Genomic DNA, 72,089 nt, shown 5'->3' with positions numbered 1-72,089 from the left:
GTTACAAGGGACAACATGTCTTAATTTAAAAGTGAAGGAATTAAAACCCACATTGCTTTTGTACAGTGAGTAGTTCAAGCTTTTCATTTTCTTGGCAAACTGCCTCTCCTTCTCTTTAACAGTATTAAATTCATGTGTTTATTTAAAATACCCACGTCTTCCACAATTTAGAAAGACGTCTCTCGTTTATTTACCTAAACTAAGGCAGTAAAATTGATATACTCTATAGGGTTCTTTATTCTAACCTTTTTTTTTTTTTTTTTTTTTTCTCTGATTTAAGGCTACTGTGGCTTGGCTTTCAATTTTTCCATCCTGTTATAAAGTTCCAGTCATCCTTTTCATCATGTCCTAGAATTGCTCTTATCCTTTTCAAAATTGAATATGGCAATTGTGAAAGGACTAAACTGCTATTTGAGACTATCACGCAGCAGAACAGGTAAAGCAAAATCAGAATAAAGGAAAATTTTCCATCAATATTTTGAAACATTAACAATGTGCTTCAGACAAGGTCTAGGTGGTACAGAACAAGTTCAAGTTCTATGATCATTTTTGTCATTGGCCTTTCCTTGATAGCATTATCAGCTATACCAAAAATGTAATACTATTTATGATACTGTTTTTGAAAGGCGAAGGTTTATTTCCATTGAATTCATAATAGCCAAACTTACAAAACCTTAGATGATAAGACCTATCTGATAACATCCGGCTTTTTATTAATTCTTCTAAAAGCTCACACATTTTGTCTCAGATGTGTATAAGACACAGTAAACATTCCACCTTCTTTTTCTCTGTTTTCTCTTTTCCTTATATCTCTTTCTTCATGTCTCAGCTACACAAGAAATTCCAGGTGACTTTTACAACTCAACATTGTCTTCTATTCCATTTCTGATCCCAAGAACCTCAGTAGCAGGTTCTCATCTAGATATCATTCATATGACATATCATAACTTGAACAATCTAACTTTACAAATACCAACATAAGCATACTTCAACCAGTTCAGGTGGAATTTCTCCACTCTTTGCTTCTTCATGTTCATACTTAAAATGAAGGCATAACATGAGACACAGGACTATTTCAAAGCATCTACTCAAAACAAGCTTGTGTATCCTCTTACCAAGAAAAGCATTAAAGAGTGATCCTTGAAATCTCCATAAGTATATAAATATCTAATGGGCAAAGGCATTCAGATCAGATTCAGATAAAATTTTGAATCAGATTTATTGACACAAGATCAAAAGTGAAAAAAGGAACACTGACCTCCTTCTTAAGAAAAAAAAAAAAAACAAAACAAAAAAAGTCAGGGTGATTTGGGGATGTTGAAATCTACCTTGCCAGTAGTATTTCAGGAGTATTTTCATGTCCCAGATGATTTTTTCGGAACAATTTGATCCTTACCTTTAAAGTGAGTTTAAAATTCTTAGTAAGTCTAAGGTAAGGGCAAATTGCAAATTTTCATAAGGATAACCAGGTGTGTTCATATCAGTTGCAAAATCTAGATTGATGAACAGCAAATACCATCTCTTAGGACACCAATATGAAGGCAGAAATGTTGGCAGCTGCATGTTTTAGAAGAGCTAAATTCAGAAGCTGAAACAAAATGGAAAACCGAAACAAATCATTTGGAGAAATGTTTCAAATATAGAATGGAAAGGGTAAGTGGAGCACAAATGTGTTTCACTTAGGTACTCAAGCCACAGTCTCATTATTGACAAAACACACATAAAGTCACTCACACAAATGGCCTTGTTGCACTTGGAAAGGTGGGAAATTTGTTTGGGTTTTTTTTTTTTTTTAAATAGAGAAAGAAAGAAATAAATGAAGTTATGATAAAATCTCAGCTAAGTTAAAGCAGAGCACTAGGCACACTGTATGTAATCATAACACAGATACAGACAGACACAAACACAAACACAAACAAAGTAAAGAAAGGCAGAGACACCCAACAAAAGTTAATGAAGAAATGGATGCTATAGACTGTAGATAAGGTAAGTGACAAAACAACAGGGAAGATATGTATGAATAACTGATGTGGGGTAGAATAAGACTACAGAGCCAGACTCCTCTCACTGTCATCCAGTGACATGACAAAAGGCATGGGAGCACAGATGGAAATGCAGGAAATTCAGTTTTTCATTTGTTTGTTTGTTTTTGTTCTGTGAGACACTGGAACCAGTTGTCTGGAGAGTTTTTTAGTGCCTGTCTGTGAGATATTTAAAACTTGATGCATCCATGAGCAACCTGCTGTAGCTGACCCTGTTTTGAGTTGGGAAGTTGAATTAGATTGTCTCAGGAGATCTTTACCAGCCTCAGCCTTTCTGTGATTCTATACTAATCAGCAGAGTTAAGGTCATTTAAATACTAGTTTTTAAATCACATAAACCCCAAAAGATTCATATGATTGGTTTGATCACGTATCAGTTGGACATGATAAAACTATTATCAGTCCAAAGAACTAAGTATTTAGGAGTTATTCTGTTTTTGGGAGGATGTATTCATATTCCCATGATAAGTATTATTTTTTATAGCCTTGCAGTAAAAAATGGTGCAAGTCCTCTTTGGTTTATGTAGTGATCTTGAATCAGCAGGTCTTTATAACTTATGGCCAAGAACTTGGTTGCAATTATGATTTTCAGTTATTTTTGGAAGATTTGGAAAGAACCAGTCAAGCAGGAAAACCAAAATGTTTTACCTATATTTAAAATGTCCAAATGAGACAATCACATAATCATAGGGCTATCTGCAGGATATGAATTTCAATTTAGAGTTTCAGTGACATGAATGATACCATTTTAGGAAAATCTGAAAGCATTTACATTTCACAGCTGGCCAACAGCAGAATGAAAGTTCCCAGTACAGTACTGTGGCCAAAAGGCCCATGTGACCCTCTGATATAAATAATGGATTTTCAAGCAGAACTGGGATGATTGTATCTATTTTTGTATCATTTGACTCCTGTAGAGTTGTTATTATAACATGGGTCTTGGTTTGGTCCTTAAGACTGAAAAGAATATTGACATATCAGAGAAGGTTCAAAGAAGATAATGTGTTTAACTAAAGAAAATGAAGAAAATTCTGATGTTCACACAAAGTAGGAAATGTCATTGGTGGCTTAGCATTTAAGTGTGTTTTTATAGAAAAAAAATATTTAATTATAGATTGCATATTTAGATATTTAATGGTATATATTACCCAGGAAACCAACCTTCAGCATACAAAAGTTGACACTGAGCTGTTAGCTACTTGTCTTCTCCTCCCACACTGAAGAAAATGAAGCATTGGAAGGGCTTTCCAGTAATTAAAAGAAAAAAAAAATTCCTTGCTTCTAAAAGATACTTTTAAATTAGCTCTTTGCATTGTGCTATGTGGGAGACCAGGTTACATGATCAAAATAATCCAGCATCATGCAATGTAAGGATATCTGAGTTAGTTGTCTTTGAACTAAATCAACTAGGCTGGGTCTGGAAAGCAGCAGAGCTGCAGCACCATGGAACTCTATTGGGGCTGATTTAACCATCCTCTTGTAAGTATACTGACTGTGGCTCTGTAAATTAAACATATGCTCATGAAGTGCAAAAATAATTGAGAAGAAAAAATCTTGCTCACATTAAAGTGAAAGCAATACAGTTTATGCAAGATTTTCAGAGGGAATTCATAGATGGCAAGGTGAAAAAGAAGGATAAAATGCATTCATTTTGCATCATGCATTGCCATTAATGAGCCTACAAAAATTATACATAACACATTGATCAACTCAATATAAGATTTTTAGCAACACGTTATATTTCTAAGAGCCACATTTTGCTAACAGACCTGGCTAGCCAAGAAATTAGAAAAATGTACATATTATGATAAAAAGAAGATAACACACTACTTCAAATAATCCTAAGCCACATATATATTTATATAATTGTATATAAACCATGTATATGTATTTATATCACAAGTGTTCAGGCAGCTTCTGTATTATTTAAATAGTTGAATTCCAAAGTACAAATAAATTATAACACAAATAATAAGTTCTTCAAAGATTCATTCGGAATGAACAATGACTTACCTATATGTACATTTATCTTACCCAAAGGCAAGACTCTCATACACTATTTTTCTCTGCTTGGTCAAATATGATATAATAAAATGTAGAAATTATGCTGAATTGTGCAGTGCAGTACTAGTATACAATCTAGAGAAGAAAAAGCAAAATTGAATCTGAATGGGATTTCAGTTACCTCCTTTATACTTATGAGCCAACATAGCTAACATTCTTCTGCATGTGTTACAAGATAAATAATCAACAGTGTGCGGGGGTTTGCCAATGAATGCAGTCTAACGCTAACAGGTTGCAAGGTTGGAACTCATAATGGAGACTCAAGATGAAAAATTTTGAAGTCCAGGGAATAGAAATTATTAATTTGCATTAACGTGAAAGCACTTCAAAGGCCAGTTTTAGTCAGCTGGTTCATCAATTATTCTCCTACAAAATAAAAATTAGTAAAGAAATAGCAATAAATATGTAACCAACTCTAGTAAAAAGTAGCAAGTCCTTCATTTTAGCCTTCTGTGAAATTTCCACATTTTAGAAGGTTCCTAGTGTCAATGAAACTCTATGGTTTAAAGGTCCAGAAAGTTTCACTTGTGCTTATTTTCTGTGATTCACAACTGGAATCTCTTGAAAGTCAGTAGATGTGCAGTCAGAAGAGGTGAATGTGAAGAGATGAACAGACAGTGATAACTCCTTGGGGAATAGTGCTGGTGCTGTAACATACACCAAATACAAAGTACCTTCATTTTAAATAATTTAATAGAACAACACAATGATATAGAAATAAATCCCCTTTATCACACATCTTCATATAACTTTTGAGAGCAAAAAAAGTACAAAAGGAACCCAAGGAGAATACAGGTTTTTGGAAGGCGGAATAAATCAATAAGAGTATGTCTTACAGCCATGCAGAAAAAAAATGCTTTTACACCTTCTATCAGAGCTAGCTAGTTACTTTTCATTTAAAAATAAAATTAAAACCCAAAAGCTCAGTATTCCCCATGTGTTCACATGAGAATACCTCCCAAGTGCTCTCAGATCTTTTTCCATGAAAAATATTCAACAAATTTACATGATTTAGTGTGCTATACTTTTTTTGTCTGATTCTGCAGAGATTAATTAACTCTATCTGACCTGCTGAAGTTAAATAGTTTGTAATTAGAATTTGCTCAACTAATTTTGTCTCATTTTTTGTTGGTTTGCTTTTATTTGGCTGCGATTTAGTTTAATTATGTGTTACCATTAAAAAAAAAAATGTCCTGGATTAGATTAATGAATTGTTCTTTACAAATTGCTAAATGATGAAATAATAATTTCAGGCTTTTAATATTAAAACTACTATAGCATCAGAGTAAGATAGAAGGTAGTATCTTTTGGTCTTTGCTAAATGAATAGGATTACTGGAACCAGGATATTGATAAATACTTGTGCTGATGGTGATTCAAATGATGAGCTTTCTATTAGGAGTTTGAAGCATGCTTATGTACTTCTCTTCATGAAATATCCTATCTCTGGCCTCTTGTGTTTTATAGGTAGAATTTCTGAAGAAGACCGATTCAATTTTTTTTCCCAGTTGCAATACATGGAGTGTATTTTTGTGTAACTGGAGAATAAAGAAAGAAGTGCTGGGATTAATGTAGGACCTTCCTGCACTGAACCAAAATCTTGCTCATCAATTTTAAGTAACCACTTAATGCATTTATGTAATAAAATAATCGATCTCAAATGCACATTTTACCATTTGGATTGAATTTAATACCCCAGCATGCAATTAACTGACATTATTGACAATGGTTTGAACATGTAATTGCTGATTTGATATTACAATTGGTGTTCTGTGCCTGAAAACAATTTTCTAATAAACTAAATACCATTAATTTATTCCTTCATATTATTCTACAAGACACAGAGAATATAAAATAGTAAGTAGCCTGTCAAAGATGTATTCCTGAGGTTTCAACCACCAAATGCCTGACCAACTTTCTGTTTCCAAAAATTAAAAAAAAAAAAACAAAAAAAAAACACACCAAAAAAAAGCCCCAAACTTCAAAAAATGCTGTCACCATCTCTTCTATATTATATGAGTCCATATACTTTTTACAGACATTTTGTGTTATATTTAATGGCTACAGAAGTATGTACCTAACTAGCACTATTGCAGCAGAAATAAATGTGTGTCATCTAAGAAAAACCTGTTGATATTTAGAGAACACTGAATCACAGAATCACAGAATCACAGAATCACAGAATGTTAGGGATTGGAAGGGACCGCGAAAGATCATCTAGTCCAATCCCCCTACCGGAGCAGGAACACTTAGATGAGGTTGCACAGGAATGTGTCCAGGTGGGTTTTGAATGTCTCCAGAGTAGGAGACTCCACAACCTCCCTGGGCAGCCTGCTCCAGTGTTCTGTTACCCTCACTGAAAAGAAGTTTCTTCTCAAATTTAAGAAGAACATCTTGTGTTCCACTTTCAACCCATTGCCCCTTGTCCTATCACTGGTTGTCACTGAGAAGAGCCTGGCTCCATCCTCGTGACACTCACCCTTTATATATTTGTAAACATTAATGGGATCAACCCTCAGTCTTCTCTTCTCCAATCTAAAGAGACCTAGCTCCCTCAGCCTTTCCTTATAAGGGAGATGTTCCACTCCCTTAATTATCTTTGTTGCCCTGAACTGGACTCTCTCCAGCAGTTCCCTGTCCTTCTTCAACTGAGGGGCCCGGAACTGGACACAATATTCCAGATGTGGTCTCACCAGCGCGGAGTAGAGGGGAAGGAGGACCTCTCTCGATCTACTAACCACCCCCCTTCTAATACACCCCAGGATGCCATTGCCCTTCCTGGCCACAAGGGCACAGTGCTGGCTCATGTCCACCAGGACCCCCAGGTCCCTTTCCCCTACGCTGCTCTCTAATAGGTCATTCCCCAACTTGTACTGGAACCTGGGGTTGTTCGTTCCCAGATGCAATACTCTACACTTTCCCTTGTTATATTTTATTAATTTTTTTCCCTGCCCAACTCACCAGCCTCTCCAGGTCTCTCTGGATGGCAGCACAGCCTTCTGGCGTGTCAGCCACTCCTCCCAGCTTGGTGTCATCAGCGAACTTGCTGATAGTACACTCTATTCCCTCGTCCAAATCATTGATGAATATATTGAATAATATAGGCCCCAGTACTGACCCTTGAGACACTCTACTAGATACAGGCCTCCAACTGGACTCTGCCCCATTGACCACGACTCTCTGGCTTCTTCCCTTCAGCCAGTTCGCAATCCACTTCACTTCCTGATCATCCAGACTGCATTCCCTCAGTTTAGCTGTAAGGATGCTGTGGAAGACTGTGTCAAATGCCTTACTGAAGTCAAGGTAGACCACGTCCACTGCTCTGCCATCATCCATCCACCTTGTTATGTCCTCATAAAAGGCTATGGGTTTGGTCAAGCACAACTTCCCCTTGGTGAAGCCATGTTGACTGCCCCTAATGACCCTCTTATCCCTGATATTCCCTGTGATGGCACCAAGGATAAGTTGTTCCATCAGTTTCCCAGGGATGGAGGTGAGGCTGACTGGTCCATAATTACCCGGGTCCTTGTTCTTGCCCTTTTTGAAGACTGGAGTGACATTTGCTTTCCTCCAGTCCTCAGGCACCTCTCCTGTTTCCCAAGACTTGGCAAAGATGATGGAGAGTGGTCCAGCAATTACATCAGCCAGCTCTCTCAGTACCCGCAGGTACATCCCATCTGGACCCACGATTTTATGGATGTCCAGATTGCCTAATTGCTCCCTAACCCAGTCCTCATCAACCGAGGCAAACTCCTCCATTGTCCTGCCTTTCTCTGGGGCCTCAGTAGTACGGGGCTCCTCAGGACACCTTCCAGCAGAGTAGACAGAGACAAAGAAGGCATTCAGTAACTCTGCCTTCTCTGTATCTTCTGTCACCAGGGCATTCACCTCATTCATCAGTGGGCCTACATTGTCTCTGGTGTTAGTTTTGTCTGCCACGTATCGGAAAAAGCTCTTCCTGTTGTCTTTGACCCCTCTTGCCAGGTTTAGTTCTAAGGAGGCCTTAGCTCTCCTAGTTGCCTCCTTACACCCTCTGACAACAGCCTTATATTCTCCCCAAGTGGCCAGCCTCTCCTTCCATGATCTATAAACTCTCCTCTTCCACTTGAGCTTACCTAGCAGTTCCTGTTTAACCAAGCAGGTCTCCTGGCTCCCTTCCTTGACTTCCTACATGTCGGGATGCTCTGATCTTGTGCCTGGTAGAAGCAGTCCCTGAACACTAACCAACTGTCTTGGGGTCCTTTACCTTCAAGCATCTTTGCCCATGGGATTTCCCCTAGCAATTGCCTGAAAAGGCCAAAGTTTGCCCTGCTGAAGTCCAGGGCTGCAACTCTGTTTGCTATCCTGTTCCTGCCACATGAGATTCTGAACTCCACCATTTCATGGTCGCTGCAACCAAGGCAGCCCTCAACCTTTACCGCTTCAACCAGACCCTCCTTGTTAGTGAGGATGAGGTCCAGCAGTGCACCTCTTCTGGTTGGCTCCTCCACCATTTGCATCAGGAAGTTATCATCAAGGCACTGGAGGAACCTGCTAGACTGTGGCTGGATGGCTGAGTAGTCTTTCCAAAAAACATCAGAAAGTTAAAATCCCCCACCACAACCAGGGCCTGTCACTGTGAGGCTACTCTCAGCTGCCTGTAGAAGGCCTTATCAACTTCCTCACCCTGATCTGGTGGCCTGTAATAGATACTCACAACAGTATCAGCCCTGCCAGCCTGCCCCTTAATTCTCACCCATGCACTCTCAACTCGCTCCTCATCCGTGCCTGAACAATACTCAATACATTGTAGTTGCTCTCTCACATAAAGAGTGACTCCGCCACCACGCCTGGCTGGCCTGTCATTCCTGTCCGGAGTTTTGGCTACCAAGCCTCTAACTATCAGATTCATTGATTTATTCAGGTACTGAGCTTCTCTGTGTGAAATTTCACACATTCAGAAACCTCTTGGATAGAAGAGGTTTTCAGCCAGTGAGGGCCAGTGTATCAGCTGCACAATCTTTCTGTTCGACACTAAGGTCCATTTGGATCATGGCAGAACTGGATGTTGTTATCACTAACCTATCTTCACTAGTTTGGCATCTGTTTTAGCCATTAATAATCCCAATCATGGCAGTTACAGAACTTTCCTTGACAGCTTATTCTATTGTTTAACTATTCTTTCAGCAGTAAATCTTTTGTCCTAATATTTAGCCTACATTTTTCCCACTGAAGCTTGAGGCAATTATTTCTTGTTCTGTCTTCCTTGACGATGAAGCATAATTAATCTCCTTCTTCTTTATAGCATCCTTTTATGTTCCTGCAGTCTTTACCAAAGTACTGTTATATAATTCATTCATATTATTTATTTATTTCTCTAGATTCAGCACACAGATAATAAATAAAAGATAAATGACTGAAAAAAGAAGAGATTCAGAAAGAAGAATTGTGTGTGTGTTTTTCACATCCATATTTTAAATAAATAATTTAAAATAAATAAATAAACCAATCGCAAATACAAAAAGCACAGCTTTCTGTGAAATTCACAGGGCCGTTCAGAGTCAATGACACAATGTGGCCTACTTTCGGGCTAATTATTTACCTTTCTAAGTACAATCCTTTAACACATCAAGTTGAAACAACATTATCAAGAGAAAATAATGTCCGTAAATGCAGCTGCCAATAGTTCAAAGAAGAGGGATAAAGTACACAGTTCCTTTTCAAAATTTTGAATGTTAAAATTTCTAGAATTTTAAATAACTAGCAAAAAGCTTTTTATTCACATGCAATGGTTGTAAATAGTACTTGATTTCCAGACCAGGATATTGATATTGTTGTAGTAATCTAAATAATCTATAGCTATATAAAATCAGCTTAATTAAGATGATTTCTAAACATAGAGAAAAACATTTTTATTACAGTCTTTAAACACTTATCACTTCCAAATCAATTTTTTTAGCATCTTGAATATTTAATACTCTGTAATAAAACTGCAGCAAAATTGTAAATTCTTGCATAATATTACATGAGCATGTACAAAAAGTGAGTATCTTACATGAACATGTTCTGGAATATGAGATTTTTTTTTTTAGCCAGTAAGTATATATCTTACTTCTATAGAATTTGTTTTCTGAGTGGTTACATTTCAATTTTTTTTTTTTTTTTTAATGAAGTAAAATAAAACAAGAAATTACTCCTTGTATTTTTTGCAAGACATTTTCACTGTGCTACTGGCCTCTCTCACTGAAACCCACTAGGTTTCAGTGGTGACCAAGATATCTTCCATATGAAATTTCCAATACCCAAGTAGGCAACCCACTCATCCCAGTTACAGTGGTATAGTTTGCTTACTCTTTATCACTTCAAGCAGGAAGTTCTCATCACCTTTACAATCTGATACATTGTTGTTAGAATAAATAACAGGATTATAGGTGCTGTGGATCCCTACATATTCACAGAATTGTTTGGTTGTTCTGATATAGCACACAGTTAAACAAGTTGAGGATCTGGCAAACATCAGTGTAGAATTAAGCAGCTTTGTCAGTCAAATTACATATTCTCTCTTGCACGGGGATATTTTGAAAGCTTTTTAAGTCACTGCTGGCTATCAAAGCATTTCTGGTTTCCATAGACAGAGTTGCATGATGTTTGCCAGATTCATGTTCAGCAAAGCACCAGCTGAGTATTAGGAATTTTTGTTGTGCAGGTAGTATGCTGACAAAATTCAGGCAAAGCCTGATTTTTTGGCTTTTTTTTTCCCATATTGCACACATTTCTCACATATTATGACAACTTGGGATGTACCTGGGAAAGAACCTGACCTCTTGTACTAGGATATGATCCAATAAATGTTGTTGGGATTGTTTGGTAGCTGTTTAGCTGCAATAAAAAGATTCAATGAGGGGATGAACGTATACCCAGTGCCTAGGAAGAATAAAATGTTTTCCCACACAAAGTTTGTTCTGTGGCACATTAGTATTACATTTTTTCTGGTCCCAAGACAGATTTTCTTGATTCATTCAGGATATCATCTAGTCAAGACAATTAGGATGGACAATGAGATGCATAGGTTTCTGTTTATGGGGTCATGAAGGAAAAAAAAAAAAAGAAACTAGGTACAATCCTGTGCTCAAGGGCTGATAGTTACTAGTAGTTATCTTAAAAAGAAAATGAGTGGAAATTTTTTATTACAATGCCTTGCTAAAGACATGCGTATGCATATCACTTTCCACTTGCGGCTTTCAAAATAATTTATAAAAATGTAAATATAACAGTGTACCTGTTGGAGCCAGGGAAAGCACCATAGAATCACCATGATTAGAGAGAATGTCTGACTGAGTCACCTGAGCTAGGATCGTGCTCTTAATTTGTTTCCAGTAGATTAAATAATAAAAGTAATGTTATATTAAACTATATATCCAGAAAATCTAAAAAGCTAAAATATTATTTAGTCTCAATGTGAAAAAATATAAATTCATTGAATAGTAGAATAATATAAAAATTTAAACTGCACAAGATTTTTTTTTTAATATAGGATGTTTACTTATGGAAAACTTGAATTTCTGTAAACTAGAGAAGCATCTGTAATATGTTTTAACAGATGCGGAAAGAGTAAAAAAAAAAAAATCATTTTGAAAGACCTACAATGAAAATGTCATTATTTACTTCATCTAATATATACCTTTGTGGTTCAATAGGTTCAATATGCCTTCTTACATGTTGAGGATCAATGGCATGTGTATAATTAGCTCATATCACCCATACTATGTTGAGGTTACCCAAGTTTCACATAATAGACTTTGAATTACTTTCAGACATTTTAAGGCTCGTGTCACTTGAATGTGAAATGCATCTATAGCAATAGAAAACAAGCTAAAATATTGGGATTTTTTTTCTTTGAAATTTTCCATTTCAGAACACTTGAGGTAAATAAATGACTACTGAGTCACACTAGTGTTTTGCCATCCAGCTATTATCATAGAACTATATGAAAAAGATATAAAATGTGAGGTGTGCCTATATGTTATCTAGGTTCTAGGCATATACTTCTCTTTCCCTTGGCAATTTTGAATATATTAGTTAAGATTTTTATTTGAAAATCAGCCTTCTCACTCTGAGACAAATGCAGTTATATTTGATCTAATAAAACTGGAAACAGTGTGTTTGCAGGAGTGAATGCTTTCATAGGGGGAGTGAAGAGTTTGGGAGTGGTGGGGTAGTGAATTATCATCATGGACTTCTGATGAGTATTTTCTCTGCAGATATTCCTAAGAAAGCTGGGAACATCTTCATAGATGATTAGCAATTAATCATTCCCCAAGACAGAGACAACTATTCATATTCATCATTCCTATAAATAAGCAAGCCAGCCTTATATAAGTGAGAAACACAGATGTAATCATCACAGGAGTGAAGGGTAGACAATCTACCTTAATTTCATTTTCTGCCCCAGAAAAAAATGAGAAACTTTTTTGGTTTGTTTTTTTTTGTTTGGTTAGTTGGTTGGGTTTTTTTTTAGCTTTCTCTTAAGAGGCTTTTTTGAGTTAATCAGTGTGTTTGAAAGCCAGCATACATGTCTTTTAAATGAGATAGGAAAGGAGTCACCCATGCTTGTTCACCCACTTTCTTGACTCTGCTTAATATGCTGGCTGGGGCATAAATCAGATCAAAAGAAAATCTTTTGTTCTGACCTGACTGAAGACAAACATAAAAAGATTTAAGAACAAAGAACATTAAAACAACAACTGAAAATTACTCTCAGCTGAATCCTCTGTCCAGATGGAACTGATACTGTCAATCACATGTGCTGTCTCTGTGCCCATATTGCTGGGCTTGCTCCTTGGGGACAGCTCATTCTCCCTTACTTCCTCATGATATGTTCAGCTTCTGAGGCAGAGGTTCCTGCTACACACATAAGGTCTTGTATATCATTTAGAGAAACAGATGCAGTTCTCTGACGACAGGCAGGGAAAGATTTCTGTCTCCTTAGGTGGTGAACTTAGCTGTGATGGCATCTGGCCTAATGCCCCCCTTGGCCTTTCACCAGAATGCTGTCAGATGTTCTATCCACCATATCCCCAGGCACTTTAGCCATTTGATTGGGCTAGAATTCAAACAGAGCTTTTTAGTCTCAGGATTTCTTGACTCAAATCTCTGTGCAGACCTTCTGTAGAGCACCCACCATAGAGATTTGGCTGTTATTCTCCAGGTTAATTCTCACTTCTCAGATTCCTTTTGGAGCCTCAATGTGCCATTGCTTAGATGACAATAGTGGCTTTTCATTAATTCCTTGTCTTTGAGCTCACACAGTTCATGTTATTTCACTCCTCAGATTTCCCTTTTCTTGGGGTTTGTCTTTCATTTAGGGTTCCATTTAGGGTTTGTCTTTCACCTTTGTTTTAAAAAGAATAATGTCTTTTTGTCTGATTTCTTGTTTATAATACACAATGCCAAAATTATGCAAGGCTTTTAACAGGGCAGTCTGCAAACACATATATGAGCACATATACCTATACTCACTACTCTAAGGTCCTAGAGCAGCCTGATTTGTAGTAAATGTCCAGCAAATCATACATTGCATACATGTTTAATAATATCTGTTTCTTCTCATAAGGACTTTTTAATGGATAAAACCAGCACCACTTTAAATAATTGCTATAACATGAGAATATTCTTTGCTTCCAGAATAATACAAGAAAGTTGACCTTTTAATTATGCTAAGTTCTATGGTTCATAATCAAAACTATGCAGTTCAGAAAATGAAATTAAATCATGCAGGAAATTTTAATATTTTGTATACATATGGAATTAAAAAAACCCAATTTAAAAACATTAAAATAATTTTTTTTTCTATTTCTGTGGCAAAATTCAGAAAATTTACTTGAATGTATTTTATTGAGGAAAACAACATCTTAAGAGTACAAAATGAGACAATGTAAGTATTAATAATAATAGTAAGCTTATTTCTAGGGCTATCTTCAAAAGTTAGTTTTGGATCATTTCTCATTGGTGGACTCTAGATGGAGGAAAACAACAATTGTTGTTCTCAATAAAGCAGACTCTCCTCTCCTCTCCTCTCCTCTCCTCTCCTCTCCTCTCCTCTCCTCTCCTCTCCTCTCCTCTCCTCTCCTCTCCTCTCCTCTCCTCTCCTCTCCTCTCCTCTCCTCTCCTCTCCTCTCCTCTCCTCTCCTCTCCTCTCCTCTCCTCTCCTCTCCTCTCCTCTCCTCTCCTCTCCTCTCCTCTCCTCTCCTCTCCTCTCCTCTCCTCTCCTCTCCTCTCCTCTCCTCTCCTCTCCTCTCCTCTCTCTCCTCTCCTCTCCTCTCCTCTCCCTCTTCTTCCCTTTATGTGACTGACACATGTGACTTTAAAAATTAGTAATTAATAGACTGTGAATTAACTGAGAGGATCATTTATATAATAATATAAACGAGAGGAGCATTTATATAGTTTTTTTTAACAACTGTTAAAACAAGGTCTGTAACCCCTTCTGTCTGAACTTCAAGTGACCATTCTTCCACCCACCCCTCTGACTACTGCTTAGATCCAAAACTGAAAGGTTACATTCTGCATCTGGGCTTTGAACAGTTTTAGAAGGAAAGTTAGTAGCAGAGCTCAACTGATTGGGGAATTTAGGAAAATTAATTTTATTTAAGACTGATTCATTAGGCTCCAGTTCAGTAGACTTTGTAATATTTGTTCCCTTCATTTTCATGAATGACAAACTTATGCATATCAAAGTGTATGTATGAATGTCACATCAGAAATTAAACATGGATCATCTGATTTGACCTTTTGTAAAACAAAGGCTACTCAGTTTTTCCTGTATTGAGTCCGAAGAATCCTTTCTTTTCGGGTAACACTGCAAATTATACTCCCACAGAAAATGGAAATAGGAGCATAAATCCTGTTAAATACTGTCACATGTTGCTTTTTTCTCTGTACGGAACAACAGGGACATAAGATAATCCTTTATTCTTCCACTAGGCTAGTCACATCGCTGATTTGTTCATGAGTTGAAGAAAGATTTTTTTTTTTTCATCTCAATGTTTTTTTTTATTTTCTTATTTGATGCTCTATCCAGTGTAAGTGTAATGAAGTGAGATACCTCACTTCACAGTGAGTTTGGGTGGATGGTAAGTTGAACATGAGTCAGGAGTATGCCCTGCTAGCCAAAAGGACCAATCATATCCTGGGGTCCATCCATCATGGCACAGTCAGCCAATCGAGGGAGGTGATTGTCCCACCCTGCTCTGCAATAGTATGGCCCCACTTTGAGTACTGTGTGCAGTTTTGGCAGTCTCAATATAAGAAGGGCATGAAACTGTTTGAATGTGTCCAGAGGAGGGAGACCAAGAAGCTGGAAGGCCACAAGGGCAAGACTTATGAGGAGCAGCTGAGGTCACTTGATTTGTTCAACTTGGAGAAGAGAAGGCTGAGATGTGACCTCATGGCAGTCTACCAATTCTTCAAGTTGGGCTGCAGAGGGAGAGGTGCTGATCTCTTCTCTCTAGTGTCCAGCAAGAGGACATGAGGAAATGGAATGAAACTGTGGCAGGGAAGTTCAGGCTGAACATTAGAAGAAGGTTCTTCACTGAGAGTGTGGCCAGTCACTGGAACAGGCTCCCCAGGGAAGTGGTCACAGCACCAAGCTTGTCAGACTTCCAGGAGCATCTAGACAACGCTCTTGGTCATGTGGTTTAGTTTTAGTCATAGTTCTTCAAGGGGCAGAGAGTTGGATTTGATCATCTTTGTGGGTCTTTTCCAGCTTGAGATATTCTATGATTCTTCATTTTCTGTATCAGTCTCAGATCCTGCAATCTAAGCACTGTGTACTGTTCTCACTATATAGCAATCTTTTCACAGCGCAAAGTCTAATCTAGTCACTCTGGTAATGTGTGCAGCCAACATTAGATTTCTGAAACCTAAACCAGAAGCTATATCACTGATCAGGGTAGCTTGCATTGTTATGAATTAGTCTGACAGGATTCTCCTGGACCAAACTGTCCCTAAACCAGATCTAAACCAGCAATCATGGCGGAATTCAGAGAAGCTTTCCGAAGTCTGACCGCTCATTCTGTTTTGCCTGGAAATTTTACTATGAGACTAGGCTGAAAATCATTCATACAATTACTAAACCCCAAAGTTTTTTTGCCCATATTTGTATTAATCTTGGACAAGTTGTTCAGTTTCTTCTACTTCTTATTAGTTTCTCCTTCCAAACTCCTACAGTAGCATGTAAGGTGCTACTGTGTCACGTAGGAGTCTATATATTTTTTCTCAAATTCATAGACTTGCCCTAGTCCTAAATCTCCATTGCCTTATTCAGGAATTAATATTTCATACAATTTTCTTGAACACCACCACATATAGATATCTCACATGTATTTTTCATGTGTTAGCCATGCACAGACGTACATACCAGGTCTGATTCGTGGCAACTTTCTTATTTACAATCCCTCCCTCCGTCTCACTTTTAGTGCTTACAAAACTTTGATATTTTTCTTTCAATGCTACCTAATAACAATTTAATGTTCATAATATTTTGGAAAATAAGGATGAATATTGGGTGGGCAAGTGATAAAATGTATAAGGATTTTTTCTTTCTTTTTTTTATGAAAGGCTTTTGTATTGTAGACATAATCTAAACCTTATTTTTTCAAAAGCACATGTAAATGTTTAAGTCCTTTTGTAATTGATTAAAAAAGCTTGTTTAGCTGTTTCTCTTACTCCTTTTGTTACTTATCGGAATAAAATCTTAAACACTGTGTAAGAGTTTTCAAATTGTAAATATGTTTAAAGTTTTCCTTCTTTTTCCATAAGACAAGCACTTGAAATCTTTTTTGTTTTGTTTTGTTTTTACATTTCATTTCATTTCATTTCATTTCATTTCATTTCAAAGTTAAAGTGAGAGAAAAACAAAGCTATATCTGATAGCAAGGGTCCTACTGTGAATACAATACAATGCAAGACTTGTAAGACTTTCAAACAAGTCAAATTCAGTAGTGGATCTAAAAAAGGAATTGTGTCAGATTTGTTTGGAAGATGAAAATGCTTTGGTTATGAATTTCATTTTAAAAATAGATTCTCTGTTCTCCAGATATGTAATATGGTCCATACTGTTGCTTTGTATGTTTAAATATGCTTGACTTTTTAATGAAGTGTAAAGGAAATTCATACTCGTCTAATGGATTCTGCATGCTCATGTCTGCTCCTTCTTGGCCAGCAAAGTAATGCTTAGTATTTATAGTATCATCTAAGCATTAGGTCCAAAACCACTTTCCAAATATTTCTAAACAAAACTTTTGCAATTGAGGTAAGCAATGTATGTTTACCTGTAGTCAGAAGTGGCAGAAAATCAAAGCATATAGAGCTTGCTTATTTTAAAATTAATCTCACTCATGCACAGGTTTTCAAAAGAGCTCTACATAGTACACAGTCTCACTTAGCCTGTTCCTTATGGTACGTCTGAGGACAGCGTACTTTTGAAACTATAGCTACTATTACATAAATAAATGGAAATGGTGACCTTTTGAAGCCGGCTGTGTCTCTTGAACACACTAGAATATATGGCTCAGAACTCACTTTAAAACCTATTAGGGTGTTAAGTAAAATCACAAAGACATAATTTGAATCAACAAGTATATTTTCTTCAGAAATCATTTCAGAAATGAGACCAATGATACATACCTCTGCTACACTGGCAGGCCAAATCAGTACAAATGAGCTATTGAGATGAAAACAGAAGCCCATACTTACCCTGGGTAAGTGGGTCAAACACACATAATTGTGTGCTTTTGTTAAAGTGCATTGTTCAACACAGCTTTGTCACCAAAAAACATTTCTGTGGTCAAATGCAATGTGCCAATTTTACTAGCAACTGTGACATGGCAAGAAAGGAATCCAGTAGAACAGCTAAATACCTTGTGTCTTTATGAAAATACCATCGTTCTTCTTGAAAATTGAGTGTACTATATAATAACAAGCTACTTGATTTCTAATGCAGTCACTTTTTTTTTGTTTTTTTTTCTTGTGACACATTCCTGGACCGACTACAAAGTCACAAAGACAGGTCAGAGTGTATTAGACTGGGAGATTATAAGATGATGTTTGAATCTAAAGAGTCATATGTGTATATATGTGTGCACATATTCTCTGTCAGCCTTCAAACACAGGAGTCTCGTTGGAGTCTGCTTCGAAGCATTTGCCTTCGGTGATTTAACCCAATATAAGGAAACATGTAAAATAATGGAAAATAATACGGAATAACATATGGCAAAAAGAATCAGTTGAGTTCGAAAACTATTATTAAAGCGATTATTATCAAGAAAAAATACAAAAATAAATGAGATCTAGTTTTGAAACTCTATTACCTTAGTCATACCTTCATATCCAGTAATTTGGATGTTTGTACAGTTTCCAAAACATTTATCATTGTTATATTACTGTAAGGTTATGTTTTATGAAAAGTTGTGGTGGGTTTTTGTTTTGTTTTGTTTTGGTTATTGTTATTATTATATTGTTTTGCTTTGTTTTCCTTTGCTTTTCTTCAAGATTTTCTGCATTGTTTTGCTGGAAAGTGCTAATCTATTTTGGCCAAAGGAGACTCTTTCAAAAAAACATATATAAAAAAAAAAGTACTAAGCTAACATAAGAGTGCAATGTTAGCAACCTTTTCTCAAAGGAAATACATCTGTCTCATTTTTCCTTTTCCTACTCCCCTTTTCTTGTCTCTCAAGGCTGTTCTTCTAATTGTCAAGTACAAATATAACAAGTACTTGTTATATTTGAGCATTAGAAGAAAAAAAAACCCTGAATTTAAAAGCTTAAATAATATTTCAAGGAAAGAAAGCTTAACAAATGAAAACTGGAAGCTGGAGATTTTTAATTTGTATAATGAAGATTTTAGGAAAAATAAGGAAGATATTTTTTTCCGTGAAAGCAGAAGTCACTTCAGCCAACATACTTCCAATGCAAATGAGTGTTGATTTAAAGATAGCTACAGTGCTTTTGTATCAGATACATCTAACAGTGTGTGCAATCTCTTAGTGTTTCAACAAATATTTTCTTACTTTAAAAATATTTTTTTCAAATTTCCTTGGCTAAAATTCTGAAGTCCTTGCTGACTCTGTCTCAGACAATGACATTAGAATTTAAAATTGGGAGTTTCAAGATGGGGTCTACACATTCTTTGAAAGGATTTCTACTTAAAACATAGCATAGGAATTCTTAGAGTTGGCTCAAAAATTGAGCCTTTTTTCTTCTCTCTTGGGAGGAATACGATCAAATAACTTCTGATTTCTGACAGGTTTGTAACTGCTTTTCATATTTATTCCACTATTTTATATTTTCCTGCTATATATAGCAGGAGACTTATTTTCTGAGACATATTTTCCTGCCCTAATAGGGTGTAGTACTTCCAAAAGCAAAGAATGTAAAAGTATTACTAATATTAATAATAAGTGACAGTTTTCATAACTAACTGTGAAAATAAATCAGAATTTTCAAGTGCAAAAACACAATGGTAATTTCTGAAGGGGTGCTGGTATACGGTGTAATCCATAGCCTGGTTCAATGTTTTGTGCTGTTCTCCATTCGTTTTCAGAGACCAAACTGTTCTGTGTGTGTAAAGAATTGTTTTATTTTTTTCACTGCTTAGAGGGAAAAAGAAGTGGAAAATTGTCACTCCTATTTCAGTTAGGAAAACAGTGTAAATGCAAAAATTAGAGTTGTGTTCCAGTGCTACTGTAAACAAAGCAGAAACTGGGGAAAAAGAAACCCTCTATGGAAACACAAATGGAAATCTTTAATTGTCTGCATCAGGCTACAGTTCAAGCGGGTGACAGAATTTGGAAGAGATGTGGGATTATACCCCTTTTCTATGTTGTGCTCTCTGCAGCTGGCAGTGGGAATGTCCTCATCTGCCTACAATTCACTTTGACTGTTAGGATTGCTGTACATTTGCTATAAGAATGTGATAAGTTCACTGTTTTCTATCCACTGAGGACATACAAAAATCTTTCTTTACTCAGTATTTACATCTCTGTCTTGTCTCTTGATGCCTGTGAATCAGATGAACAAGGAATACATTGATTCTTAAAAGGGAGAATTTTGTTCCCAAGCAAGATATGCAGGCATGTGTTAGAAAAGAAAAATAAATTTTCCTCTCACTGGAAATAATCACAAATATTTTTACTTCAAAATCAAAAAAACAACAAAATATTTAGATTATTTCTACAATTTAAATAATTTTAACAATATAGAAAAAATCTAAAGAGCCACCTAATGCTAAATAAACTTCCAAAATGAAGCATCTCCTTCAAAGAAAATTCCTCTGTTTTTCAAGTGTCACCGATCAATGTAGTGAGCTAAAGACTAAATAATTTGTCTTCAAATTTAAACTGTGTTTATATGAACACAAAGTTATTACTGTAATGCAAGAGGTCTGAGAAGGCTGCAGTGGTAGCATTATTACATGTAAGTTTTCCATGCCTACTTATGAGAAGGACATTTTCTGTAAAGACTCTGAAATCTAGCCTAGGACTATGTATGTAATTCCAGCTTTGATCACATTTCAGTGGAATATAACCAGTTTACTACCAGAGCAAGGAACACTACAAAATTCCCTTAAGTCTTCACAAATTTAAAGCTGAACAAGACAAAGTGTTTAAAGGCTAGTAAGACACCTAAATGTCATTCCTCAAACAGGCACAAGAAAATTGACTGCTAGTCTGCTAATGTGCTTCTAAAACCAAGTAGATTCATAAAGTTACAAAAACATTACAGTATGTTCCCCATGGTTTATTTCCTAGAAAAAAGCAAATAAAGAAATATCAAAGTTTGATGTGAAAGTGGTGAATCTGCTATCTTATGTAAATGCGTATCTGGAATTTTGAGACCATATTTTTAGACAAGTTCTTGTATAAAGTTCTTTTTTGTTTGTTTGCTTTGTTTTGTTTTGTTTAGATTTGATTTATTTTTCCTGTGGGGAGCAAGCATAACGTTTACAATTGGGTAGAACCTCCCTATTTGTAGGTTTAAAATTGGAAATAAGTACATTAAGGAAAGACAACTGGTAAAATACTTCAGACATTTTTTGACCAGAAAATTCTGTGGAAGAGCAAAAATAAAGCCCTGTGCATAGTTATATGTTTAAAGAGATTGAGGGTTTTTCAGACCTTGCGGCTTGACCATTGAACTGAGAAATTATATTTTAATAAAGCAACACTCTGCATTGCCCACTAGAGTAAGTAATAACTTCACGATAATGACACACATCTGTGATATAGAGAAGGGCAAGAACACAAATGTCAGTATCACATACATCAAAGGATCCAAGCAAGAATATTAACTATTTTTTTTCTAATTTCTCATACTTGAGAGATGTAGTATCCAGGTCTGAGACATATATTCTTATATGTTCTTTGAAATGTAAGGAACCTCAATTTTATTTTTTTTTTAATAAATTAACGATTTAATACAACAACAAGATAAAACAATCTGTCTTGACATAATACAAAATAATAATTTCAAAACTGAAGACTATCTTAAAATAGCAGAGAAAATTATCAGAATAAGTAAGAATACTGTGGGAAAAATGTCCTCATTCAATACAATTAGCTACCTATAATCAGCTCATTTGGCTTGAAGTCTCAGGTGTTCTGAGAAAGGACAAGTTAAAAAAACAAACCAGCCAACGGGAAGAAGTCATTATTTGGGTAATGCTGAATATAATTTCATTTTACTTTGGACTACATATGTGTTCCTATACAGTAATTACTTCCAAAGTCCTCCATCCTTCATCCAAAAATTGGAGCATAATAGTAGAAATTAAATTCGTCAGGAACTGAAGTATGGTTACAGGCACCTAGATAATCTCAATTTAGCTGCTGTTCTGAAACTTCCATTAATATATCACTAAATCTAGTAAATACTATGCCTGCTTTGAGCTGAATTAAAATTTGGTGCAACTACCATTCTGTAAACTATTTATAATTCAGATGTTTTTTTTTTTTTTTTTTCCAGGAATTTGCTCTTTCCACTCCCCCCCACCCTGACTCCCAGGTAATAGAAGACCATGATACAATTAATTTTGATTACAGAGATCCAGTGGCATAATTTCTCTTTCAGCATTGAGGAATTCAGTGTCAAGGGTCATCAAAACATCCAGCTCTACTACTTTCTCTATTTTATTGTGATCTCACCTAAGTGTAAGATGCTATATCTATATGCAGAGCTCATACTCACTGTTATGATTTATCTAGGGGCACCTGATACTGTTTTAAACTATTATTGCTCTGAGACTTAGTGATGCTGTGACTGGATAGATATAGGGGAAACAAAGAAATAAAAGCATGGCAGCACATCCAATTTTGCATATTATAGTTTCTTTGAGCTCCAGATTCTTACCCTCAGTTAAGAGATTCCTTAACTTCACTGAGCTGTAAACTAGGTTGTTTTTAGATTTGAAGGTCTCTTTGTCTTTCTCCCTTCCTTCCACAAAAAGGTAAATTCATGCTAAAGTTACAAGCCTTTTCTGTCAGTATTAGAAAAAGATGAAGCTAACTTAGAAGTAATTCTAATAAGTCAGTGGCATTGCATCAAAGTAAACCAGAGTGAGTTCAGAATCAGGCTGTTTGAATTGAGTAAATACAGTATGTCAGTCTGTAGCCCACAGCTACCTCCTGAGAATCTGTGGCAGCTATCTGTATTTGCTGCTCTCCAATCAGCATCATCAAGTGTAACCAGTTAAACTTGATCCTACTGTCTAGATCAGTTATATGGATAAAAGGCAGTAGAGATCTGTCTTAATCCATGTGGGTCATACTTAATCCTTCCCCTAGAGTGGGTATGGTTTCTCTTACTAGCATTATCTGGTTTCTGTTTCTTACAGTAGCTCTTTATCTGTTTCTACTTTTTATAAAGAGTACTTGCAAGCTTCTGTCTTAAGCAGGTACCAATTATGTAGAATTAAGCACAGGCTGTTGAAAATTGAAATAGTCATAGCATATGTACTTTTATTTTAAATGCTGCTGGTCTTGTCTTGAATTAGAGGATGTGAAATAGGTAGCAGTCTTCATTTGGTGCACTTACTTCACTGTATATTTTTTAATGCTCTAGAAAAACATAAAAGTTAGCTGCAAAGTACAAAACCTGTTTGACAGAGATGAGATCTGTATGGAAATGGTGAAACTCCTGTTTGCATACAACCCTACAGATGTGTGTGAACAAATCTGGATTCTGATGCTACAGCTCAAATCCAAAATGCAGCATTCTTTGTGAGCCATCCTGCTGAATGAAAGCTACATAACTTGCAGATGGGATTCAGGGTGGGAAAACCTGGCCTTCCAAACAGTAGTCCAGAGTCTGGGTACACCCTAAGTATTCCATATGTTATCAGGAAGACAGTTTTGATTAGGTGCAAGTCTGATGTCTCATACAAAAGATAAACATGGGTCCATCTCTCTGCTTGAGTTGTTTGGAACAGTGCAGGTCCACAGCAGTGCTGTTATCTCACTGGTGACTGTTGTCTTCAGCTATCCTCTAGGGTGGATGCTGTAATACCTCCACTTGTCAGTAAGAAGAACAGAAAACCACAAAAAGAGTACCTGACATATACTTATATTCCTCTGCATGATGATAATTCAGTTCATGTTCTAGTCTATTTATTGGTACTACCCATGAGAAGCTGAAATAGCTAACACTATTCTTTTCCTATACAGCCTCTTAAGGATTTCTTGCTCAAGTAAATTTAGATCATATTTCTTAGGCATTCTATGAAGAAAAAGTGAAGACAGATATTGTATAAAGTCAAGTTTTGGCACAGATATTATTTTCCTTCCATTTTTTTACTTGTAGATATTACAATAAGTATAAACCTTAAAGAAACATTAAAAGTGGTTACTAACTTTATAATAAAAATAAAAGTATTTGTTATCTTTAGATAATTAAGAATTGTTGCAGAAATCAGCAGGTTTGTTTTAGAGTGAGAAACTGAGTCAAAATTATTAAAATCGCTTGCCCTCAGCTGCTTAGCAGCCATGCAGTTGCTATAGGAAAAAAAGTCTTTTTGAATCCCTTTCTCAGTCCACTAAGAAAGATTATTTTTCCCCTTCTACCTTCAAAACACTGTTAAAACTGTTTGAAACCCCAAAAATGGACAAAATTTTTCTGCTTTATACTTTGGTCACCAGTTCAACCTTGCAGTTTTAATTTTTTCCCAGCAATTTGACCATCCTTTTCATCAATGGTGCTGACAAGTGATAGCTTTTTGAACAGGGAACACAGGGCACTCAGAAGCAAACCCCACAGCTTATATCAAAGTATTCATCTTGCACCATATCTTGAAAATCCAATTCTTACAAAAGGAAAATCATTACATACACCCAAGTGCTCTGAGGACAGATTTCAGAGCACATGGGAGTCACTTTCAATAGAATCATAAAAGAGTTTTAAATCAATTTCAAAGTTCAATACCCTCCAAGGGACCGTAACAAGGGAAGTATATGCCAGTGACTCTGCTTTGCCTGAGAATATTTTGCTAGTTTGCTGCTTCACCTGGAAGAGTTTACCCTTGCATTTTCTGGATGGGTAAGTAACTGGAGTACAATATGAAGGACCTGAGGTGGTCATAACAGATAACGATTAATTCTGTATTCTGACAATGTTTACGCAGTTGCATCCAGAGCTCTGACTTCTTAAATTTTCACCAGATAATTTGGTCCATATTGTCACTGAAGAAACTTATTTAAATTAACTAATTAGCCAACAGCAGCAGGAAACATGCTAAGCTATAGTGTTAAAGGATTTACATTAAATTCATTCAACTCAGACCAAGTGGATCTTTGGTTGAGAGGAGAACTTTCCTGAGCTTTTGTCCCAACTTTTTCAAAGTCAGTAAAATAGGTATTGTGGATGGTAAGGCTAGTAGAGAATTAGTTTGAGTTTAAAATAAATGATTGTCCCAAAATTTATGAAAGAGGACAAGTAGAGATTCTTACCAAGATGTTTTTAACACATTCTGCTGTTTGAAATGTTAGAAATAATCCCAATAAAGAGATCATGACATAGAGGGAATTTAAAGTGGTCCAGGCAACATAAGGAGTGCAATTTATCACATCAGTATCACTATCATATGCAAGAGGTAAAAAAATAGACTAATATGTTCCCTTTTCAGTATGTTGAAATGAATGTGGAATATTCTTTGCTTAATGTGCATGACTTAGTTTACCAATAAAAATGGTATTAGGAAATCTAGGAATAGATTGACTTGTATTTGCAAAGCCTTACTACATGTAAAGCATTCATTTGCTTTATTTAGGTGGTGATGCTAAGCTAACAGCCTGAAAAAAAATGTTTATTGAAATTTTGCTTTGTAGGAAATCTGTCAGATAGCCCATACATAACTATTATTTCTGGTTTTTGAAATAATCTGCCAGTATTTATTTAACATGGAATAACTGTCTTATTAAACAGAAATTAAATGCTTATCAGAGAGACTTAGTCTGAAGTGTTACTGCTTCATTTAGATAGCATGAAATTCCTTCATGCTTTTCAATGGCTATGTAGGAAATCTAATTACAATATCTTAAAAAAAATTCTGGTCAATTTAATTTTATAGAACTGTTGAATTGCCTTCTCTTTACATCTCATCACTTTTCACTTTGGACTCATGGTTCTTTACCTCTTAGCTGGTGGTCAAGCTGTCACAGCCACTATTGTGTATGAACTCTCAGCCAAGTTTAGTGTAGTTCATAATGAAAAACACTGAATATCTGCTGTGCACTGATATCTACCACCAGGAATACTTGTGGGGTAGAAATATGTCATTTTTTGGACATGTCTACAAAGAGATGGTGAAGATGAGCTGCTCTGGCAGCCATATCACAAAAAAAAAAAAAAAAAGGCTCATTGATAGCTTGAGGAATGAACGATGTCTGAAGGCAAGTATACATTCTCCTGGTAGGAATTAGTTATTTTGTGTAACCTTTTGCTATTAAACATTAGTTCAGCGTTAACACTATTTCGTCCCCTTTAAAGATATTCTTAATATTACAGGGGGAAAAAAAAAAAAAGTGGATCTAAGTTCACATCATTAATTTAAATCCTCATTAAGTTTAGTGACACTGACTAATTCTGGGCCAAGTCAGTACAATGCAGACAGAAAGTTTGATTCACAGTTTGAATACACATATTTCCATAAAATTAAGAAGCATTTGGGATTCCATTTTGGATATCTCTTTACCATATTTTTTTTTTATTTAACATCTCTTAAAAGAAAGAATGCATGTCTCTTCATGTGAATTAATACAATCCTTACAGTCAATTACACATCTGAGCAATGCTTAAACACTGTTCAGGTTAATTATTTAATCTTAAATGCTATTTATATTCCAATTAGTGTTTGATCTTATGAAATTGGTCATGTACATATATACAAAGTGTTACCTATAAAAGTTCTTTATGGAAGTATTGAAATTTGCAAAACTTTATTCTTTCACAGTCAATTTAAATTCTGATAAGAATCCTACTGGCTTGGATGGAATAAGAAAAAAAAAATTAGCTCAAACAGAAACTTATCTGGGTAAAAACTGGCTAAAAAGTAAGGGAGCTGGAATATATTTGGCCTCAAATCAAAGAAACTTCCAGACATCTATTTTAATCAGCCATTGGTCTTAGTGTTTTTTGCCTGGAAAGCTGTGATGAATGTTAAATGTGAGTTAGTATGAGAATCCTAACTTAGCATTCAGCAAGAAACAGTAGTAGAACATTGGAAGACTCTTCTGGAAAGAATTAACTTGCCACTCTCCAGCAGACCAAGTAGAATGTTATTTCTCATTTCTGGAAGATTCTGTGGACTATTTTTCATTGAAGCAAAAACAATGAAGGAAAATTGTGGTTTTACTGCAGACCCACTTAAAACTGTGGCCAAAAAAACAAATTTATTGGCCAACACTGACATTTTTTGTACCCAGAGGCCACAGAAGATCCAGTACTTTTTCACATTTTTGAGACACATAGATATATGTGTGCACTTACATAAAAGCACATGCACACAAATATATATTTTAAATATGACTGTGCACTAGGGAATGAAATAAAGAATACATGCTCATGAGAATTACATTTAGGGCTTTCTTCAAAATGAAACATTTTCAGAAAGCTGACGTTGTCAGGATGGGGGGTGAGGGTTGAACAAACAGTATTGAAAGAGAAGTGCTTGCTGACAGGTTGACAAAAGTACATGTAGCCTTTCCTTTTACAGGGGAGAGGTTAGGCACTACACCACCATGGCAGACAAGACCTTGGGGTATTACACAGCTATCCATTTGCAGCTTTCACAGTGATGAATGAGGTCTTAGCAGATGCCTTGCAGAGATCTGGAGAGAGAGAGAAGCAGAAAGGAGGAGATTTCTCATATGTCGGCCCTTTTCCCGCCTCAGATTGGGTAAGGCAGGTGATTAAAAGATAAAGACTAGGGCCTTCTAATGAAATCCATCTGCTGCTACTCTCTGCTGTCAAATGAGAGAAGCTCTCAGAAGCTCAGAAAGAGTTGGTTTAATCAGAACTTATACTCAAGTGGAAATATTCTCGTAAAACCACTCAAGGGCTCTGAGGACAATACACCTATTCATTGTGGAGTTCCAGATTTATGGATATAGTTTACTTAAATGATGCTCAGACTTTAAAATATCTTCACTTACATTAAGCAAAATTAGGGATTCAATAAAACCTGATGGATTGAAGCATGAGGAGAAAACAATGACAAAAAAGCCACCTAAAACCGTCACTAAATACTTACCTTGAGGGGAACTAATTCAGTGGTTCTTTATGAGGCTTCTTGCAGGTTCTTTTAAAGCATCTAATACTGGCTGAAACTGTATGGAACATGTCCATTTCTATATGGTGATGAAAAGCCAAGTTCAGAAGATCACTAATAATGAAATTAATAAATACATCCTGAACTTAAAAGGTTTTCCTTGGCTATTCATAATAAAGAGGAGAAAAAAACCTAACAGGATATTTTGGCACAATGAGCCTTTGTGATTACCAGGATGAAACCTTTACAGAATTGACTGTTCCTTTTTAAGGAAAAAAAAGTTTTAAAAATTCCATAGCTTGGAGAAACCAAGAAGTTTATTCTGTGTACAGATCTCCTCGACAATAGTGTACAGTTCACTGAAGTGTGAATGGGAAATGATAAGCAACTTTTGGGGTGAAATGGCTTGTTTAGTCTGCCTGTGCTCATGTGTCAATGTTAGTCAAGGGAGACATGTGCATTACCACCAACTGCAGTGAAAGGCTGCCTGGTATTGCAGCAGAGGTTTGACTTTCTTGCACCTATTTTTATTGTGCTGCTTTTTCAAAGCATTGCTGGTATGTCGGCCACAGCCAGTCAATAAAATTCTGTAGTATTTTGAGATGCACAAGATTTTCATCATTGAATCTATTTATGGAGACAGCACATAGTCATTCTCCCTAATCTCACTCTTATTTCATATGCAAATACTGCCAGGCTCACTCAAGGCCACAGGATTTAGTTACTCACTTGACTGAAAAGCATGTCAATGCAAATTCAGGCTGATAAACCAGCATACAAATCTCCAGGGCTTCAGCAAGTTATAATTCAGCCACAGTATTAACAAAACAAGATAGCAATTATGCAAGGAATCAGCTGAAAGGTTATTTTTAATTTTAAATTTCTGTCTCTGTACAGCTGGGTGTTGGAAGTAAAAAGCAAGACAGGGCACCCTTCCCCATTAGCCAGGCCTTTGGAAACCAGGCAAGATATTGTAGTGCACATTACTCTGTATACTTTTCACAGTAAATTTATCAGTGTTAGCCCTGAAAACAAATACTTTTCTGGTGTGGTGCAATGTTCATTTTAATACTAGTATATAAAATGTTTTTGGCTCTGTCAATGACAGGCAAATTAGTGCTGACTGTATAAAGGCAAGGTTGTGTGTGAACTTGGGGACGTTAAAAGGGCTCTGCTGACCACCATTGGTCCTCACCTCCAAGACTGCCTTGTGCTGAACTCAGGCCTCCATCATGAAGTCAGATCAGCTGAATTCTCAACCTGCTCATTCTCCACCATTTAGCTGCTTGTATAACACCCTTGTTGAGGCCATCTAACAGACCTGTTTACATTAAACACTTGACTTTGTGTACTCTCATTTGCTGTAGGTAGACTTATTATTCCTCTTTATTAGAAGTTGCTCGGCAATCTCCCACTGCTACTGTTCCTGTGAAGTTTGTAGCCTCTATATGAGGTTCTATTAGAGTCCATAAAGATATTGTCCTGAGGAGGCTGCTGTCAGAGCCCTGACAGGCCTGGCTGCCCCTGCCTGACCTCTCCTGGGGCTTCCCCACCCTGCCCATAGCCCAGGACTCCATGTCATCTCTCCAGCGCCACCAGTCCCTGTCCCAGCAATGCCATAGCAGCACCAGTGTCCAGCTCCCCCACAACCCTGCCCTGCCAGGCCATGGGCTTTGCCAAGCCAAGCCCAGTCATGGGCCCATAACCTGACCTGCTTCCATGCCCAGGGAGGTGCCTGATGCCCGGGGCTGGAGCTGCCCCCAGTGCTCCCATTGTTCTGCTCCTGCCTGGAGTGGTGGGATGGGCCCTGGCTGTTAGTTCTTGCCCTGACGCTTTGGGCAGAATTCATTTCGAGACCCATAGGGAGACACTGGTGTTTGCAGGACCTGGCAGTGACCTGAACACATGATCAACATATCTGTGAGAGAACTGAGAAGAGGCAGGGAAAAAACTCTAAACACTGGAAGTCAACTGATGGTGCTCATGAGTCATTACACTGTTCCCTGTCAAAGTTTTGATCCAAGGCAGCTAGCTCTGTCCCAAACACAGTCTGGATGTTACCCATTCCCAGCAGATGGCTTGCTTTTCTGAGGTGGAAAAGTGCATAACAACATTGATACTAGCTCAGCATGGTCACTTTGGATGTCAGATCAGACAAAAGTCCAAGTGTCACTTAAGTTACTTGTGTAAGTGCAGCCAAGATATACTCTTCATATTTCACACTTGTTTCAGTTTCCTGGACATCCAATTGCTGAACTCTCTGGGAGATAGCTTGAGGAGTATCCAGCCTGAACCTCAACTACCACCAGGGAAAGCCTTGGGTCAACAAGAGGTTTCCCTTATATTGGTCAGTCCACAAGAATGTCTTACAGATCCTGAGGCATCTGAGCTGTCACTCATATAATAACAAATGCACAATTAAATCAAGACTTTTGTGCTTACAAGACTAACCTGTTCAACATCCCCATTACTCACAGGTTCCTACAACACAGTAGCTTTTAAAAAATTTGGCGGTTTACTTTGGGAAGGTGTATCACACAGCTATAACTGTTCATCTTCCTAACAACAGCATTGTTTTAATATAAAAAGTTATGAAATCTTGGGACACAGTTGTGTAAATCAGCATTGCTGTGCAATACAAGTGCAGCTATTATCACTGGAAATGTTTCAAATCAAAACCACATAGTTTAAAATGAAAGAACTTTGATGGTGCATATTGTAGCTACTGTTTTCAGTTCTCCTCTTGGTCTGATTCGTCCCAGCATGTTTATATTATATTGAAGGGCACATGAAAAAGTCATTTTTACACATACATGTGGAAACCAATTCAAAGTCTTGTGAAATCAGTTGGATACTTTTTTAATTTCCCAAAAGAATTAGGGAGGTAATGCAGCAGTGAGTATCTCAAATATCCAGATGGAAAGTATCACTATGCAGAAATAGTCAGTTTTGTTTTAACTGGACAGCTTTGATTGTCTCTATATTTTGTGTGAATTTCCATGTTCATGATTACATATTTTAATTACTCTAAAAATGCCTGCAGCCAGAGGCAGACACTTCAAATTACATCAAAATAAATGAATGAGGATCAGTAGTAATGCTCATTGCTTCTACTGGATACACAGACTGGTAAAACACACTCATTAGTATAATCTGCATGTTTGAACAACATACCTTTAAAGCCTTAAATAGGATGAAAATTAACTTTCAAATTATAAAGCCTGCATTCAACGTGTTTTCATGAGCTTACCACAGCAAACAAATATGAAAAGAAGGAGCAAAATAAAAGATGTGAAGTATAAAGGACTATTAGCAGACCTAGAGGGTCTGATTAGTGTCACCAGCTCTTCACTTGCATTAGGTTGGACACTACCATGCTATTCACAACTTCCTTGCTTTGAGCTGTTCAGATAGTCTAATAACAGGTGCTTTTATTATTTCCTTCATCTTCTTACAGACAGATTGACAGAATCTGAAACCAAACTGAAACCTACCATTTCTGTAAGCTTAGCACTGGTCTTTTCTCCAGCTACCTCAGCAGTTTGTGCCTGCAAGCTGGGTGTCATGCAAGTTTCTGAGTATTCATAAGCAGCAGAAAATAAAAAAGAAAAATGAAGAAGAAGAAAAAAACTTTTGAGAAGATAGTGCCATTGATCACAGGTCAAAATATTTTGTAGTAAAGGCATTACTTCTTTCTACTATTCCTTCTCTTCATTCCCCCCCTCCAGTACTTTTCATGATCCTGTTACTGAAAGAGGTTGATGACATTACATTTGTGACAGCTATATTATTTTACTGAAATATTCATATCCTCTTTTTCCTTTTGAAGGGCAAAATACTGAAGTGATCTCCCTCCTGTTTGTTTGTCTGTTTTATTTCCAAAGGGCAAATCAATGTGTCTCTTTCCTATGCGTGTAGCTCGCTTGCCACAGCTTTCATTTCTCTTCAGAAAATTGCAGCTGGCAATTTCAGATGGAAATTCTGCAGCCTAAAGATGGTTGCCATTAGGCCACAAGTGGCAACATCAAGACATTTCTTCCACTTTCCCTTTTGTTAATTTGATCTGTTTCTTTTTGTGCAATGTTTCTACAAAAATGTTTTGCATTTAATTTTTCCTCTTAAAAAACAACAACAACCAAAAAAACCAAACACAAACAAACAAACAAATCCAAAACCTAAACCGAATACTGGAGAATTAATAGGCTACTCTTTGTGTGCCTGCTCAGACTGTTCAGATGTGAGACCAGAGCTGAAAAAGGGCAAAGGTTGGATAGGGAAAAGTGAGAATGTCTGCATTTAAGTCAAACTATGCACCTAAAGGGTTGTCACACTTAACAATTGCAGAGCCTATGTTTATAAAATGTAAAAGCATTTCTGCAGTGTCAGACGTTGGCCGGGCTATGAGGAAATAGTATAATCTTGTTTTCCATTTCTGCTGGCTAGCTGGCAATTCTGTCTCAGTTTGGCATGCGGTAGTCATTAAAAGAGCCTGGTATTTCACAAAATTTGATAAACAAATGAGAGCTTTGGGGATTTTTTTTCTGGTCATATAAACATGCTGTCAAATGTGACAGCGTGAACACACACAAGATTTTTTTTCATCTGCAACTACTATGGTTATTTTATTTAAATTCACACTTTGCACATGTGTATATGCATACATTCAGGCACAGTTTTGATATCACACACATGTGTATTACAGTTAGGGCAAGATTATGAGCTTTTACTTATGGGCTTCAGCAGGTTAATGGGAGTTGGAACTGACCTCTACTCCTCTGTAGGAAGTACCCATTTAGTACAACAAAAAAACAGAGGCAAAGTGGTTCTGTTAGGTTACCTATGAAAGCCGTAAGTATGTAGATGAGGGACACCCAATGGTCAAAGCTTTGAAAGTACCTTGGGTTCAAGTAACTTAAGGTCAGATTCCTTAAAGAAGTGAGAAAACACCACATAGACAGAATCTGCATACGCTTTAGTAGCATAGGAGCAGGATTCTGAACTTCCTTTTACATATGCACACACTAACTGTAAACCTATAGATGTCCAGTTTTTGACAGAAATTTTCCAGATGTCTAGAACACTATTTCTGTTTTTTATGAACAAGTACCTCATTTGGAACAAAACTAAACTACTTCTCAAATTCAGTCCTCAGTATGGTCAGATTAGGTGTTTTGCCACACAGGCAAGGCTACAGGAAGGGTAATTAATTCACAGGACATCAATTTCTACAGAATAATTGCATCTATCACTGCTGAAAAAAAAGATAATACTTTCTCTTTCTTTCTTTTTTTGCTTTGGTATGTTAGTGTAGTAGTTACAGCTACCACAGAAAAATTCATAGAACCACAAAATGACTGACGTTGGAAGTGATCTCTAGAGATTGTCTCACCAACCTCTCCCTACTCAAAGCAGGGTCAGCTACAGAAGGTTGTTGAGGGCCATGTCCAGTTGAATTGTGGATATCTCAATGGACAGAGATTCCATAACCTCTCTGGGTGACTTGTTCCAGTGTCTGACAAGCCTTGTAGAGAAAAAAAAAAATAATAATAATCAAAAAGCTGAAACAACATTTTTCAAAGGCTGAACGATCCCAGCTCTTTCAGCCGCAACTCACATGAGAACTGCTTCTGTCCCTTGGTTATCTTTGTGGTCCTTGGCTGGGGTCTCCAATATTCTAGAGGTAGTGTCCTCCATGATTTAAAGAATATAGAGATTTACAGGGTTGGATCATTCCTATTTTGTCCCATTTTTATTTTATTTTAAGTTATTTGAGCCTTGTGCAAACTGTTGTTTATTTCTGTGTGAGTTGCAGGTGTTCAGAATATTTCAGGATTTGGCCTGTCTGCAATATTTTCTGCCAAAAAAAGAAATAAAATAATTCTGTGTCGTTGAGTCTTATATTTTTCCCATGTATAGCTGAACAATGCAACCAACAGTACACAGTTATCTGATAAGAAGTGCATCCTTTACAGGTTTGTAATGGAAGAGCTGTTTCTAAACAGAAGATTAGATTTAATTGTAGAGAGATTTTTTGCATTAAACATTATAAAAATGCACTTCCAAAACAGGTAAAAAAACCCAAACAAACAAACTGACAAAAGCACAGGATATTCACTGACAGAAAATGGGGAGGATTTTGCCTGCTTTACATATTGCTTGGAAAACTGCCCCTTAGATCACTATGACATTTAAACCAAAAATTAATTATGCTGCAACCATAGAGCTTTTAGTTTGACTGTCTGGAATCATCCTGGATTGGCCTCATTAACACACGTACAATTATACAATTAAGGCCTTAATTAATTATTAAGAATTGCATTGCTCTGTTAAGTATTTTAGGCAAAATCTGTACTTAAGAATTTATTTTCACTTTTGAGCATTGAAGGTGCAAAAACATTGATCTTTTTGCTTCTGGCTACTAATTAATTTTCACTCTGACAGAACAGGTTTCATCTTGGTGCCTGATTGCTCATCTGGACCAAAGTCTCTGTTTTAAAAGATGACTAACAATACCTCCCACCCCCATTCTTTCATCTTCCCAAACAATAAAATGAAATCACTTACCAAGAAAAAATCAATTTCTTGAAATGACTTTTCAATTAAATTAAAGTTGGTGAGAAATTTGATATCAAGACTTCTAGAGAGTCATGCCATCACTGAACAAAATCAATACAGGGTCTCCTAATTCAAGCTTCTTCACCTATTTACCTCAGCCTTAATCTGGAAGACACATTCTCAGGTCAAGATATGTCGCATTCATTTCTTGGCTTCTCAGGTAAAGCCTGTCAAAATGGTGGAAGATTATATCAAAGTGTATATTCATATACTTGCGAACTGGAAAATGCAGTGAGGTTAACAACTCATCTTATATAGATCATTAAACCGCTGTCAGAAAGTAACATTCTGGGGTCACTACTACCCCAGACTGAAAGTGGAACAGTGACTTGTGATAGGTAATAAAAAGCTCCATATTCCATTATTGCCAGGGTGAGTTACTTTTATCTTTATTTCAACATTCTTTTTTTAACTGTCACCAACTTTCTAAAATTTACAGCATGGATCCTGAGAGTCTGGATTACTGCTGAATTAACACCTTCTTGTGTTATAGGAAATATAAAAGATAGCCTTTATTCTGAAAATAAAAAAATGAAGAAAGAAGTAGAATTTATGTAAACATTCTCAATGGATTTCTGTGTTTCAACTCTAGGATATGGCAGAGGATGTTTTGATTGACATGAGTGGTTTGTTACCAGGTAACTTTTAGTGAGGAAGTCATATAGTTCCACTCCAAAAGCCATAGGAAGTATTGGAGATAGGTAGAATAAAACAAATGACAGAAGGGCTTTATAAATATTAGGAAAAAGATTGATATTATACTAAGAAATCATGTCAATTGAGCAATCACCCTTTATACACATAAAGCAAATATACCTTTTTTTCACTTTGTCCAGACAACATTATACATGTGATGTAGAATTGCTCCTACACATCTGGATTCAGACTTCTGATCACCAGTTATGGTGCTGTCTTTGTACTGGGCCTTTGTTTACTGCCAGACCAGTTTTGCGAAAGAAACCATATATGTTTTTTGTTCTTGGAAGTGATAAAATCGAGGAGGAAGAAAAAAAGAAAAAAAAGTGGTCAGTAATGATGACATGATCCAAACCAAGCAAACACAAGAGACTGGCCCTAAGGAATGAGATGACAAGTCCATACCTAAAATCCTGAGCCCCATATTTTTCTTCCTCTTTCCACTCTCCCCATTGTAAGCCCTTCAGATTCCTCCCATGTCAGGGGTTCCATTTGTTCCTGGTGCTTTTGTCCATAGCTATTATTTTTTTTTTAAATCTACTGCCAAATCTATTGTTACTTTTATACCATCAGGTAAATTAAAATACTATAGATGAAGTGTAAGACCTTGTTCATTCAATTAAAAACAAAAACAAAACAAAACAAAAACAAACAAACAGAAAACAAAAACAAAAACAGAGAAACACTAAATGATTCTGTAGCAGGCCAGTGAGAAACTGTTGAATCTTCTCACCACAACAGAAACAGGAAAAAACAAATTAATAGAGCTTCTAATTTTTAATGTTCATGTCCTTCTAAAACTTTCTTGTGCAGAAAAAAAACCCACTAAACTACCTGACAGCAAGGTTGATGTTTAGTAGACAATATAAGATAAAATGTACAGGGTAGTTTGGTGATCCCAGTACTTGTACCGAATTTGAAACATAATCCAACATCTAGGTCACACTGTAACTGGTCTAACGGTTAAATCAAATACAAACATTAATCCAGGACAAAAATACTCTTCCGGGAGCAAAATAATGGATAACAGCTCTGAAACTTCTCTTAATCTCATGTTCCCTGAACTCCCACAGACTCACTCAATTTTAAACCATCTTGAGGATCTCAGCAGTAAATTTGAATCTTGCAATGTCAATTTCATGGATATATTTTCTGCAAAAAACAGCTGGCCTGATTTCTGATTACATCACTTTTCTAATACTTGTATTTTAAATGGTTCCTCAACATGCAGATTATGGGACAGAAGAAAAGACTACTCAAGTAATTATATCCATATATTTAAATATTAACAAATCATTAAATAGTGCTTGCTTGTGCTTCTTTTTTTTCAATTGGTAGAACAGACATTAAAGTGTGTGAAGTATGTGGGCTGCTGTTTCCAAGGAAACTACTTCTGAATAAACAAATTGAAGAATTTGTACACACCACCCTGCAAAAATGAAGGCAACATGAAATCAAATATTTGCCTTTATTGGATAAAGGAGAATGAATTGTGGGAGCATTCAGTGATGGGCTTACTGGAGTCTCTGCCATGGCAAGAATTTTTTTTGAATGAAATTAGACACAAAATAATGATAATAGTAATAATAATAATTCAAAATACCAGATTATTAATAATACTGGCACTTTGATTTTCTGTCTTTACACCTGAGTGGAATGCAGACACATTGATTCCAGTCAGCTTGTAACCTGTTAGAAGTTATATGAATGTGAATTGAGAAAAAAGAAAGAAAGCTAAAATCTGTGGTTTGTTAGTTCTGAATTAACATGTCACATAACAGTCTCTTTTATGATAAAATACTGATCAACCTGAATAAGGGTGGCAGAATCTGGGGTCACCATCAGGGGAGCACTTATGCCTTCTCAGCCTCACTGCTGTCTGATGAAGAAGTATGTTGAAAACACTGAGAAGCTCAAATGAGAATTGCATCAGTGGGTGACTGTACGTATTTCATTATGTTCCTTCTCACCCACCTGGATGAGTGTGAGGACACAGTACCTTCTTCAACACTGCCTGCTCTCAGCAGTTCTAAAGGAGACAACCCAGTGGAGCAAGGCTGTGAGGCATCTTGTGTTGTCATGTAAAACTCAGTATTGAAAACGAACAGTGAAATCCCAGTCTCTTTCCTTAAATGTTTCTGTCTTGCTTTTGGATCCGAATATTTTTCAAATATGTAACTCCTTTAGATATAGATTTCATAAATCAAATGCAGCTCCTCTCCAAAACATCTCAGCTGTGGTTCAGAAAAGCATGTCTACATAATTTTGCAGCTCCTGTTTCAGTTGAGTTGATGGGTCTCACTAAGGCTTTTTGAGTGTTACTGGCAGCACTGTTGTGAATCCTTCAGTCCAGGATAGCAACATCATACTGTAAAGAGCATTACCCTAACCTAAATCCATATTTAGAATGCTGAAGAAAAACATGCTTTTGGTGTGTCCATGCTGATTTAGTTGGTCAATAAATCAATGAAGTTCAAAAATGTCAAAGAGTGAGTGGATATAGTTAACATGGCCGTTTTCCTCATATGGACAGCCAGTCCAAAACCACCTATGAAAGTAAAAGTTTAGTATCAGTGACTGAATATTTTGTCAGGATCATCATTCATAGTGACCAGTATGGAAGTATACAGTATAGCCTTTCAAGCTTACTCTGTTCAGTGTTCTCAAACCCAGTGAGCAAACCAGAGGGTTTAAGTAGCTCTTCTTCAGATAAGACTATATTGGCTTTTAGTCTGCAATACATTACACTGTGATGTCTTGAAAGCAACAGAAACCTTTTCCAAACAGTTCAATCTTAACATAAGATTTCAAGTTCACTTTGATTCATGGTGTGAAACCATTTCCTTAGGTCAGAAGAAGCCTTTGTAATACAAATAAACCACCATCATCTCTGTATTAATAAATTTAAAAGCTTGATCTCCATCACTATAAATCTCAGACACATGCAATTAGAATAGATATGATTAACATACCTGATGACACCTGATGTTGTGTCCAAGAATGCAGAACTCACTGCTTTCACTGGAAATTGCAAATATTCACTCATAAAATTTTATGATGCAGGGTTTTGTTCTAAGTGGAACCTTTTATTTGAATATTTTTGAGGGAGACAGTGATGATTGCTTTACTGAACTGGACTAAACTGACTGTGGGAAAAGTTCTATTTACTGTCATTAAGAAGAACATACTAATAATCTTAAGAAGTCGTCTAGCATTAAAGTGTACTTTTTTACTTTTAAGGAAACTAATACTTCCTGTGTGTCCTCGTCCTACCATCTGCCTTGGACTGATCCAAAATATGCTGGAACAAGGCAGAGCTCCAGAACACTTGCAATATATTGATGACATAATTGTATGGGGTGACACAGCAAAAGAAGTCTTCAAGAAACGTGAGAGAATAATTCAGATTCTTTTGAATGCTGGTTTTGCCATAAAACAAAGCAAGGTCAAGGGACCTGCATGAGAGATACAGTTTTTAGGAATAAAATGGCAAGATGAGTGTCATCAGATCCCAATGGATGTGATCAACAAAATTGCAGCTATGTCTCAGCCTACTAAAAAAGGAGACATAGACTTTCTTGGGCATTGTAGGTTTTTGGGAATGCATATTCCTGACTACCAGCAGATTGTGAGCCCTCTCTATCAAGTGACTTGGAAAAAGAACCATTTTGAGTGGGGCCTTGAACAACAACAAGCCTTTGAACAAATTAAGCATGAGGTAACTCATGTGGTGGCCCTTGGGCCAGTTTGGACTGGACTAGATGTTAAAAATGTGCTCTACACTGCAGCTGGAGATAATGGAGCCTCTGGCAGAAAGCATCAGGAGAAACCTGAGGTTGACCCTTAGGTTTTTGGAGTTGAGGATACAAAGGATCCAATGCCAACTATACTCCAACTGAAAAAAAGGTACTAGCAGCATATGAAGGAGCACAAGCTGCTTCAGAAGTGATTGGTACTGAAGCACAGCTTCTCCTGGCACCTCGACTGCCGGTGCTGAGCTAGACGTTCAAAGGGAAGGTTCCCTTTATACATCATGCAACTGATACTACATGGAATTAGTGGATCGCATTGATCACACAACGAGCTGGAATAGGGAGTCCCAATCGCCCAGGGATCTTGGAAGTGATTACAGACAAGCCATAAAGACTTTGGGGTGTTGCCAGAAGAGGAGGAAGTAACACGTACTGAGGAAGTACCACTGTATAATACACTTTCAGAGACTGATAAGCAGTATGTACTGTTCACAGATGGATCCTGCCATCTTGTAGGAAAACATTGGAGGTGGAAAACTGTTGTGTGGAGTCCCATTTGATGAGTTACAGAAGCCACTGAAGGACAAGGTGAATCTAGTCAGTTTGCAGAAGTGAAAGCCATCCAGGTGGCTTTGGACATTGCTGAATGAAAAAAGTGGCCAGTACTTTATCTCTATACTGGCTCATGCATGGTAGCAAGTGCCTTGTGGGGGTGGCTACAGCAGTGGAAGAAAAACAACTGGCAGTGCAAAGGTAAACCTATTTGGGCTGCCACACTGTGACAAGACATTGCTACTCAGCTAGAGAGCCTGCCTGTAAAAGTTCGTCAAGTAGACGCTCATGTGCCTAAAAGTCGAGCCATGGAGGAACATCGAAACAACCAACAAGCGGACCAAGCTGCTAAGATTAAAGTAGCTGAGGTGGACTTGGACTGGCAACATAAAAGTGAACTTTTCCTAGCTCGGTGGGCTCATGATGCTTCAGAGCATCAAGGTAGAGATGCAAGATATAAATGGGCTCGTGATCAAGGGGTGGACTTAACTATGGACACTATTTCACAGATTATTCATGAATGTGAAACATGTGCCAAAATTAAACAAGCCTGTATGGTATGGGGGGTGATGGTTAAAGTATGGAGAGGGTTGGTAGATTGATTACATTATACTTTCATAAACCCATCAAGGTAAACACTATGTATTTACAATGGTGGAAGCAAACACCGGATGGTTGCTACAGCCCAGAATACTATCTTGGGCCTTGAAAAGCAAGTCCTTTGGCGACATGGCACACCAGAAAGAACTGAGTCAGACAGTGGCACTCATTTCAAAAACAGTCTTATAGACAATTTGACCGAAGAACATGGTATTGAGTGAGTATGCCACATTCCATATCATGCATCAGTCTCTGGAAAAACTGAAAGGTACAATGCTTTGTTAAAAACTACACTAAAGGCAAAGGGCGGTGGAAACTTTAAAAACTGGGATTCACATTTAGCAAGAGCCACTTGGTGGGTCAACACTAGAGGATCAACCAATCGAGCTGGGCCTGCCCAATCAGGAATTCTACATACTGTAGAAGGAGATAAAGTCCCTGTAGTATACAGGAAAAATATGTTAGGAAAGGCAGTCTGGGTTACTCCTGCCTCAGGCAAAGGCAAGCCCATTCATGGGATTGTTTTTGCCCAAGGACCTGACAGCACCTGGTGGATGATGCTTAAGGATGGAGAAGTTCAGTGTGTACCTCAAGGGGATTTATTTTAGGTGAGAATATTCTATACTGAACTCATTATTTCAATTGCTACGTGATGCTATATGCCACACTAAGAGTGTTCAATAAGTGTTTTTCAGATCAAGACAGTTGTGATGAAACCAGAGCTAGCTTCATCCAGTGGTGCCTGATGTCTTTAACCCACAAACTGTGGGTGTGAGATGCACTAGATATACTATTTTTCCTGCCCTGGGAGACTGTTATGATAAATGAAGCTTAAAGTCATTAAGTAAATGAATTTAATGAACTTCTCAAAAGGATGGTCCATGGACTAAAGAGAATAATGAATTATACCTGTGTATATATGTACATATGTATACATATATATATACACACATGTGGTAGTAGCAATTAATTAGATTGTATTGATAAGGCCTAAGCATGCTGTGAATGGTAATAAGGGGTGGAATGTCCTGATTTGGTTAAAAACAAGACAAGTTTCTCCTTTAGTGAATTTTTCTTTCCGTTAAGCCCTTCTTAGTAACTGCACTTTTCTGAAGTTGGATACATGTTTTGGTAGACATAGCAATAGAATGCAAGGTCGCTCATAAGGATGCACATCCTGTAAGTGAGAGGGGCAAGGAGGAGCAAGCTGAACAGGTGGCTAAAACTGACCAACTAAGTATTTAATCCCATTCACGTGATACTTCATATAAAAGTGGGAGATCGGGAGGGTCTCATTCCTTTTTCTCTTCTTCGACTATGTCTGACATCTGGGAAGGACCTTGCCTGCCAGCCCTGCAAATCTGAGGCCTAGTAACAAACCCTGCAGAATTGAATCCAGTTCCGGTTTGCTGCAGAGTCCAACCCAGGACTTCCGGGTGCCTGCTCTGCTGCTGCCAGAGCAGCCAGTGCTGAGTTGCCAGGAATTTCAAGATTGGTTTTCTATATTTTGTATTATTTTCTCTATTTTATTAGTAGCATTAGTAAAACATTTTCAATTCTTTCCAACTTGCAAGGTCTCTCTCTTTTTGCCTCTCTTTGCCCTCCTATGGCTTTTCCTTAGTGGGGAATGGGGGGCCTTAGGGGGAAAAAGTGGAGTGGGTTAACAAAGCATCTGCCACTGTTTGTTGTCGCTGTGCAATTAAGCCTTGACACCACCTTGACACCGTGGCAAGCTGGACAAACATGGCTCAAAGAATCAAGTATGAAGAGGATGAAATTTTGATGTAGACGTAAAACATAGTTAGCAAAAATGTGTGGTCATAGAAAAGATACAATTCATAGTACACTAAAATAAATGTCTTTTGTCTTGAAAGAGAAGAAACAAATTGCAAATTTGCAACTGATGGTAACTCAAAAAATGGAATCACATTGACCCAGTTTTTGGGGGCTGATTGATAAACACCTGTAATGTTTATATTGACTGTCTCAAGAGCAACTGCTATGAACACTTTGGTATGGGGATAGTATCATGATGAATTCTCTTCCTACTTACAGATAGTAAAAATAATGACAATAAAATAGCAGGACCATTTTTTCCAGCTTCCTCAGACAAGTGTTTTCTTCAGCTTCCTGCTTATATAAGAAGGAATATATGATTTTTGCTAGAGATATGACAGAACACAGAAATTAATTCTATTCCTACTTGTAGCCTATTAAGTTATTTGGAACTTCGACTGTATTTTACATGTCAATCAAGTCAAACCATTCCTAAGTTTAAAAATATATTTTTTCTCCCCTTCCTACCTTCACCCATGCAATATTGAGAAGTCAGCTGCCTTTTTCTCTTTCCACAGAAAAAATGAGAAGTCTCTATGGCTTTCATCTGTTGTTTTTTAACCTGCTACTTGATATTGTTTTTAAAAGTGACTTTTGAAACAGTGAATGGTTAGAAGTAAACTCACTCCATAAAACTGTATACCTTAAGGGCTGGAAAAAAAAAATGCACTGATGACCGTAAAAGGCAAGAATTTGGAAGAATATTTTTTGACAGTTTTCAGAGGAATGTTTTCCACATTGCATAGTTTGGGAACTGAGGGCACTGCTACACAAAGAGCATGTATATGGGCCTCAAAGGAATGGTTTCTAAAAAAAAAAAAAAAATCTATTAAAAATATATATAACAATTGTTCTCATTTCAGATATTCTTAAAACTCCTGGGTTTATAAAAATCTAGTTAGATCTGCCATGCTAGGTATAACATGATCTTGTCACGGCTATTTTTCTGACTCATGCTTACTGTACTGAAGGTCACTATAAGAGTTCAACGCCTCAAGAAACTTCCACTTTTCTTAAGAAGACAATCTTTTCCTTTTCCACTCTTAACCTCAATTGTTTCATTTCTTTTTTTCCATGCTTACTTTTTAGCTGGAGAGCTCTTATTGAACTCTGATATTCTGTTTAATTCTACATACAGATACAAGTATAGAGTGGTGATATGTGGAGGAGTCAACAGAGGATTGAATAAATAGTAAGTTTTTAGATACACAGGAACTGTAAAGCTTTTTGAACAGAACTTTTTGAACCTAAGCAGAAAGAAACCAGCTGCAACCTACTCATAATGGTAAAAAGCTAAACCAAAACTAAAAAGCTTGCAAAAGATTATTTAAATCAGCAGATAAAAGAAAGCCAGCTGTTGGACAAGAGCTGAGCTGGTACAGTCTACAAAAGTGATATCAAAGCTGATGCTAAGTGTGCCCCTCAAAAGAGAAGAAGAAAATTAAATATGTGCCTTATATATAGAATACAGAACATTAATCAGTGAAAACAGGTGAAAACTTATTAGTGCTTCCTTACCTATGCTGAGATAAGGAATTATTACAATGATTGGAATCAAAATGACCCTGACATGCCAGGTATGCCAGAGACTTGGTGGAAGGAGGATATGCCATGGGATGCTGTGTTACCAGGCTTCCAGCTTCATAGGAATGCTAGACTAGGATGTAATGGAGGAGGAGTGGCAATGTTCAAAGGGTAATATGAGGCTTAAACAACATTGAAGTGTTACGATAAAAATGGAAAATATTATGCCTTTTGAGTGAAAATTTCATGTTATTAATAAAAATGTAGAACTAGTGTGGAACTATATTCTTATCAGAACGGTGGTAATGATCAGGAAATGCTGAGTGAGGATAAAAAAGCTCCAAAGCTGGAAGAAGTACTGTGAGAGATTCTGATTACCTGTCTAGAAATCTGATAAATGCTTGAATGTGATGAAATGTAATTTATTTATTTATTTATTTATTTATTTATTTATTTATTTATTTATTTTACAATGAAATATTTATTTCTAGAACAGTCTTCGCACCCACAGGAAAAGATTATGTTAAGAGTTTGATCTTGAGCAGTGCAGAAGGACCAATTTCAAGAGGTATTATTTGGAGATATAATCTGTAGTAGTGACCATGCCAAAAGAAGGTTTAAAAGCGGGAAACAGGTCAAACAAATCCAGAATGTGATTTTTCAATTTCCAGAAAGGAAGAAAAATTTACAAAACAAAGGGGAAAGAAAAGCCTGTGAGGAAAAAAAAAAAGCATCTTGAACTCTACCTAAAAAAGATTACAGTAGAAGTCTAAGTAAAGTGAATGTCACATTAAAAATAAAGTCTAAAATAGTCTTTTTTTAAGACATTAAAAATAAATGTCTAAAAGACCTCCAAATTGTACATTAGCTCAGTAGCTCATAATATAGGGAGGGTATCACAGAGAAAAGGTCAGCTTCTAAGTACTGAATATACAAATATGGAGAACACTAGAGCCAATAAAATATTGAAATCATACATAAGCAGGAAATTAAGAAAGTTCAAAAAGAATTTGAAGAGCACCTGGCAAAATGTGTTCAGACTGATAGTAAAACTTACTCTAAGCACATGAAAAGCAGGTCTGATAGGCATTAGATGAGACCACATGGTGACAAAATTATGAAAGAATACTCAGGTATGATAAGACTGTAGCAGATAAGCACAGTGAATTATTTGACTTGGTCTTTAAAGCTGAAGACATTGGACAGATTGCCCCATCTGTAGCCTTTTTGTAGCAAAAAGGAATTAAATCACTTCCGAAAAATATACAGGATGTATTAGGCAAAATAGATAAATCTGTGTAAGCTAACCTGGTCTCAATACTTCAGGCCTCATAACGTGATTTTGCAGTGATTAATAGACTAATACTGTTCTTTGTAGTGTCAAGATCCATCTATGATTAAATAATTGTAACTTACTTAGGACAGCACATAGCTTTTTCTGAGTCTGATTTGAAATGTAAGCTCAAGTTGCAAAATTAAATATAATGAAGTTTGTTTTGTTTTGTTTTGTTTTTTCTGTTTCCATGGAAGTATTAGTAACCAAACACAACTGGATACAAACTTGAGATATGATTTGTAAATAATTTCCTTTCACCATAATTCCCCAGGTTAAATTAATACCAAAGTGACTCAATTGGTAAGACACAAAGACAAAAGGATATGAACTTAGATGGGTGAATCTGAATCTCGCTTAAAGGCACAAACCTAAATTGAACATGGTACATCTGTTTCACAGGAGACCTTTGAAATTATTCATAACAAGTTTATTGATTATTTATTTAAGAATACATAAACTATGAAAGTTTTTGGCCTTTTAATAAACTCAGAAAAATCTCAAACAACTTATTTTCTGGATCTTTGTGAAATGCTGGCTTCTATCTTTATCTCTTCTATGTTCATTGCTACATCTGTGGTTTTTACTTCCATCAACCAATAAAACTTATCAGAAAGTCTGGATGAGAAGTGTTATGGAAATACTATAAAAAGAAATGTCTGATCTGGAACTCAAGTGTAGTTTTTCAGCACCAAGAAATTGAAACCTGTGTGGCTGAACCCATTCCCACCCCACTGAAGGCAGCAATCTTGCATCAACAAAAGGAAACCGAATGACTGAATACATTTTTCCATTTGCTACTTTTATATTTCCAGGCTTATAAATAGCTTTCAGACTCAAATGCTGTTCCAAATCAAATCTCTCCACATTTTGAGGCTCTTTGGCTTCCGACAGATTTTCTGTTTTTTTATTTGAGATCTCTCAGAAAATACTATATGGCTGTGTTTTGTCTTACATTTGCAACTTAGGTTGACACTTCCAGGAAACACGGGTTCAATGTACATTTACTGAGAAAATTATACACCCTTGTCCAGGCTTTCAGAAGCCCAGAAACCCACACAGAGAAGTAGCTTTAATTAGCATGACAGTAGTCCAGGAGCCAGAAAATTCCCAAATCCTGCAATTGAATCAGGACTAAATTTATAGTAGAAAGTAGATTTCATGAGGCCTTGGTATACAGTTGCTGCAATCATTAGACACGAAGTTACAAAATTGCATTTGGAGCTCCAAATTCTTGACATAAACAAGAAATTGTCTTTTATTCATAGCCACAGTAAGCCTGTTGGGCTCCGTGTTATCATTGTGTGTGAATCTTCCTAATATATAACAAAGTATAACTTCTTTTTAATCTTCATTTTACCTTCCTTCTTTTTAATCTTCATTTTACCTTCCTTTTTTTTTTTGCACAGGCATACAGGTGGAAAATAAACTCAATAGAAAGTGACCTATTCCTTTGTTGTTATTCACAATACCAACATACTTATTCTGAGATAAGAAGTCACTAGTCACTACCATGCTGCATATTTCTGTTTAATCAAAAACTGTGATCAATCTGTTCTAGGGTGAAGAAACATAAAATCCAAACCCAAAGCCTAATGTACCCCAAACCACGTAATTTAAGGCTGCTACTTTTGTCAAGGAAAGGAAATAAGGTCTACTTGTCATTTATTTTATCAATTTACATTTTGGAAAACATCCTTCAGTAGCCATTGAAATAGATAAACTTATGGGGCATGTCCGTAGATTACAAAAAATCAGGTTTGTCATTCTAATGTAATCATGATAAGATCATATTCTATTCATCTGGCACTCAAGATACAGCTTTAATTTACAGAGGCTAGACTGTATTCTTTTTTAATAATCAAAGCAGCTGTCAAATTAATAAAGATGCCAGAGCAGACAAAATCCCTGCAGCCATGCTGAGCTCTGACAAAGGTTTCTTATCAGGTATGCTGTTGCCTCCTTCACTATCATACTAGATAAGACTTAAAAATATCACTAATTTCTATTTGAATGATGTGGTCTTTGATTTTTTCAATAATAAAATAACCCTCAGTTCTTTTAGAAATACTATTAAATTAGTGTGATACAGCAAATTCTCTACCTTTTATTAAATTTAAGGTTTATTTTTGCAACTAAATTATGTGAAACACAGCCAGCTCCAGCACTCCACCAGAACTCTTGTTTAGGGGTTAGACAGGCTTCCTACATTTGCCAGAACGAACTTTCCATTCCTTTAGCTAACTTATGTACACTTGCTTGAGAATGGTATAATGATGACAAGGGTTTCCTAGCCCACAATGAAGAGGTTAGAATACTAAAAAGAAAACTCTCAAATATAAGCTGTAGAGGAGATGGTTTAAACAGGACAGTTGACATAATATGTTTGAGCAATTTGCTCAAAACCAATCCAGGTAATTTACAATGTCGGATGAAGCCCACTCTCACACCCATACTTCACCACAGCCCCTCACAAGCATTTACTAAAGTTCTTGTGTGAAAAAGAGAACCAGATAAAACTAAAAAGACATCAGTTTCTTAATTTTTGTATGTGTGGTTTGAAGACAATAAAGATAGATATGAAGAAGTTACTGGTTTTAGAGAAAATAGGATTGAGAACTTTTGTATCATAACCTGTTACTGTTTCTGTAATGGTGGGCTACTGCTTGGAGTGCTTCCACTGCTCTGCCTGTCCTAAACAAAAGAGGCTCCCACCACTTCTTTTCCAGAGAATGTATTGTGTAGAATGAAAACAAATTATTTCTCAGAAGGGTGTGGGTTTTTTGTTTGTTTGTTTGTGGTTTTTGTGGTTTTTGTTTGTTTGTTTTTGTTGTTTGTTTGTTTTGGTTTGGTTTGGTTTTTTCCTTTTTTTTTTTTTTTTGAGGTTTTAGAGCTAGTATTCATTGCAAATACCAATTTTTCAAAATTTTACCTCACTAGTTCTGGATATACGTCATTGAGAGGAAAACAAAAACATGTAGTATATTGACATGAAAACACATAGTATATGCAAGCAAAATCGTTTGTTAAAAAATTATTGGAACTTCTGGATATGTGAATAATTTTATTTGATGACAGCTTCTCAAGTACAACAAAGTACCTTTTAAATTACAGGGACTAAAATCCAAAACCAACTTTATCCATTGTCCTATAACTTAGGCTCAAGGAAACAGTGTTATATTAACTGATTAATCTTCTGTCAATGAGATAAATTTCCATATTTCCATGGATTATAACAGAACTTGGAAGAAGAGGAGTATTCTCTGCCTCACCTCAGTCCAGTTCCATTAACTTTAAATCAAATTACATAACAACTTGTACTTCCTGTGGGTATATATGACTATGAAGATGAGAATAACTAAGCCAGAGAATTATATATAATTTGCAGGTAACTACTAATGCTTTAAAAATCACAGGTATTTACTGACTTGTATTTCAGAATGTGATATTCCTATGGCAACACGAAAGGTCATTGTTAAAATGCATGAATCTGCTCTCTTTTTTGTTTCTAAAGGAGATGTAGTTAGAATGGTGATGTAAACTGTCCATAATTCAATCTGCTATCCAAGATGACAAGCAGATACATGTTTATAGAATGACAAAATAAAAATGCACTGAGAACACAGTGATGTCAACTGTGGAACAAAACCTCTGAAAAGGAAAAAATCCTGTTTCAGGAGTGAGTGCACGTATATACACATCTACACCAACTCCCACGTATAGAAAGAGGAAATGTCTACATTTTTGCAATTTCCATTTAATAGCCATAATTAGGACCAACATTTGTATCTTTCATTTTTCTCAAATATAATTCCACAAAGAAGTGGATAATATTCAAAAAGTTCTTAGCAGTTTCTGCTTGTGAAGGAAATAAAGGAAGAGTTTATTTTTACTTGCTTTGTTTGGTAGTTTTTCTTCTATCAGGCTGGTTAGTATTACTTGATACCTCTGTAGTGTTCAGCTCATCTATATGCATATACCTGTACCGGATTTTGTCATCTTTTGATTTTTTTTTAAAGTATAAAACAAATTATGACTGAATAGTACCCAGGCTCCATCAGATTATTTTGATCTTCATAGGAATTACACATTCTATTGGGTCACAAACATCATGGTCTAGTTCCTGTACTGTAAAATGAAAATTGTTTCTTTACTATTACTGAATTTCCAACTGTCCAAAGCTAGGAAATCGGTAAATCAGCAGAGCTAATCAGATTCTGACCAGACACCCGTATAGTGGGAAAATGTTCTACATGTGATGAAAAAGTCTTCTCATGCTTAATGCACATTTCTGATCTTGTATACCAAGTTCCTGGTTTTGAAATTCAAACAAGTAATATTGCAAGGCTGCTGGATCATTTAGTTTTAAAATTTTATTAATTTCTAAATTAATGAAGCCTTTTCAACATAAATTCTGCTCTGTTTTCATTTAAAGTCTTCTCTGGCATGACAATTGAAAACCAAATGCGTAGCACTTTGTTGGAATTTGCTTATGATGCCAACTGTGGGTGTGTTTGTACAGAGGCTGATAAATGTCTACATAAAACCAATTTATTGAGTTCCTTACTTAATTTTTAATGACTTATTATCTAGATGTTTTGCATTCTCCCAAATATGTGATTTGTAAATCAGTTTATGAAGTTGTAGAATAATTTAGAAACTTTAAAAATCCCTGTCAGCATGGATTGTTATTTCTATTTATTTCAAAATGTTAGGAATTCTGGTATTTCCTATGAAATGGTAGGTGAATCAAAACTTTCAACCTTTGACACCATTCTGCAGCTGTAGCATATCTTGAATATGTAATGTCATGATTATTGAAGGTAACTGAGGCTTTTACTAACTTCTGTAATATGTGGCAAGTCCTTGATTTTATATGCAGAATTTCATTTAATGCACAATGAAGACAACTTTAAAATAAAGTTTCACAGTTTTTGATTCAGTAATGTCATACACTAAAAGTATTGAAATGCATTGATTTTGTGTCACAGAAGAATGTATGTCCAAACATATTCTCTTTGCAATGCATTCTATTCTTTTACAGAGTTCGATTATAGAGTGTTCTCTTTGAGAAAATGCATGGTAGAAGGCAAAAGAAATCAGATCACTCAGTTTCTTCCTCCTTTTAAATGTTTCCCTCATCTGTTATGATAACACATACATTTAAACCTGAAGTTTACACTGGAAAGCAGTAATCTTATCTCAGGGCTCTTTTGACTCTGCCAGGTTTAAAAGTAGACCCTGCAAGGTTTGGCATTGTCACCAAAACTCCATGATAAAATTACAGTCATATTTAGATGTGCAACACTGGCTATCTATGATTTGGCATACAAATCGAAACAGTAAATTTAAAATATTCTGAAGTTTAGGACACAAAATGGCAAAAGCTGAGGAATTTGAAGTTAAGGATGATATTTTATCCATAATTTACAGCTTCTTCGTCTTCCAATCTTTTGGTAGCTCAGGAAAACTGGGGGCAAAGTGTACATGTGTATTGATGCCCAAGAACTATATACAGCCTGACATCACAGAATCACATGTATTAGATGTGGGAAAAGTTAATGCAACTTCTCTTCTGCACTGGAAGGAGCAGTGTGGCTTTATTTAGTTTACCATTGAATAAAACAATAGAGACTTCAGGAATTACTTTCAGGCATTCTTCAGCATTGCCAGTTTCCACTTAGGTTATGCTAAACACTGCTAATAAAATGCTGTATCTCTTCCACTACTTCAGTTATTTTCTTTACCATCATATCAATGTTTGGATGGAAAAAAAAAATTAATTTCAGTTCTTTTAGGCTAAGTATTAAGAAAAAAAAAAAAAGACAAAGGACAAAAATTTAAACTTGTTTCTCGTTTTGTTTAGGGATTAATTTTTCTTCAGCTTTGGAGATTTGGGGGATGGAATTTGTGTTTTCAAGACAGATTTCATTAAAAAATAATACATTTTATTAGACAGAGGCTCTGATTGGGCTGTATGTTGGCTGTCACAAGCATAAATTTCCCAAGGGTTCAGATGGTTATCATAAGGAGTAAGTATTTGGAAACATGGATAGTACATTAACATACACGATTTTCATTCCTTTTGAAGACTTAACAGAATATGTTAGACCTTTGGCAGGTCATTCTGTAACTTAGAAAATCATTGTGGATTTGTCTGTCTTCAGAATAAATTAATAACAGTTTGACAATTTTGCCTTTTTTATGCCATGGTTTGTCATAGGAATAAGTTTGTCCTTCCACTTGACTTTGTAATTAGTGCTTGAGGGCAAAGCAGACTGTAATCATTGAATAGCTTTGAATATTACTTACCACTGAACTGTAAGTTGGGTGCATGGTCAGTGTTATGGGACTGCACAAGAAAAGGTCCCCCTCTTAATGCTGACATGCTACTTGTACAGTCCAGCACAGAGGATATTGCTGTGGTGAAGCATTTTGAATCATCTGACAACATTACTTTGTTCTCTATCAGGAGCAGAAACACAAAGTGGGAACACAGATGCATACACCACAGCAGAGCATATTGAGGAGTTTCTCTTGTGTGTGTACTGGAGAGAGAGAGTTAACACACTCACAGACACACAGAACACTACATAAAATTACTCCAACACAAAAGCTCTCCCTGAGATAACATCACTGTCTTTTGGGCACCTGACAGCTTTGAAGGCCGTTACAAACACCTCCTCTGCAATGCACTCCTCTGCACCACATAAGTGTCAGGAAATCAGATCAAGAAAAACTCCTTTTAAAGCAAATGAAAGTTGGGTCTGCATAAGGGGCAACTGAAAACTCAACAAGAATCTCTTGATCTGGCCTCAGGAGCCACCTCAGAGAGAAAGGGCATGCCTAAAAAATAGCGCTCTAAGTCAGGTGCTTTTCTCATCCTTAAGGTTCTTGAGAAGAGGGAAGTTAATAGTACTTTGTTCTCTCAGCTATTCATAAAGACAGATAATGAAAGATAATGAACTTCTGATAATTATACCTTGGGGGCTTATAAAGATACACATAAGCATGCATCAGTCTGTAGTTTTGAAGAAATTTTATTTCAATACTTATTTCTATTTAAAAATTTGAACAATAATTTTTCCTTATTTAATAAAGAACATTCAGACTTTTCAGGAATATGCAATGGCAAGTAGATTATTTGAGTATGATGCACTGTTAGGCTTAGTTTAGAGGGAATGCAAAACATAAAAATGAAATAACATATTTATATATTGTTTCCTCAGTTCCTCATGTCACAGAAAACCTAGAATCCAATACATCAACTCAGGCAAAGCTAAGGCTTTTGACTGCAGATAAAACTTTTCTGAGCAACAGAAAGGTTTCCTGTGAAGGGAAAGAATTAATGGATTTCCTATTAATAATACTGTTATTTGAATGAATAGGAATTTGTGAATTGTAACCATTCTTTTGGCATACTATTATTATTATCCTTTCATTACTTGTGAATAGCATAGAAATTTCTCCTTCTCATACCCAAAATAAACAAGCAAACACAAATAAATGGATTGGTACATTTGTTTCTGACTTCTCTGGAATGTTTTTACAGAATTCGTTTTCAGAAGTATTAGTAGCATCTCCCCACTACATATGTGTTTTGCAAACATCACTATTCATGTTCTTCAATACATTTATGGAGTATTTCTGTACATACAGTAAGGAAGTCCATATCAGAAACTGAATAGAATTCCTACTGAGGCTACTGATACTGTGACCTCTTGCATTTGTCATAAAATTCCATTGTGTTAATATGATACATTTCTGAACCAGGAATATTTTCACAGGTGTAGAGTCCATGAGATTGGACATTCCTTTTCAGAATGGAAGCCAAAATACTGATTTGTGTGTGTGTGTTGTGGTTTACACACTTCTCAGTCTATACATGGATAAGTAAATAGGAAGTTACATTAAAAAAAACTCTCAGAAAATAATTTCAAAAGAATAAGCAGTCAATGAAACTTTGAATAATTAATTGTTCAGGACCAGAAGATTCTAACACTATATTAACAGTTCTTCAGAATGTCCTGGAGAAGAGAAGATTAATTCATACTTAGCTATACATTTGTTGTCCACATTCAGGGGCTAAAATATAGAGATTTCAAATGGTTCTCCAACCACAGCCTGGGAAGCATTGCCTGAATTCTATGTATGGTACAGCTGTATGTTGAGCTAAGGTGTCTCTTTTTCTCAAGTTACAGTTAATATGGAAGTAAAAATAAAAACAGAATTTAATCCATGTATCTCATATGCCCCTACAATTTCCCAAAGACAAAAAAAAGCAATAGAAAAATAAACAAAACAAAACAAAAAGTTTTTTGGGGGTGCAAACTGTCCCTATCAACATTTAGAGTAATTACTTCTAGCTTGGGGTGTTGCGTGTTTTTTTTTTGTTGTTTTGTTTTGTTTTTGTTTGTTTGTTTGGTTGGTTTGGGTTTTTTTTGGTTTTTTTTTGGTTGATTGGTTGGATGGATTTTATTTAGGGGAAAGTAAGCAGGAGAGAAAACATCAACAGAAACCAAGGGCTCTTCAAAACTTGAGCAAAAAGAAAACTGCATCTTAAATCCTGTGCCAAATTTTAGCCTAGAGCAAATTACCGTGCTGCAATCTTAGATGGAATAGAAACACATATACTGACCTTTCACCATATCACTGGTCTACTTAAGACAGGTCTATAGTGTGTTGAACTAATGAAGGGTGACACTTTCAAATTTTTTTTTTTTTGCTGAGAAAATGTCATAGAAGCAAATATGGACACTTCAACAAAATTCCACAAAACCCTGCATTAAGAATGAACAGAGACTCTTTGGTCATTTTTGCAAATTCAGCATCAGGTGAATCTCTACTGTCACAGTGAAAATTTCCATCTGACCTACTACTGGAAAACAGATGGTTCATGGATATTGTCAACTACCAACACACATGGAACTGGATGCTTATAACTTTTTTTTCAGAATTGTAGATCTCCTCTGAGTATGTATTTTCTTATTTGTTTTTTCTGTTCGGATTTGTTTTGAAATATGGTCAGAATAAATCCTCATAAGCAACATACTATTTGTTTGAATTGTAAATTAGATACTGCCCAACGAGCACCTGTAAATTGCTTGAGATTAATTTCAGACTATCCTAAAATGTTGCTCTGAGAAGAAATTACATTTTGAAAAAGATCTAATTTTTTATCCACTCAGAATTTTGAATTTCAAACTTTAGATCAATTTTTACACTATTGAAAATGTTTATCTGATGTCTTTTTTGTGTACTAATATAATTGTTTCCATGGTGAAGTTTCATTATGCATATTAGCTGTTGGTTTACACTGGGATGTTAAGGAAATAAATAACCCCATATTTTGCATTCATGCACATTGCATATGCAACATATGACAACACCTTGGACCTACCATCCTATGACTTGAACTAATACATGTGAAGTATAGACAATGCTTTTTTCCTCTCCATTTCTCAGGATACATTTCAGCAAATTAGATGAAGAACAGGAAAGGACTGGGTCTAGAGGACACTGTAGAATGTAAAGACTGACAGCAATAATCACACTAAATAAAATATCATATAAGAGCTTTCCAGATTAAACTGTTCTGAGATCTTCCTTTAGATGCAATGAATGCCTTCTTTAACCCAGAGTTATGCCTAAACATTATAACTAAATTCTAAGGGTCCAAACACATATGACTCAAAGTACTGCTGCATACTTTTAATACTGAGACTAAAGTCACTGGAACTGGGGATTGATACTTTTTTTATATTTTATACCTTCTTACCGTCACCGAGGAATGATGAAGCTGACTGCACCATTCTCTGCAGTCACTGTTATTTTATATGTGTGCAGCTATGAGAATCATTTTTCTTTCAGTGATGATTACAAAACATCTATGCACTAAGTCATACTTCTGCATGCTCACAAAAGATAGTCCTATTTTGTATCTCATTAAGCCAGTTAGATAAGGTTAAAATACACAGTGCATTCGGGGAGGGAAAAGTGATAGGAGAGGCTGAAAATAACTTTGATCATGTGCATTTTTCCCCACCCTGCAGAGTAAGACATTTTTCAGAAAGGAATGACAATTACTTTATTTTCATGAGAAAATGCCCCACATTCCTCTCTGACACTAGAGGATACACTGCATGGTAAAGGAAGGACTTTCCCTCTGTGCGTAATTTTTTAATTGTTAACATCATTCCAATTGCCAGACTTAATTTCCAGAGAATTATTCATTGATCAGGATTATTCATTTTCTTTTCTTTTCACATATTCAGTCAGTAACTGGAATGGTATGTTGCAGTCCCCTAATTATATCTCCGTCCACCTTTTATGCTAGTTATTTGCTTAGGTTAGGATCACCTAGATGATTCATTTACAACAACTTTCTCAATTTAAACGTGAATATTCTTTTAGCCCTTACTAGAGGCTTCAGACTAATGGCTAAACATTTATTATTTCCAGATGCTGTTCCTTTCTACCTACACCCAGGTACTGCTCAGCTGTGTTTGAAATCAAGCAATCTATTCACACATACAAAAGAGAAAAAGGAAAAAAAAAAATCTAAGTTGAGAAATGCTCCATGCAGCTAAACTGTAGACTCATAAATTCCTCATTCTAATGTTTACATACCTCTGAATGGCTCCAATTGCTACCAGCCAGGGGCCTGAGTGTTCTGCTCGCCACACGGAAATCTGAAACCTGTAACAATTTCATAAACAATGGTCTCTAACCAAGACCATATGCTCACCAGTCCACTATGTAAGGCATTAAATATCCAGGGAATAGAAAGGAGGGTAAAAGGGGAAGAAGGAGAAAGAGGAGTGCTCAGTATGTTTTGTTAAATGAAGTGGGATTGTTAGTTAAAGATCATTCTTATTGTTCTACTTCAGGAGATTTTGTACCCTCAGTGTTTTACCTAAAATAAACTTTGATTTTTATGTCTGTCTTAGCAATCCACTATGAAATATTTATGTTAAACAAGCATGCACTATAAAATATTCATATTTGCCTTTACTGCTGTTTATCCAGTTTACTCAGTTTTTGCCCAATGAATTTTGAAGCTCGCAAGGCAATTTGTCACAGCAGGAGGATATAGAATCTCCCCATCCTTACTATATATAAATTAGAGTTCAAAAACAATGTTTAAACTCCATGTCCAGCCTTAATAACCAGTGAAAGTTTCCTTCCCCGTAGCTTAAATTATCTCCAGCTATTAGGATTCCACAATTTCCCTTGAGAAACTGTTCCTCAATCTAATAGACTCCACCACACGGAAATTCTTCTGATATAATTGAGCCCACATTTGCTTAATATGTATTCTTTAGCTTGGAAAATTCATAGATTTGATTGCTGGTTGGGGTATGGAGTTGTATTCCTCTGGCCATGTCGTGCTTTCAGATAGGAAATGAAGCTCAGCTCAAAAAGTGGAGAACTGATCACAAAGTATGTCATCTCTTATTGGTAAAATATGATGCAATGTCTTGAACCTTGATGGCTTCCTTTGTTTTTATTTGAAAACTCTGTTGACTTCTCGTTCATAGAATCTCCATAGCTTTAGAGGAATGATTGTATTTGGAAAATGCTGAAGGGATTTGACTCATTTTATCATTCCATCACTGCTGCACAAGCAACATTATCTGCATTTGATTATTTTCATGACCTGAACTATTAGCTGAATTTGACAGTAATTCAGTGCATTTAAATGGGGAACATAAATCCAGGGGTTTGAATAATGCCTGTTCAAGAGCACAGATAGCTTAGCAGTAAAATATCAGACTAGGTAATACTGCATTGCAAAGGAAGAGTCTAGATACTCAAAATACTCCCAATTTTACCCCATTCTATGCTACAGATGCGCTTTTCAAATTGACAATGTACAAATTCCTAAACAACTTCTGTTCAGCATCTGAAACATAATGCTAGAAATTATTCTTACCTAAAAGATACACAAATCTACCCAGTAGCACATTTGCAAAAGTAAGTTCTTAGAGCACACATATTGAAATCAGTTTCATGTGATTAGCTGGACAAAAGCAAAATTCAGACGGAAAAAAACAAAAGCAGAAAAAATAGCTGTATTTTTGTCCTGTTGCTTTAGTTGGATATGATAATTCTTTCTTATATCACATGTTCTTTTAGTAGTTTTATCAAATGGACTTCCCCACTGTCTTTGTCAGCAAAACTGTACTCTTCTGCTGACCTAGGAGGCCCACTCTGCCTCAGTGTGATTGTACTACAAGTTTTAGGTATATTTTGCTATACTTTTAACACTTGGTGGCTCTTAATGAAGGGGTCTTGAGAAATACTTTGTGGAAGTTATTTCAAGAAGAGTTGAGCAAGAAAGAAAAGAACATGGATTCAAGAAAGAGTAGGAAGACAGAGCGCTTACAGAAATAAGATAAATTGTAGTCTTATCTTCTCCACAGTAACTTTTTCAAAGAAAGAAACATCTGAAAATAAAATTTCCTAAAAACACTAGGTAGTCAGCATGCAAAGATCAGGTTTGTGACCACTTGAGGAACATGAATGTAAGTAAATCTGTGGGATTTGACAAGATGCATCCCAGAGTCCTGAGAAAATTGGCTGATGTAGTTGCCAAGCTCTCTCTCTCCCCATGATATTTGAGAAGCCATGGCAGTCAGATGAAGTCCCTGGTTACTGCAAAAAGGGAAACATTGCACCCATTTTTTAAAAGGGTAGAAAGGAGGACTCTGGGATTTACTGACCTGTCAGCCCCACCTCTGTGCCTGGGAAAATCATGGAACAGATCTCCTACAAGCTATTCTAAGGCAAATGGAAGAAAGGGAGGTTATTCGAAACAGCCAGCACAGCTTTACTGAGGTCAAGTCTTGCCTGGCAAACCTAGTAGCCTTCTGTGATGGACTGGCTACATCAGTGGATAAAGGAAGGGCTACAGATGTCATCTATCTGGATTTCTGTAAAGCCATATGTTGCTGAACGCACTTAAGCAATTGGAAACTTAGCAATGTTTAGACATAGCATAATTTTGCTCTTTGATCAGACCTCAAAGGAGCAAGTATAAATTGACTGATGTCACTTTAAAGGCCCACAGAACAGTCAACAGTTATTATAATATGTAGTATTTCTCGGTAACATGGAAAGAGGAAAGGAAGGTTCATACTGTTTCCTGAAAAGGATACCTATAGAATACTGAGTTTAAATTATTATTATTATTATTTTTTATTCTCACCTTGTAAAGCGATAAGAAAGGAATACAGTGCTTTTAGGAACAGTGCACGGGGTGGGGGGGAAGAGAAAGAGATATTTTCCTACTCTTCCTATTATTGTACACAATTTACTTTATTTGTCCAAAGCAGTCTGTTGTAATTTGCTTGAAATAATGCTAACAGTTGAAATAACTCAAATGTTCCCACTTCAGACTGTCAAATATGATCACTGTTGTCTCACAGTTGTCATAGATGAACTCACCGAGCTTTTGTCTTTCTTACTATAGGGCCAGGGGTTGGTCTCCCAAAGGAAGAAAGGCTTATTTCTATGCCCTAAATGCACAGTTTTGCTGAGATTGGCAGTTTTGTACTCTGGGTAACCCCAAGAGTTTGCATCAAAAATTATCTGTATGCCTGCTGTTAACAATCATGCATTTGTTCATACAGCCTGTATGACTTTTAAGAAAGCATGTCCTAATTAATTAAACTCTGAAATTACATTCTTGTCATTCTTGTCTACACTGACCAGATTTCTCCATCTCTAACTTGCTTTCATTTTTTTTTTCCTACTAGTTTCGAATTAGGCTTTTATTTGTCTAAATAAGTAGTAGTATTATCTTTAGATCTAATCAGCCTAGTCCAATAGTAACTAATAGAACAATTAAATTGGATAATTGATTCTCCTATAGTTTATCCATCATATGCATATGTCCACTATAAGGACTTTTATTAGAAATTACAATGCCAGATGAAAACATTTTTTTATCTTATTATTTCATGGATGAGTGTCAAATCTGAGTTTCAAACTTATGTTTTAGTGTACAAACATAATTGAAAATGTTGTATATTTTGTAACATAACTCCATGATCTCTCTGCAGAACTCTTACCGTGGCTTTATGGACTATCGGTGTGCCAAACACCACACTCCGAAAATTACCTTCTTGTTGAACCATTTGCCACACTTACTTTCTTGTACTTCATGCAATCAAAAGCCTTGCTATCACTTGTAAAAATCTATATTCTTGTGTTATCTACCTTGAAACAAAATCCCAGTGCAGATAAAGAAGTTTGTAGTCTTCACTACAAACATACATGCAGATCTAGGAAAATTGAAAATTTCTCTGTTGTCTTTAACCGAACATATGAATTGTGTAAGAATTACATTTTGCCTAGACTTCATTAAAATTTGACTTTGTGAATAACTCATGTTGAGAATATACATTTTCTTCTCCCACACAGACAACACAGATAGATAAATTTAGATAAGATATACATCCCAAATTAAGCAAAAACCCATGTATGTCCCTTTTCACAGTTTAGGTCATCATGCAAATTATAAACTTGTAATTTGGTGGCCCTGTTTGTATCTTTTGGATAATTGTTACTACCATAAAGCTAGCAGGCAATTTGCTGTGATTACTGTTTTCTGATCAAAATAGTGCAATGACTGGAATAATGGAATGTTTGAGGTCGGGATTAAGGAGTGTCAACAAAGATTGTAGGAGCTAAAAACCTGGAATAGCAGATCTTGCCACATAAGCCAATGGCTGAATCACAGTGTCAAGTTTGTGTAAGCCCTAGCAGTGAAAGAGCAAAGGTGCCCAGGCCTCCTGACAGTTTTACAGTCATACTTCAGGAGTTCTTTCCAGGATTAGAGAGGATAAGCCTTGGTTGGTGTTTGAGCAAAAATATCATAGAATCATAGAATGGTTTGAGTTGGAAGGCACCTTAAAGATCACCTAGTTCCAACTCCCTGCCATAGGAAGGGACACCTTCTGCTAGAACAGGTTGTTCAAAACTCCAGCCAACCTGGCCTTGAACACTTCCAGAGATAGGACATCCACAGATTCTCTGGGCAACCTGTTCCAGTGCGTCACCACCCTCGTGATGAAGAATGTCTTCCTTATATCTAATTTAAATCTACCCTCAGTTTAAAGCCGTTACCCTTTGTTCTATCACTACATGACCCTGTAAAAAGCCCCTCTCTGGCCTTCTTGTAGATCACTTTTAAGTACTGAAAGGCTGCTATAGAATCTTTTCTTACTGCCCTTGACATTCCTGGCCAGATACAATTATATCAGGACTTTAGCTTTCCTAACCAAATGCCTGGCTTCTTGGATAATTTCTTTGCATTACTCCCAGGCTTCTGTCCATGCTTTTACCCTCTGTGGGATTCCTTTTTGTATTTGAGTTTATCCAGGAGCTCCTTGTTCATCCCTGAAGGACTCCTCGTGTTTTTGCCTGACTTCCTATTTGTTGGGATTCATCACTCCTGACCTTGGAGGAGGTGATTCTTGAATATTAAGCAGCTTTCTCAGCCCCTTTTCTCTCCAGAACATTATCTTACAGTCCACTACCGAGCAGATCCCTGAAGAGTACAAAGTCTGCTCTCCTGAAGCCCAAGGCAGTGAGGTTGCTGTGTGTCCTCCTCACTGCCCTAAGAATCTTGAACTCCGCCATTTCACGGTCACTTCAGCTAAGGCTGCCCTTGAGCTTCACATTCCCTACCAGCCCCTCCTAACTGGTGAGAACAAGGTCCAGAATATAGCGCCTCTCCTTGTTGGCTCCTCTGTTATCTGGAGATAGAAGTTATCATCAATGCATTCCAAGAACCTCCTGGATTGCTTACACCCTGCTGTGTTGTCCCTCCAACAGCTATTGGGGTGGTTGAAATCCCGCATGAGGACGAGGGCTTGTGAGCATGAGGTTGGTTCTAGCTGTTTATGGAGGGTCTCATTTACTCAAGTATTCCTTGTCAGGTGGCCTGTAGCAAATACCCACGATAATGTCACCTGTCCCTGCCCTGCCTTTAATCCTGACCTATAAAATCTCAGTCAGCTCCTCACCCATCCGCAGAGGAGTTCCATACACTCCTCCTGGTCACTGACACAGAGAGCAACACCCCCTCCTTGTCTCCTGTGACTGCCCTTCTTAAAGAGCCTGTATTCCAACACTCCAGTCATAGGAGCCATCACACCATATCTCCATGATGCCAATAAATTCATAGCCCTGCAGGGGTATGCATGTCTCTGACTTGTCTTGTTTATTCCCCATACTACATGTGTTTGCATAGAGGCATTTAAGCTGGGCCCCTGTCACAGTTCGTTCGGTGATGGACTCGTGATGGTTCGTTTACCTTGATCTCGAAGCACAAAATTAAGGCAACCAAAATGCCAAAGGGTTAGAATTCAATCAAACAGTGTTACTTTATTATTTTGCCTGTAAAGCGGCACACAATAGCGAGAGAGTAAGAAAAAGGGAAAGGAAAAAGAAAAAGGGAAAGGAAAAAGAAAAAGGAAAAGAAAAAGAAAAGGTGGGAATGAGGATTGGTTTACCACCAGACGAGTTCCAAAGGCGTCCCTCTGGTCTCTGGTCCCGTAGAGTCCTGCTGGTCCTCCGTTGTGGTTCGGGATCCTCTGGTGGGAAGATCTTAACAGTCTATTCGGGAGTCATCTCTTATGCTTCATCACCCCGCCTTGCTCCCATTGATTTAGGCCAGTCTCCACCTTTGTTTCACAACCCAGGCTTAAACTGCGAAGGCTTGAAAGATCCTCATCTCTCTTGCCAGGACCCATCCACGCATGTGTGGCCTCACATTCAGGGGTCTCTTTCTGGTCTGTTGGGTGACCTCAGGACCCTCCATGAGCTTCTGGGAATGCTCTTCTTCGTTGGCCTTTGTTCAAGGGAGCACGTGGAGGACAGGTGTGACTGAGACTTCAGGTAAGAATCCATCTTCTGGATGGCAGCCATTGTCCCTGGGTCAAAGAGACCCGCATAACAATCCCTTCTTGGAGGTGAGGGGCTAGTTTGGGAGAGGCAGCAGGCAAAGTCCATACAGTGGCCATTGTAAGCAGTAGCCCCCATGAATCAGAGAGACCTGTGCAACACAATGCTTCTCCTCAGGCCTCTCTCCAAGTCATTGTGCATGCGTTCTTTCTGTCAGGGCCTCAGTTCTCTCAGTTCCTGATTATGATGTTTCAGGCAAATACCGCTCCATCTTGAGGCTGACTCTTACAGCCCCTGATGAAGTCAATTTATGGGCTGGAGTGGCTGGGATTACATTGTGCTGCTCTTCAGGTGCTCTCCTGCTGATCTGTGATCTTTCTCGAGGCTTTGGGCATCTATTGCTGGCACTGGCATCAAACTGGTAGGAGTAGGTTCCTCTCCCCCCAGCAACTTCAGTTTAAAGCCCTTTTCATTATCTTGGCAAGGCTATGAGTGAAGACGCTCTTCCCCTCTCTGACAGATGGACCTGATCAGCCTCCCAGGAGACCAGGTTTCACAGTAAGTCACAGTAAGGTTTAAGTAGACAAGCTTCTGGCTGTGGCACCAATCTGGTAACAACTTGTTGATTTGCCAGATTCGACCGCCTTTTCAAACTTCTTCCCTTTGACCGGGAGGATTGATGAAAAAACTACCTGCACTCTAGAATCCCTTAGTGCCACTCCCAGGGCTCTGTAATCCTTGATTCTCCTCATACTGCTCCTGGTTCTATCACTGGTGCCTACATGAAACATCAGCAGTGGATAATAGTCAGTGGATTGTATGAGGCTTGGTAGTCTCTTAGCAACATCACTGATATGAGCCCTCAGTAACCAGTACACCTCTCTAGTGAGCCCATCAGGTTGATAAATGGTGCCTCTGTACCTCTTAGAAGAGAGTTGCCTACTACTATCACCTGTCACCTTTTCTTATTTGTGCTGGTTGTTGTATGGGGAGCAGATTGAGCTGCCTTACTCAGCTCCAGTGTCTCTCCTGATGTGACAAGTCTTTCCTCTTCAGTGTGCAGAATGGTTAAGCAGTTCTGCAAGGATACCTCAGGTTTCAGGGAAAGTCTCTTCCTCCTTCTGAACCTTGCCGTTGCAAGTTTCCATTTTTCTGCATTATTGCCCCCTCTCTCCCTTCTGTATGTGGCAGTGGGGGTGTTTTTGGCTGTTTGGCCATGGGCTGTGGGTCCAGAGCAGACTGTGCTTGGAACCATTTAACTCCTTCTCAGGTTTCCTGATGTTATGCAGTCTTCTTCTCACCACTTCCTGCAGCTTAACCACCTGCTTCAGGAGATCCTCCACCTGGGCACACCTTTTGCAGGCATGTCTGCTGCCTGTCCCTGCCCCAAGAAAAAGGTCTAGGAGCTTCTTGCAGTCTGAGGGCTCCACTGCAGACTCACCCTTCAGCAACTCTGCCTGCATGAGAGGCGTTGGCCACCACTGGATGACACAAACCTCCCAGCTCAAGCTGAAGCCTTTTCTCTCAGACCAGTGCCCATCATTCTACCCTGAGGTTCAGGCAGGGTGAGTGCCCTTGACTTTTGCAGATGGTCACCCAACAGTGAGTGGTGTCTGGGTTATGCGCACTTCAGGTCTTGAAGTCTACTTGGCCAGTGGAATGCCCCTCCTTTGAAGAGATTCCCTTCCTTCACAACCTCTCGTACCAACTGCCATGCAAACTGTCTCTCCACTCCCTGGCTGATGTGCCATGCCTTGTTTTCCCATCCTGTTTGAAGGATTCCTGGTGGCTAGAGCTCCCCAGGCTGTTTTTTATAGGCTTGGGGGTGGTCACAGTTCCTCTGGCAATGCCCAGCCATTATCAGTGACTCCTGCAAGAGCTGGCAGCTCCTGGCAGGTCTCACCACTGCCCTGATGGTTCCCTGCCTTTGGAAAAGCCCTACTGCTCCTCTGTGGATCAGGCCAGTTCTAGAGAAGCTCCCCTCAGTGACTGGCATGGTATGTTCTTGCCTCTAACAGTTGTAGCAATCTTCAAGCAGTTCTATAAAGACCAGACTCATATTCAAGTTAAAATTAAAAAAATAAATATAACAGAACTTGTAACTGAATCTGTCAAATCTGCTTTGCTAAAATCTTTTATTATGAAAGATCAGTAGGATGGCAGAGAGAAGTGAGAAGCTTTGATTGAACAGAATGCATCTTAATCTGAGAATAAAATGTCACTCCCTACAAAAATATGTATACACACATGTATATGTCTATGCAAAAAATATATCTGTATGTTACAACAAAACTACATTTTGTTCTCTTATAAGTAAATGTCCCAGATTTTTCCAGTTATATGGAAGCCTATTTGATATCTAAAAGTAACTACTGTCTTGTTCACATGATGGAGAAATAAGTGGGTCAGCTAGACATCAGCAAGAAGGTGGGGAAAAAACCTTCTTTGTATTATATTCAAAAAATCCTAACACTTAAGGTTCACAGTCGTGGTGACTGGTCCTTTTTCCAGTGTCCCAGGAACAGTTATATTAAAACGGAGATGCTGCAATAAGGAGATGTGGAGAATAGTATGCTTCAGGAAGAAGTTTAGCTTTACAACTGAAATAGAGGTAAAGCAAACACTAAGAGATATTCAGAAAGAAAACTGTGCTGTCAAGTGGTACTAAATATATTCAGAAAAATTATTTATATTTCAAAGATTTCAAAGTACTATGTTTAATAAACTGCACTATTCTTGTCAGGCATTGGATCATGCTACCCAGGGAAGTGGCAGAGTCACAATCCCTGGAGCTTTTCATAGATGAGGTTCTTGGGGACATGACTTAGAAGTGGACTTTACAGTGCTAGGTTAAGGGTTGGACTCAATGGTCTTAAAGGTTTTTTCCAACCAAAATTATTCTACAATTCTATGATTCTATAGTTATTGCTACTGTGGAAGTATAGAGCTGTACAGTGGTTTGTATCACCCTGAGTTTATGTATGGCTAAACAGAGGCATATACATATCCTACCTTTCCCTTCTACGATTCAGTAGTACTGAGAAACTTAAACCAGGAGCCCTGATGTCCAGAGCATCTCTCTTCCTTTCACAGTAATTCCTTTTGACTTGTCCAGAATTAATTACATCTGTCTAATGCTATCTTCCTAGCTAAAGGTGAACAGTAATAGCATACCAGCAGATTTCATTGGGACATCGCCAAACTGACAGGGTCCCATCTGCTTTTTGAGGACATGTTACAACAAACTTAGGTGCTCTCTCTTAATGACCTGACATAACTATTTAAAGACATGTTTATGGTTATAATATCTTGCTCTCTTAATTACAGCGGCAGGATTTACTTCTCCTCATGCTCTTATGCTGTTTGTATTTCTTGCTGCAGTCTTCTTACCTACTCCTTCAGCACATAAATTATATCACATTAGATTACTTTAAGAGAGTCTAACTTTTCAGTTTTTCTATGAATGCACACCAGAATGCAGGTGATTATCTTCCTTCCCTAATAAACACTAAATGTGAGAATCTCTGCTGTCTTGAACTCAGTCTGAATGAAGATGTTTTCTTCCTGGTCCACCTGATTTAGTGAACAATCTTTAAACTGAAACTGTGAAAGGACAACTGAGAATGCTTAGTATTCCTAGGTCACTGATGAAGGAAGAAAATGTAAAATCCAGAATTGCTGAGAACTACAATTTTAACATTTGAGTGAAGCATCAAGATAACTCCTGTAATCCATAAGAGGATTTTGACTTTTGGAATGTAATTCATATGGGTGATATCCCCTAATCTGACAACTTTTTTCTGTATTTTCTATGGTTAAAAAGTAAGGTTACGGTAACTGGATAGCTGCAATACAGATGTCTACAGGCAAGCTACAGGTACATGAGATCAATAATATCTCTTTCCTTTTCATGAAAACTAAATTGTTTGAATTTAGTGGAGATTCATAATTTCACTGACTAGTCAGTTGTGATGAGCTGAAAAGAAGCAGTTTCATGTCATTCAGCATATGTGAAGTTGATGAAGGTGTGCTGGAGGAATTTCACACCCTTTGGAAGCTAGGTAAAGCTTTCTGTTTCTAAAGTCTTTTTGTTAGCTTCAGCATAAGCATATTCTGTACTCTCACACATAGTAAGAGTTTCAAGACAGCTAATCACCAGCTTAGAAAATACATCATAGGAACTTTCTGACCACTCTTGTTCACTTCCTACTCTGCCATTTCTGCTGAACGGGAATGCTGGTACACAAAATGACTTAACCTTCTTCTTTTTTTTTTTTTTTTTTGGTTCCTCTGAAAGCTCTTTCATAATGACCTCATTACATGAAGTTCTAAGCCATTTATATCAGAGTCGGAAATTGTACCGGAATTACTAGACTTTTTGGTTTTTTTTAAATGATAGACTCACTGATGACTTTAAACTCACAGTAACTTTCACGCTGCAGATCTGAGAGCATAGCTTCTGATGCAGCTGGAGCATAACCAAAGGTTAGTCCTTGGAGCTGTGGGACTCCACACTTGAGATTTCCAACATGTTCATTAATTGCCAGACACACACAAGCTATCCACAGAATACCTGTGAGATAAACAAGTGGGAAGGAGTGTCCTAAGATTATGCTTACTCTGGATTTTCTGTTTCAGTGTAGTATAAACTTTGCCTCTAAGCTTAAGTGAATGAGACTGACCCAAATTTGGACCAGCTCTAGTGTTGAGAAAGAAAGTGGAGATTTTTGTCTGTGTCCTAATAGCGTAATAGGCTAATGTAGGCACCAGTGGTTGGAAAACAGCTGGTCAAGAAAAAAATAGTGCAAGTAACTTTAAAAAGTGTCATAATATCAATCAACAGAAGAAAGGCAAGAAATCCAAAAAGAAAATACAAACCAAAAATTACTTTGGAAGGTTTGTAATCCTTATTAGGATTACACAACTGTTCTGATATCTTTTTTTAGCTCCCAGAAGGCTGAAAAATCTTATATGATACATCAATTCACTAAGTAAGAATGGCTTCAAATGAAAATTCTCCATGTGTAATCAAACTTAAACTTAGATCCAATATCTTTATATTGGTTTCCATCTGGGTCTATCAGTGTCACTTCTATGATACATTCAGATGTTCAACCTTCATGTGTAGAATATACATAACTTGTGCCAAAATCATTCACAAAGCAGTCTACTTCAGATTTATAGTATTGAAGAGGCCTGGCTTGGTTATACTTATGCTGTTCATTTTATGCCTCCTAAGCCAACTCCTTTGAAGTGAGTATCAACATTCACATTTGTACATAGATGTGTGCATGCGTTTGAGATTATATATCACCAAACTAAGCTACCCTATTAGCTGCAGCTGTAAGACTGTCAGTGTTGGTAATATTGAATATAATGATGGAAAGTATCTGTTATAGGGCACCTTTTCCCACTCCATATTTTAAAATGATGCTAAATGGATTTTTCTTTCAGCAGGTTTTATCATCCATCTGTATCTACTTGGTGCACATGCATTAGTCTAATAGGAGAAATTGTCTCATTAGACAGCCATCATCTGCTTTCACGAAAGTGCCTCTAACTACAGTCTCTTTAGGAGAGGAAGGGAGGAAGGAAGGAATCAAAACTGTTAAACTATTTATCAGGCCTCAAAGGGTCAATAGTCTCTCATTTTGTGTGCTTGTGATTAGTCTGTCTGACATTTTAATTGAGATAAAGTCTAAACCCCTCTAACTCTCTTTTATACTGCCTCTGTGATATCTTTTCTTAGGTGTCAATTAAAAAAAAATGTTCTCATCATAGACAGAGAGAAAGAGAGCAATGAAAGTGATGAGACAAGTGTGAGTGTAATGTCTCTGTGATCATGTAATCAGAGAGATAAATTAGCCACAAGAGGAGTCAAAGTGAGAAAGGACATCTGTACAACACAGAAATATAAAGGCACTGATATTTCATTAGAGTTTATTAGTTGCAAGGAAATGGAGCGTGAGAGAAAAGCATGGCTTTGCTGAGAAGTCGTCAGTCATTTATTATTCCAAGTCTTGTAGTCTCAAAATGTTTGCAATTTCAGATTCACTTTTCCCACCCAATTCAACCTTGTTCAAAATAGTTTTACTTCACTGCTGTTTTGCATATGGATGTTTTCTCAGCCTCTGTCCCTGCTGCTGTCTCTCAGCAAAAGAAGAAACTCTTCCAGTTATTTGCCAATACAAATACTGTATCTCTGATAACAAGATTCCTCCCCCTCTATCCTCTTCCCTTTAATCTAAATGAATTTCTGAGACTTTCTCCTCCTCTCTCACAGCAACAGGATACAAATTTGTTGTGATCCCTGATATGATGCATCAGTATGTTACTGGTCTTTACTGGGGATCAAACTGGATGTGAGTCAGGTGAACTTGGGGGACAATAAAGTGAATAGAGGATTCCTTATTATAAAGGTGACAGCCCAACAACCAGCTCAAATTCCCTTAAGCCATTTTTATGCTAAATTGTAACTTAGGTATTATAATTAGCCTCCACAGTTTCATCTGGAACATCCTTTAGTACTGGACCTGATGACTCCACAAATGGGACAGAACTAATCTCACACACAATCAGGCTACATCTTAAGACATGTAACCTAGGCTAAGTTTTAATATTATACTCAAAATTCCTCATATGGCCATCATCCAACTGCATCTGATTCTTTTGTCTAAAAGAAAGAGAAGCCAGCCATGGAGGGCATCACAGAAGAGGTTTACCTTTATTTGCCTACAGTGTGGAAAAGTAAAAAAAGTGTTTGGTAAGTGTTTGGTAAAGGAGTATCTGAATTTCTGCCACTCATAGACAAAACATCTGGCTGGAAGTTCAGCATGTTTGGCCAATTCATATTAGATTTCTGTGACAAAATAATTAGTACATTTGGTTACTAGAAGTTTTATAAACTGTTGTATAAATGTTGACACCCTTCCTCTAATTTATCCCATGATACTGATTTGTTGTATGTCAAAATATAATCTTTTTTCATATGTCATTTACTTTATCTGTTACAGTTTGCAGTTTTATAAATTGTATATTCTAAGCTGCTCCTAGACTCATGGGGCAGCTTGGATCAAAATCCATATATCACATCATGGCCTTAAAAATTCACCTGTGGTGCTGGGACATTTTTTTATACTCACAGAGCAGTATATTTCAGAGAAAATCTTCTTAATCAGTCTTTCAAAATCTATTGTGACCCCAAATAATCCATTACCATTATGGTTGGTTTCAATAAATAACCTGTAAAAATATATTCACTTACTTGACTTGTTGTTTGCATGAAGTATAAGTATTAATTAATTAATATATCAAATGATTATAGAAAGTAAGGTTCAATGTAGGAAATATTTCATGTTGAAACATATAATGAATTACCAGGGAGGAAAGGGTAGGATTAGGTATTTAATAGCGAGTCAAGTGGAGTAGAGTAGACCTTGTTAAAAGATGTTCTTCATGTAAAACCAAAGCATAGCTACAAGCTGGAGACATTGTGGCAGTTTGAGTTGTGTCCTTCCTTTTTTATAAATTAGCAGGTAAATCTTCTTTATTTTTATTATACATACATCAAATAGAAAGCTGATGCCACTTGGAACAAGATAGAATTAATTGTAAGTAAATAAAGGCAATTAAAAAAACTATTTAGTATTCAGTGAGAGACTGGGGTACTCACTTAAACCCCAACAGTCTTAATGTGCGAATCCCAGTGATTTGTTTATCAGTGGCAAGGAAGATTGACCACACACGAAGAAATCTGATATACCGAACAAGATTAAGTGCTATGAAGGAATGACTTTTACAACAGCATTTGATTAATCTCTTTCACAGTGGAAAGGCCTTTTTTTTCAGACAAACCCTCCCTTTGGTGTTGGATCAGCTATAGCAGGCTTGTCTCAGTTATATGTTCTGTTTTGCATGTAGTGAACAACAAAACAGGCTTAGTCAGTAAGATGTTGCATTCTGTAGCCAATTATGTCATGTGACATAAACCTATTCATCACAATGAAAGAAAATATGTCAGAGATATGTGAGTTTCTCTAAAGAGTTTCTTGTAACTACCTGCAGCATGGACAGATCAATAAACATCTTGAACATTCCAGTGACCTGAAGTTATTCTTGGGTGTATTAGTATCCCCAGTTCCAAAGATTTCCTGTCTCCACAGATACCAGAAGCTTCAGGGGCTAGACAAGGGTCCTTTTAAAACTTCATAACATCTTTAGCCTTTCATGCACCAGCTGTGAAAATCAATTAGCCTTGGTGAAACTAAGCTGCTGTATGCTCTTAATAATGAAAAATACCAACTGCGCTCTGGTAATTTTCCCTGTCTGTAAAAAGAAGGATGATGCTTCTGAATTTCTTTTTCACACTTTTTGCTACACAGAATTGTCTTTTTACTTCTGCTTTTGAAAGTTACCAGATGTGCCAGACAGATTAACATGGGACACTGCTTAGAAAGGCAGGAAAGCTGTACTGTAGCACAGTCCTGACATTTGTAATTCCCTAGGGCTAGAATGAAACCAGCTCTCAAAGTGAATATCATCTGATTGGGTGCCAAAGTGAACTTAGGTTAACTCCTTGATAATATCATGATGCCCTGCAATTCCTTGGGAATTTACAAGCTATCCTTTTACAAATGTCCTCTGCTTCTTTCTTTGATTAGGAGAATGACACAGCATCTTTGGACTTGGGAAACTTGAAGACAATGTTTTGAAGGAGAGGGTAAGAAGAATCTCAGTCTAAGCACTGATTACAACTTTATAGCCAAATAGAGAGATACATCTGTCTAGCATCTGATATCACTGAAATCAGCATAAATAAGAAGAGGAATTAAAAAAAAAAAAAAAAAGGGCTTTTAGGGTTCTGATGTTTATTGCTTATTATCTCTGTCATTCCATGTGTGACTGTGAGTTTACCTCCTCTTCTGTTTCTTTTTCCTTTTCCTTTTCCTTTTTCCTTTCCCTTTCCCTCTCAAGAGCATTTTTTATTTGGTTTCTTCTATTACTCCTACTTTTAGTAGGCCTGCACAAATATAGGAAAAAGTCAAGAATGGATCTGATTTGGATATAGATCATTGCAACAATTCGCTGTTTAAAAGTCACTCTCTAAAGAGTTTTCTCTCCTCACTATGAGCATACTGGCTTGCCGAGAAGCATCGAAGCTTCTTTCACTGTGTCAGAAGGCAGAGTGCTTTTGTTTAGCAGACATATTTAATTTAGAGTAAAATTACCAAATATTCGTATAAACTTATTGTATTATAACCTAGCATCTTTCTGAGCTTTTATTCACACTTCTGTGATACCAGTTTCTGCCACAGCAAGAACTGAAATACCACTTATCCAGTCACTTGCTTCTCACAAAATACTCAAGGGAAGAGGACCTTCCTGTACTTTAATTTTCTGACTGATAATAACATTAATTTATTCCTCAATTCAAACACATGCTTAAGTTATCTTAATTTCTGGAGAAATCTTGTTACCTTTGGACTAGACTTTAAGAAAAAAAAAAAAAAAAAAGAGAGTAAGAACTCTAAATTTTATGCAGCAATGTAAGTAGACATATCCAAACAAAATTATCTGGTGTCTCTCTTAAAATCAGAACTGGAGAACCACAGCCCTTATTTAGCCACGGAAGAAGTATGCAGAAAATATTGAAAGTAAGTGTATAAAAACTGCAATCTTGGCAGAAGCAGAGTACATGTACTTTGACTCATCATTTTATGGCATTCTTCTGCTAAGAAATAGTTACATGATCAGCAGTTAGAAGCGTCCAAGTTATACCAGGATTCTGTGTCTGGAAATGATGGAAAGGCGACAGAAAATAAAGAAGTCTTGCATCAGTTCTGGCTTTGGATAAATAATAAATAATAAAATGGCACTTTTGTCTTCATGGTTATAAGATTATGTATCAGTAGAAACCAATCTTGTGGTAATTTCACTTCTCAATTGAGTGAAGAATTTAGAGTGGTGTGAAAAAGTGATGATTTTTTTATTCTTACACAAATTCCTATTTTTTTCCTGTACTTCCCAGGTATGTTTTGTTTCTGTAAAACCTTCATAAAACAAATCAAACATGAAAATATTATCTGTGAATTTTATTGAAAAAAATCAGTTGTTTACACTGCTGAGAAACAAAAAATTGCAAAGAAAAATTACATCATAGATCACCTACAAACAAATGAATCATGGTTCTAATGTGGTTTTGTTGTTGTCTAGTTGTTTTTTTTTGTTTCTTTGTTTTGTTTTGTTTTGGTACTTACAGGGAAATATATTGGAAATAGAAAAAGTCAGGGTTAGACATTTAAAATAAATTGTATTAATATTGTTCTAGTGAGTACAAGGGAGACTATAAAGAACAGATGAGATGTTTCA

This window comes from Streptopelia decaocto (genome assembly GCF_964273445.1).
Source record: "Streptopelia decaocto genome assembly, chromosome: 7".
NCBI classification, from domain to species: Eukaryota; Metazoa; Chordata; class Aves; order Columbiformes; family Columbidae; genus Streptopelia; species Streptopelia decaocto.
This window is presented reverse-complemented; position numbering follows the sequence as displayed.